Source organism: Ochotona curzoniae, unplaced genomic scaffold (assembly GCF_017591425.1).
Source record: "Ochotona curzoniae isolate NIBS_2020 unplaced genomic scaffold, NIBS_Ocur_1.0 scaffold_4763, whole genome shotgun sequence".
NCBI lineage: Eukaryota > Metazoa > Chordata > Mammalia > Lagomorpha > Ochotonidae > Ochotona > Ochotona curzoniae.
Genome location: NW_024467123.1, coordinates 10602607 through 10674695, shown reverse-complemented (window position 1 = coordinate 10674695; position 72089 = coordinate 10602607). Strand labels below are relative to the sequence as shown.

The window sequence follows — 72089 nt, the reverse complement described above, 5'->3', positions numbered from 1 at the left end:
CTACAAAGTTATGAAACATTTAAAAAGAAAAGGCAATACAGAAAAACTGAGGAATCTTCTGTATGCATGGGATGGTATAATTAATATCATCAAAAGTCCAAACTACCCAATACAATTTACAGATTCAATGCAATTCAAATCCTTTCCAAATTCTTTTCAGATTTAAGGGGAAAAAAAGGATGCTAAAATTCATAGAGAAACACAAGACACCCTGATTAGCTACATCTATCTTTTTTTAAACATTCAGGATTTTATTGGAAAGGGAGATCAGATTTACAGTGAGAAGGAGAGCTAAAAATCTTCTATTCGCAGTTAAAAATCAAAACACCTTGCTACTAGCACAAAAATAGACATATGGACCAATGGAACAGAATAGAAACCCCAGAAATTAATCCAAATACAGTTAAGAAATGAGTCTTTGACAAACAAGCGAAAACAATATTTTGGAACTCCCTGAGCCTAAGGAACTTTATCATGAAAAATAAAGAATTAAAAATAAACTAAGCCAACTTCAAAACAGAAAAAAATACTTGGGAAAAAGGACAATTTCAACAGTGTTGGAAAAACTGGATCTACATGTGCAGAAATACGAAACAAGATCCCTGATTTATACCTTGTGGAAAAGTGAATCTAGAATCTAAATCTATAACCTGATATCATCAAAGTACTAGAATAAAACATGGGACAAATCAAGACATTGACACAGGCAAAGACTTCTTAGGTTAGACCCTAACTGTGGAGCCCAGTACAATGGCGCAAATGGTTAAAGTCCTCTCCTTGAGCGCGCCCGGGATCCCATATGGGCGCCAGTTCTAGTCCCGGCAGCCCTGCTTCCCATCCAGCTCCCTGCCTGTGGCCCAGGAAAGCAGTTGAGGACGGCCCAAAGCTTTGGGACCCTGCACCCGTGTGGGAGACCCGGAAGAGGCTCCTGGCTTCAGATTGGCTCAGCTCCAGCCGATGCAGCCTGGGGAGTGCATCATCGGACGGAAGATCTTCCTCTCTGTCTCTCCTCTCTGTAATCCGCCTTTCCAATAAAAATAAAATAAATATTTAAAAAAAACAAAAAGATCTTAACAGTGGCAATAAAAGCAAAAGCAGACAAATGGGATTATATCAAGCTCAGAAAACTCTACACTGCAAAGGAAATACCCAACAAAGCGAAGAGGTAACTGACAAAACAAGAGAAAGTATTTGCAAACCATACCACTGCAATAGGATTACTATCCAGGATCAATCAAGACCTCAAGAAACAACACAAATCAAATCAGTTCAGGAATGGACAAGTGATATGCATTGGCATTTTTTGAAGGGTGAAATTGAAACTGCCAAGAGACTCATGCAAATTGCTCAGGATTTAGCCACCAGAGAAATACCAATCAAAACCACAAGGAGGCTTCCTTTTACCCCAGCTAGGATGGCCTGTCATCCAAAAATCAAGGAATTTCACATGCTGGTGCAGATGTAGAAGGAGTCCTAGGACACTTGGTGAGAAGGTAAACCAGCAGTCACAGACAGCACGGGTATTTCTCAAAATTCTGAAAACATATCTAGTGTGTGGTCTAGATATTACACTCCTGGCAATTTAAACAAAATAAAATCAGATTATGTAAGACTAACCTCTATTCACATGTTTATTGCAGCTCAATTTACAATCACTAAGATAAGCAATTAACCCATTTTATATCCATGAATTGCTAACTGGATACAAAAGATGTGGTCTACACACACTGGTCAGGTACAATAATGAAATACTGTCTTTGGTAATAAAATGGATACGATGGGAAGCCATTACACTTAGTGAGATTAACCAGCTCTGAAAAGCAAATATCGTATCTTTTAGATGTAGTAAATATAGAATGTCAAAAGAATAGATAGGAACAAAGAGGACATCTTGCGATTTTATTTCCATTCTTAGCCCTTGTTGATGATACTGCTGTGGAACTGTGGCTTTTAATACTTTGCACTTGTTGAGTATTAGGATTAGTGGTGCATTAAGCCTGAGACTAGGATAGACAAAATTTTTGTTTTGGCAAAAATTGAAGGAAAAAAGATAGAGGAAGGAAATGAAGAGAACCTAGAGAAGCAGGAAGGAAGACAAGGCTAGCTTCTTAGAACCGCATCGGAGGGCCCCGCAGCGTGACCTAGTGGCTAAGGTCCTTGCCTTGAACACACCAGGATCCCATATGGGTGCCGGTTCTAATCCCGGCGGCCCTGCTTCCCACCCAGCTCCCTGCTTGTGACCTGGGAAAGCAGTTGAGGACAGCCCAAAGCTTTGGGACCCTGCACCTGTGTGGGAGACCCAGAAGAGGTTCCTGGTTCCTGGCTTTGGATCAGCATAGCATCGACCGTTGCGTTCACTTGGGGAGTGAATCATCGGACAGATCTTCCTCTCTGTCTCTCCTTCTCTCTGTATATCTGACTTTCCAATAAATAAATCTTTTAAAAAAACTGTATCTGAGGTGCAAGAAATTTGTTCTCTATAACAATCGAGAAAAAATGCTATCAGAGATTTACATTACTCACAGCAAGAAAAGCAAAGTAATAAAGAGGGCTTTTTCTTTCCAAAATGTTTCACTCATAAAGAAGCAATATTTCTAACAGCCTAAAGCTTTCAATTGCAAAAGATGGACTTTGTTCTCAGAACAGGACTTTAAGAATCAAAGCATAACTGTGGCATAAGAGGGCTTAGCAGTAGACAGAGAAACTAGTGGGAAATACAGATTTCCCTCAGGGTCACCTGGGCTAGTAAAGAGGAGGTACAATTGGAAGAGTTGGTAGAACCAGGAGGACAGTGGCCTCACAAACAATAGCATATTTGGTAGCCTGGAAAGAATTCCTGGAGAAGTGTATGAAGGCAGGGATCTCAGTGTAGTGGGTTAAGCTGCTGTCTGAGATGCCCTTATACCTATGACAGTGTCAATCCAAGTTCAGTTTGCTGCTAATGTATGCTTGGAGACAGCATATGATTACTCAAAAACCCAAAGCTGTGACCTTAGTGGAGTTCCAGGCTCCTGACTCTGGCCTGGTCCAGCCTGGCAATTGCAGCCATTTGGGAAGTAAACCAGATGAAAGGGCTTTGCTTCCTTCTTCTCTGTCACTTAATTTTTCTGCAGAGAAGAATAAGCAAACACTTTGCAAAACTTTATAAATTTTTGGTCTTGTTTTTTTATGCTCAAGAATAGGTTACATGCTATGATAATGAAAACAAAACATATCAAGTTTATTTCAGTAAAGAATTCCAAAATCACCAGGGAAAACAAAGACCTAGAAGAGGCTGGCAGTGCCTTCAGGATTCAACCAATAGAGCCACCTGAACAGCCAAGTCAGGTGGAATATTTCACAGCTTCTCTGCAGCTTTGTTGTTACACGGTCTGATGCCCCTTTCCTTGTGTTGAGGACATAATGAGCTTTGGAAAGGAGAGCATCTGGATGGAGAAGAGAGAGTTACTGTCACACAGAGATGAACTGCTCACCCACAGGGAAACCCTGAGACTGCTCCAACGCCTTCTGGGACACAGCGCTGCCAAGTACTCCCTTCAGCATGGTAACACCCAGGACAAGTTCATGTGTAGTTAGGAATTCTTACTTCATTCGCTCTCTCTGCTGCTGGTTTTGCTGCCTGGAAATAAATTCTGGACCCAAGATCATGCACTGTAATTACCATCTATCATCATGAAAAAAATCCATATTTTAAAGTGGACATTTAAACACAAAGGAAATAAAAGTTAATCTCCAAAATTAAATAAATCATAGCCTAATAAAATCTTACTATATTACAGGTATTTTCTACCTTTTGCCTTCATTAAGAAAGTTGTCATGTCTCCTGAAGGGGGATTTGAGGAAATGCTCAAGAAATCCAGCAGTTGTTAGGGCTAGTATACATAGTAGCTTAAGCCTCCACCTGCAGTGCCAGCATCCCATATGGGCATCACTCCAAGTCCCAGCAGCTTCACTTCAACTCCAGCTCCATGCTAATTGCCTGGGAAGGCAGCAACAGGCAGTCCAACTCCTTGGGTCCTGTACCCATGTGGGAGACCCAAAAGAAGCTTCTGGATCCTGCCTTCTGAAAGGCCCAGCTCCAGCTGTCACAGTCATTTGGGGAGCAAACCAGCTGACAGAAGATTCTCTCCCTCACTCACTCTTTCTCTGTAACTCTGCCTTTCTAATAAAGAAATCTTTAAGAAGATTGTGAGATGAAGGAGGGCAGACATATAGAGGGTGAAACTGGTATGCAGTGCTGTTGTAAAAATGAACCTCTGGACCTGAATGCTTCATCTGGGTTTTACCACACTGGGGCTCAGGGTAGGTCCTTTCCATCCTCCCTCCAGCTCTTCTTCACTACACATCAGCTCCTGCAACACGTATAATCTTTGTCAACACAGTTCTCTGAAACTGAGGGTGACTTCAGTGAAAGGTATAGGTTTGAAGCACTGGATTCCAGTATTTCTAGCACTGAGCGATAAAGTATGCTAGTGCTAATGAAAGTTTTGCTCATGAAGGAGCATCAGTCTAATAATTACAATCTACTATAGCGGCAATTCTTCAGTTCTTCCCTCAGCAGATTTCACACAGGCTAGGCCTCCCGTGACTTCTCTGCTAGTCTACTTGATTTCATCCATCAACTGTGGTGCCAGACTGGAATGGCTTGGAAATCTAGGTCTTCCTAGAACATGATGGATTAATACACTGAGAGGTAATCCTTGAGATCATAAAAGAGAATTAATGTATCCTTTTAATTCATTTTCCTTCTAAATTTTCTGTTAGAGAGTATTATGTGCAAATAAATGTAACCAACCTACGATGCCGTCAGTTGAGCCGAAAACTGTCACACATAGCATGATCATTGAGTAGCTGGTAAGCGGTCCTGTGATCCAAAGATGCGGGCGTGTTGCCTCCAGCAAAGGAAGTAGATGCTCACAGATGCATCTTCACAGTCTTGCATTTTCTTCGTTGTCCATGTGGGTCAATCTTTGCCTCCAGTGGTTAATACTGTAGGGGCTCTTTCAACTCCAAATTAAATGTGTAATTTTGTAGAACTAAAAAATATTTACAGATCCTTAAAGTGCACTTTGATATATAAAATAAATGCTACAACAGAATGTTTATGTCTTTAATGTTTGGAAGCCTTCCTTCATCTGTTTTTTTAACTTTTAAGGACTTCTAATATCTTCTGCTAAGGAAATCTGACTTTGAAATTTAGGAACTTTGTATTTTGCTTTTTTTCTTTTGATTTAATTTATAACAAAATAAATTTAGGGTTCAAACAGTTGATAGAGAAGTGCCACTTTGTTACTAAGTATGGAATTTAGCTAAAATTTTTTTTTAAAAAAACTACAATTATCCAATCTTTTCCTTTGTTTTCTGAACACCTCTAGAGAGAATGAGAGCAAGATTTTGAAAAATGTTCACCAGTTCTTAATGATGGATACTTCTGTGTAGGGATTTAACGTGCCTTTTATTTCCTTCATGAATTTTCATTACTTTCATTTTTTATAGTAAGTATGCATCATTTTTATAAATCAGTAAGATAAATGGGTAACATCAGAATTTCAGTAGAAAATATAGGAAGAATGTAGATTACCTTCAAACCTAATTTCAGGACAAGTGGTTCATGCCTTTATTCCTAGTTTAATCACTTTAGCCTCACAGCGATAAAGAAAGACCATAGACAGAGGTTGCCATACCCTTCATAGCAATATCAGGAAAGTGAAATCATTGGACATCTTGCCCTATAAGTTAAAGTTCTTTTTACTTCCATTTCTTACTTTGCATTCTTCATGTATGTGCTTGCTCAAAACAAGACTTCTGATAGTAACATAATATGAAGATGGGAAAATTTTATAATCCAAATGAACAACCCCGCTAGGATCACATATGAAGCTGCAAACTGAGAAATCTTTGCAATAATGAAATGTTTTTAATTTTATGAATGGGATAAAGGCTGTATAGTTTCTTCATGATTCTTCCTCAGCTTTTGTATTTAAATTTTTATTACAAAAAGAAAATCACTTTATAGAAATTACAGAAAGCGAGGTAAAGTATGAACAAAGAAGTTTCATTATCCCACTTTCCAGAGATGACTACCATTCATAATTTAAATGAATTTCACATAAGTATTTTAGTTGGCACCTGGGATCAGTGGTAAAAATTGCTTTATCTATAAAACATGTTTAGAAGTTTCTTATGGCCATTATTCGTTATACATTAATACACGATCAGAAATATTAGAAAATACAAAATGAAATTCAACATTTTACTCCGAGTTATAAACATTCTTTATGCTCATTATGCCTAACTTTAAGAAGAGCAGCTTGTATCTTACAAAACCTTCTCTAACAATGATTTACAAACATCTCTGATACCTGTATTTCTTAAAATTAAAGCAACAAAATTTTTTAAAAATTTAAGGTTTATCTTCATTTACAATGAACATTTGCTGCCCCATTGTTCAGGAGAAATACTTAAAAATAAATTGCTGAGTCACACTGCAGCAGCATTATTATAATTATAGTTATTTCTACAACTTGTGGGAAATGGAACAAATGGGTAATTTTATAAAATTGAAAAATACCTATTTCAAAAATCCTCTTTCTAGTTTCTTCTAGTTTTACAGACCAAGAAACAATTCCTTGTTCATTGCCTTAATTTGTAAACTTTCCATTAATATCAAGGATGAAGAATGTTTTCTTACATTTCCAACCTTTGTCTTTCTGTTGCCATGGTCATTCAGTTATTAACTTGCATTATTTTAGTCACAATAGCACTCCACGAGCACCTGTCTAAAATGTATAGGTAATTATTTTTCAGGTACAATTGCATTTGCTAACAATTCAATGTGAACATGTAAGTGACAATAAAATCTGAGTCCTTATCCTGATTTTATTGAGTCAATCTAATCTTTGAACCATCAAGCCTGTTGGTGCATTTTTCTGATTTCATTCCAATCCTGTTTTACTGGAAATGCTTATTTTTTCAGTTTTTCAACTGGAATCTGATTATTAAACCTATTCATTGAGTACAGAGTGAGGATTTGGTGCATGCATTTGTTATATAAGTAGTGTAGAAGTAAGTAACCCAAAAAGAAGCAACCAAAGTAAGTAGTGTGGACATCACCTCACACATTTTCTATTCCTTGTGGGAGAAGGGAGTGCAGCATTCGTACACCAACTGGTCCTTTTCGTGGGGAAGGGCTTCCTTGTTAGTGGAGCACACAACCTGAGGAAGGATGCCTATGGAGCGGAGAGAGCCAAGGGACACCTGCCCAGCAGCTAGTTCAGCCGTCACAGGTAACAATCAACAGGGGACAGATGCCACATCCTCTTACCCTCACATTCCTGCACAACTGGAATCACCCCAGTATGCAACAGAATGGCAGAAGTTATTCCTAACTATAATATTGTGCTCGACAACGCCTCCTCTCGCCTTTCTCTTCCACTCACATTCCTGAGCTGAACAATACATTTAAAAAGGTCGCTCATCTTCATCAAATGGGACTTCCTAAAGGGACACAAGGATGTTTCAATGTATAAAAGTGAAATTTGATGCACAAGGCAAAAAAAAAAAAGTGATCATTTAAGACACAGAACAAGTATTGGCAAAAAAACAAAATAGGTAACTCCTTAATGATAAAAATACTTGCAACAAATTAGGTTAGAAAAAAAATACAAATCATTAACTATGTCATATATGACAAATCCACAGTTAACATACTGAATGGAAAAAACAAAGATGAAAGGTTTCTTGGATTTGGAACAAGGCAAAAATGTCACTGCTACTACTTCAACATTGTACTAGAAGCAACCAGTCCAAAGAAATGCAATCTATACCGGAAAGGAGAAAGCCAAACTGCCCCTGTTTGCAAATGGCATTATCTCATACATAGGAAACTATAAAGATTCAATCCAAAACTATCATAGCTGAGAAATTCAGTGAAATTACAGGACATACCTTCAGCATTCACATCTCATTATGGTAAATATACACTGATAATGAATATAAATAAAGCAATAACAAGTAGTAAGTTCAACTGAGGAAGAAGATCTCTACAAGGAAAACTATAAAACATAAAAAATATGTAGATACAAAAAAACTAGAGGTGCCTAATGACCATTTTGCCTCTTAGAAACAAAACAAAAAATAAACTATTTTGAGAGGAGTGTCTAAGAAAGAACACTAGGATTCACCAAGAAACACACAGGAAGTGTGCAAAGCACAGAAGCTTCAGTGGCAGCTCTATGAGAGAAGAACCTGGCCTGCAACCCTGCTCCTCAGCTAGGGTGGGCTTAAACATAAAGGAACTTCCCACTCAAAGGAAAAGGCAAGCAGAAGCCCTCTGAACTCCTAGTGGCTTCATGTATACCTGCAGACCTAGCTACAGGACAGTTTCACAGTCCACACATGACCCAAGCCCTGTTTACAGAGCTGCCTGAAGTCCATGTGGCCTCCAGAAAAGGAACTCACACTGTACTCTCTGCCATTTGTCCCACTTCCCGGGACCAAATCCTGAGAACTGAGGCACTGTTGAAGTGTATCCTGCTTGAGGCAAGTACATCCTGGCTTGAATCTCCCCATCTCTGAAGTCCCACTGTCATTCTGCCATGCTCACAAGAGGCTTCAATGTCATTACCTGAACTAGGACTCCAGCCACCACAACCACGTGGTACTCAATGGTACAGTGAACAGGCTGTTCATTCAGCATGCTTGGAGTCCAACCTTAAAGCTGAGAATATTGACATCCATGTTTCTTCGGGTCCTGAGGATCAGCACAGGGATGCCATTCAGAACTAGAGAACAGAAACACAGGCAGGCCCCACCTCCAGTACCGGAGGCCCTGCTGTGCGAGGTCCATCTTCCCCAAGGTGAAGTGGGGGGCCTGCTACTGCCTGAATGAACAAGTGCTGTCCAGCACACTGAGGCACCAGATATGACAGCTGTGGACAACCCACAAGCTATTCTATGGAGCCAAATCAGAAAGAAAGTCAAAGAACACTTATCAGTCAGTTTTTCCCAAAGATAAGATCTTTCCATTCAAAAGTTGTCCACAAGATTGAAAGGGGCAAACCTTGTGTCACATGTGTATGTATCAAAAAACGAGAAACTATACCTAATACCTCCAATGTAATACCATAATAATATTGTGGCAATAGACCCACATAAACAGAACTTTTGGAAATGAATGACAAAGACACCAAATAATAAGCTTAAAAATGTCAGCAATAATCAGGATAATACAGAGAAAATTCCAACTGAATCAGGATACAATCCACAGTCTGTATGAGAAATTCAACATTAAAACAATCTAATAGATCTTGGGACTAAAGAATTCAGTGAATGAGACAAAGTAAGTAAACCTGAGAACTTCAACCAGACTTTGGGATATGGTTCAGCAAATGAATGTGTAGAACATAGCAGTTCCAGAAAAAGAGATGGTGGGAAAAGCCAATGAAATCCTCTCTAATAAAAGCTGCAAATCTCCCAGAGGCTGGGGAAGGCTCAGAATCGGTATCTATACTCAGGAAACTCAGATTTCCAAATGGATTCAACTCAAAAATATTCTCTCCAAGACATTGTAGTTAAACTGTCTAAATTCCATGACGAAAGAATTACAAAAACAGCAAGAGAAAAGCATCAGGTCGCACACAAGGAAATCTCCGTAAAAGCGGGCTTCTGAAACAAACATTAGGTATCAGCAGCAAATCAGTGACGCATTCAAGGTATTGCAAGAAAGAAGCAGTCACACAGTACTCACCCATCAACGTTAGCATTCAGAAATGAAGGGAACATATAGCCCTTTCCAAACAAAGCAGAAACGGAACAAGTTCATTACCATTAGACTGGCCTTAAAAACAAACACGAGGGAGGCATTCTGGCATGGTGGGTAAAGCCACCGTCCGAGAAGAGAATCCCACATGGGTTCAAGATTCAGCTGCTCCACTTCTGATCCTGCTCCCCAGTAACGCTGTTGGAAGAATAGCAAGGGATGGCCCAAGTACCCGAGCTTCTGCGCCCACGTGGGAAACTCACAGGAAGCTCTATGCTCTGGCTCGGACCTGTCCCATCTGACTCGTGACAGTCATCTGGAGAGCAAAACAGGGAGTGGAAGATTTCTGTCAACTCTGGCTTTCAAATAAATAACTCTCTTTTAACAAAAAAGATAAACAAAATAAGTGTTTTGGGGAGTTCAAACCTGACAGCAATATGAAAACATTTAAAAGGATAAAACTCTCTGGTAGAACAAAAACTAGTAATGGAAAGGACTGCAGCCTGAGCACCAGAAACAATTACACCGCCAAGACCAACAGTAACCAAGAAAGGACACACAGGACAACTGGAAAACCATTTTTAAAATCTCAGTAAGAACTTACCTATAATAACCCTAAATGTAAATATTAAATTCCCTAATGAAAAGATGGATAGATTTTTATCATATCCAGTAGCATATTGTTGAACTTCATGGCATTGGAAATTTCTGTTCTTCCTGTTGCTGATTTTGTATTGTGGCTTCTCATTTAAAGGGATGTACAGTAACTATGTAATGGAGACTATCATATCCAAATGTGAGGATACAGTGCAGTATGCCTCTCTACTTCCAGATCAAAGATGGACTCCCAGTGAAACGGTTATATATATCTTGACAACAGGATGTTGGACACTCTGCCATTGTCCATGCCCGCAATGATGGACGTATGACAGTTTATGAAGAATACTATTATATTATAGAGGAACTCAGGGGGTTGGGGAGGAGAGTTGCAGAGGGAGTAAGAGAAATCCCAGGGCCTATGGAACTGTGTCATAAAATGATTTAAAAAAAATGGATAAAAAGACTGATTTTTCTTAAAAATACAGACTTACTATATCCCACGAAATTGCTGAAGCCCACTCTACTGCTTTATATCAGATATGTATTCCATTTTATAAAATACCTTTTTGGAAACAGTGCTTTTGGGCCTGGCACAATGGCCTCGTGGATAAAGTCCTCGCCTTGCACATATCAACATCCCTTTTGGGCACTGTTTCTAATCCCCTCTCCACTTCCCTTCCTACTCCCTGCTTGTGGCCTGGGAAAGCGGTAGAGGATGGCCCAAAGCCTTGGGACCGTGTACTTCCACGGGAGACCTGGAAGAGACTCCTGGCTACTGGCTTTGGACCAGCTCAGTTTTGGCTGTTGTGGCCACTTAGGGAGTGAATCAGTGGGTAGAAGATCTTTCTGTCTCTCCTCTTTGTATATCTGATTTTCTAAGGAAAATAAATAAATTTTTAAAATATCATTAAATAACAAATTTTGCTCTTCTGTCATTAACATTTTTTGATATGAGTCTCTACATTTAAGTGCACCCCTCCTCCTGTGCAGGGAATGTTTGAGTCTGTACCCTCTGTTTTTATGTTTAAAAAAAACTATGCATAAATCAGTCCCTTTTATATCTTTTTTATTTTTAATTCATTCCATGATTTTCCCAAATCATCTACTCCAATTTTTCCAAAATATCGCTTTTTATACTTGGCCTTTATTTGTTAATGTTTCGTTTCACTAGTATTTTTTTTTTTAGATTTTCCAACTTGTTTTCAGACTCCCCTGTTATCATACAGCCTTCATCCTGAGCTTATTTTTAGAAATGTCGAATCGTCTGTCATTTTTATGAGAATGTTGGAGATTATTGGATCTTTCCTAGGCTTCTTTGGGGGCAATTCATTTAACAATGCATATTGTTCATTTCATTTTAAGGTTTTTACTGATCTGTTAACAGTTCACCCCCCAAATTCTAGATGAAGTATGATGGGGTGCACACATTATGGTCCCTAGATTAACCTGCTGCAAGGGGCACCTGCATCCTTTATCAGAGTGTCCAGTTTGAGCCCTCGTTATTCCACACTTCCGATCCAGCTTTCCCTGCATCCGCGAGGCAGACGCTGGCCCAGTACTTCTGGAAAACCCAGACCAGGTTCCTGGTTTCAGCCCATCTCTCCCTCCATGTGTGTTAATCTGCCTTTCAAATAAATAAATCTTTTCAAGGAGGAAATAACAGCTCTTTTGAGTGTTTTTCTGAAAACTGAGTTAATACTTAACCAAGATCACTTCTTTCCACATGCTATTCGTCCAATAAAGATTAACATTTTATTGGTTATTACTGCCTGGGAGGGTCTTTGTACAGTACAATCACTCTTCCTTTCAGGGTTACTTTGCCTTACTCCAAACACCTTCTTAAGGTTAGGTTATGGACTACGGAAATGGCCTAACAAGGTACAATTGCTTTACTTCCTGTGTTTGTTTAAACTGAGTCTCTGCAGGGACTCCTTGGACCATTCACGACTGTCCCATTCCTGTGGCTGCAGTCACAAGGTCAGTGGTTGCTAAGGACTACATTATTACTTTAAAAGAAATCTGCCTCCAATATGATCGAGAGAGAGTCTCTTGGCCTTCATGAGCACTTTCAGAAATTATCACGATTTGTCAGTGTTTCATAGTGTTTTACTTCTTGGCTTGTTATAAATGGTAGATTAGGGATTTCCTCTTTTTTTCCCTTGCTGTTCTGACAAGTTTCAAGCAAAGAAGGGAAATAACTCTGCTTTGACTTGAAGACTATTTAAAAATCAGGGGAGTCACAGAGAAGGAGGGACTGAAACACAGAGACCAAGAATAAGAGAGAAGGAGAAAGAGCCAGGCCAGACGAAGGCCAGGAGCCAGCAGCTTCTTCCAGATCTCCCACATGGTGGCACAGACCTAAGCCCTGGGTTATCTTCCTGCACTTTTCCCAGGCTTTCAGCAGGGAGCTAGATTGGAAGTAGAGAAGCGGAGACATAAACCAATACCCACATGGATTACTGGCACCACAAAGCAGCAGCTTTTACTTGTCAGGTTATCACGCTGGTCCCGTACTGACCTCATGAATCCTATGTGTGGCATGATACTTTTTTACTTGTTATCATTGTTGTTTTTAATTGTTGTTTCCCCAAGCCTGATTTTTTTTTCTGAAGTATAATTGAATATGTGTTCATTTTTTCCCCCTTTCTTTTTAACAAGGCAATCTTCAGCTAAGCAGTTTATTCTGCATTTAGCCTGGTGATGCTATGCTGTCACTCCTGAATGCATCAGCGCCATTTTAATGACTAAGCACACTGAACTATTCGTATGTTTGTTTGCAGGTTACTTCCATTTTGAAACTACACAATTTAGAGCATTATTCTTTTTTAATAGATATGTATACATTATAAAAACTTCAATTTACAAGATCTAAGTACACTTTCTGCTAAGATCTGAAAATTAGAATGTGTTAAATCAATTCCCTAGTTTCTTATGAATTTAAGTCACATCATTTGTAGTTTCATAACACTGCAAAATGCTTCTACTAACTGTGGAAGAAAATATCATGTGTGTTTAACATCAATAATCTGTGACACTGTGTCTGATCATGAACTCAGCAAAGGACATTAATGTTCCTATTTTAAGTTGCTCATTATCTTGAGACAGTCTTGGACTTCATTTTATTGGAGCACTCGCCCAGCAACTTTTCAAATCATCCCAATTTTGCTACCACGTTAGTAAAAGTATACCTACTACCACAAGTCATTATGTGGGCAAAGAATTTGTGTCCTCCAGAAACTCATGCAAAAGTTGGTGGAATGATTTTAAGAAGGTTCACAAAAATGAAAAGAATCCACTGGAAATATTCAATATCAACATGGAAAGTAAGAAAGCAAGCTGATTTTGCCAGTAGAACAGTAGGAACCATGCATATGCTTGTCAGTATCCAAGCTCCTAATTACTCAAAGGACTTTGTGTGAAAATAACCTGGAACATATGTTTTAAACTCCCTTCAATCTTACTCTCAACAGTAGCTTCAAGTTCATTTTGTTTTTATATGAACTGTTGTATAGTAACAAAATATATTTAAAAACCTAGGTCAGGCAGTATTGTACTTCACATATGTAAAATCTTATGTAATTTTCCAGATAGCACCACAACTGGTTTTATCAATGTGATAGACTTAATAACTACCTACTTCCACTGCAAATGCTTAGAAACTCTGCATAAAACAAAATATTCTAAAATAAATCTCTCCTAGGACAGCTAGAAATTGCAAACGCCTCAGGCATCTGAAACTAAAGGGATGGTAAACACAAAACTTGACACTTTGATGGCCAGAACTAGTATGAGCAGGTGCAAAAAGTGGAGCACCCGACAAATCCAATTCCTTAATTGCTAGGAGCTTGAATCTTTTTTTTTTTTTTATTTTTTTCATCAAAACCACATAGACAACTTTTTTATTGTATCCGTATTAGGTACAGTCAAAAAATAAAAATACCACACTCCAGAACATGACACAGATTTATACAATACAAATGTAAAGAACATAGATAAGACTTAAGTATGTGCTCTTTAACCACACCCATATCAGAGTTTTTAAAACTAAGCTTTACAATTCACTTATCTGAAACTCTAGCGTTAGGAGAGGATGGATGCCATGAAATGGTCAATCCCAGGCTTATATGAGACAGTTCTATTGGCGGGTTTATTCATGAGGAGAAACACTTTACTGTAACTTTTTTGTTAACGGAGCCATGCTGAGCAGTGACATTGTTATGTCATGGAGGAGAAGTATATAAGTATAGCAGGTATAAGTATATAAGTATAGCAGGTATAAGTATTACTTTAGGAATGATAACTCAACAAGATTGACATTTATTAAGTCATACATACTTGCCAATAGCTTATAAATTATAAAACGTAGCTATGGAAGTTAATGTTTTAGATAGGAAGGTTATAAACAGAACTGATTAAACTTTCAAATGATCCCCTAAGTGAGGCTTTTTTTCTTATAAAATACCTTCTTTTAGGAACAGGTTATTTATCCTTTTTGGTGATCTTAGAAGAGGCCAGGAGACCACAGATACAGATCAGCCCTGATGAAGTGTGACTGTGAAGAACCACAGGCAGCAGACACAACAAGCATGACAGCATGGGGAACTGACCTGGGTGGAATAACAGCCCAACCTTGTGTGTCAGCATATTTGAAGGGAGTTGGGTTTATGCAGTATATACTAACCAAAGAGGGTTATTTAACTTTCTAAGATGTCAGTGCAAAACTAGAATTTTCTTCAAAAACATTTTATTTTCTGATGAATTTCAACCATATTTAGATTTAGTAAAGAATCAAACACAATAAAATCTCTATTTGCTCAGAGAGCACAGCAAACCAGCTGACAAGACTTTATCTTAAAGACAAAGTGTTGAGACTGCCAAGGTATAAGATCATGTCTCCACTGTATAAAGGCAATGCCTGCTACAGTATAAATGTTAGTCAAGGAGTTGTCACAAATACTTCGGATCTTCAAAACTTAGCCATCTCTAGACCAAAGGAAATACAAAGCCACACGATACTCGGGAACTCTACAAACCCATGCTTCTTTTATTCCTCTTCTTCTGCATTTGTCTCCGAGTACATCGGCCAGAGCGCTGCATTGGGGCGGCAGACAAAAGCATCAGTTTCATTTCCCAACTCTGACAGCTGTTCCAGTGAAGACACACAAGGATAGTGGTCTTTTAACATGTCTGGCAATTTTGAGGTCTTCTCTTGAATACGTCGGGAACGTCTCACTGGTGTCAGAAACTTCAATTCTTTAAACACAGAATTTGTTTCATCAAATTGCATCTTCTTTTTTGCACTTCGCAAGTATGGTGTGGTAGATACACTGTATTTAATTATGCTACTTGATTCAGCTTCTGTACTGGGGGTTAGGACATCACTGGCTGAATCTTTCGTTTTGTCATCTTGTTCTTCTTCACAATCTGCAAATGCCACACTGCTGTGATGTTTGCTCTCCGCCTCCTGTTTTACTGGTGTCTGTTTAAGGCCTTTCTCTTCAGTGTCGTCTTCTTGGGTTTCTTCCTTGGTTCCACAAGCCTCTTCAGTTTTTCCTCCAAGATTAGCCTCTTGAGTTTTCGTTGTTAGAATGTCTGCGATTACATGCTGCAACTCTTCCATGGGCTGAGCCCCTGCCAGAATGGCTTTCTCATAGATTCCAATAATCTCTTCGACAGAGCTTGTGTCTGCCTCCAGTTTTGCAATACAAATCCAATATTTAACGAGTTTTTTGGCATCTGGAATATTTTTAATCAAGTCATTCAATATGGCCAATATTTCTTCTTTTTGGCATCCCGCACTGATGAGCTTGAGGCACTCAGAAATGGTCTTGTTCACTTTGTCAGTGAATAATCTTTGTTCATCCTCTTCTACCATGGTTGTCCAGAAGGACCCGACTGGGGTTTCCTCCTGCTCTTTGGGCTCAGGCTGCTTGACCCCTGGGTTAGGAGGCCTTTTCAGCACCCTTTCCTTAGCAGCTTTCCACTCACTCAGACGAGATCTTCTCTGTTCTGCAGTTTCTTTGGGCTGACCTGCCTTACTGCTAACAGCTGCTTTTGCGCTTGCAGCAGGTCTCTGCTGGCCTGTGGGCTTGGGCTTCTCCACCAACTTGGTAGTGGAAGCTGCAGCAGGCTTCGCCCCCAGTGCGGGCACCACACCACGGGACTGTGCTTGGTTTCGTCTTATGTCCTGAGAAGCGCTGGCTTTAATGCTGGGGAGGGCTGCTTTGGACTGTAATGACTGTTTCTCCTGAGGCCCTTTGCGGATGGTAACACTGGCAGAGCTTCTAGCGACGCCTGGTTCCCTGGTGTGGTGGGTTTTGATCTGGTGACTTCTGATAGGAGGTCGTACCAGCTGCGTACCCTGAGCTGTCTTGTGTGAAACCTGCTCACTTTTCACTGTTGCACTGCTAGTGTTTACAGGCTGCGGCTTTGGGACTTTGGAGATGGCACTCATGAGTGTTTTTGTTGTTGTCGAACTCACATCTTTGCCAGGGTGTGGTTTCCAGAATGAATTAACTTTAGACTGGACGATTTGGCCACGGTAAGCTCCAAGCACAGGCTTTTTGGGCATGTTAGAATCTTGTTTTGTCTTTTCCACAGTCACTGGCTTCTTATTGTTGTTTTTAAGGTGGTATGCTTGGCTCAATGTCATATGCTGACTGTGGCAATCATCCTTAACTGGTAGCTGTACAGCCTGATTTTCATCATGTAAAGGTTTCCCACCAATTACTGCAGCTGAACTGTTCAGTTCATTAGACGGCTTCAAAGGAATGCCATCCTTGTTCTGTGCTGCATTATTTTTGTTCTTTATAGGTCTATTGATATTTTCTTTATCAGCCATTTTCATCTTAAGATTCGGAGCTCTAGTTCCTTTCTGGATCTGGTCCTCAGATATCATCACTGTTTGGTTTCCACAACTGGATAATATTCGATTTTCCTGCTTCAATGAAAAAAAGGTTTTTCTTCTTAACAAATGTTCCTTGAGTTTCTGTTTCCTTTGTTCCCTGAACTCCGACTGGCTCCTCCGACTCGGGGGCAGCTTCAGGTCTCCGGGCACCGGAGGAGTGCTCATTGGAGACTGTGGGCTCGGGCCTCACTCTGCTCTAGGAGCTTGAATCTTAATGTCTGCTGAGAAAAAGTTTCCTCCATATGTGTTTAGGGATTATAACATAAATCCCAGAGAAAAGCCACGACCCTGTGAATACTAAATCCTCAGAATACAAGGAACTAGAAAACATTCTCCTGCTTTTTGAAGGAAGAGACAAAATTATTGTCTCAGTTTTAAATTTTGAACGAGTAAAAAAAAATTCTTTAATAAGAATTCCAAGGTAATATTATCTGAGGTTAGGAGTCTAATTTATAATACTTTCAGGTGATAAGAATCCAAGCTGAATCATACTGGCATTTAAGAAAACAAAAAGATACATAAATATAGATACATAGAACAGAATAGAGAGCCCAGAAATCAATCTAGATATATAGAGTCTACTGGTCTTTGACAAAAGCATTCAGACGATATAACAAAATACAGAAAGTCTCTTCAAATGGTGCGGGATAAAATTGGATTTATATCTATATAAAAATAAAATTAGATCCATACCTTTCACACGTACAAAACGAAAATTGTAACCCAAAAAGATCAAAGATCAAACACCCAAGACTAAATTTTCTGGAAGAAAACGTAGGTATAGGCGATGACTTCTTGGATAAGAACCACAATCCATAGGCTGCAAAAGCAAAACTGAACACATGGGACCGGAACAAACTCAGAAGCTTCTACAAGCAAAGTATGCAATCAGTAGAGTGAAGAGACATACAGAATGGGAACAACATTTACAAAGCACCTGGCAGACAAAGGATGAATACCCAGGAGATATCAGCAACTTAAACAGTTAAGAAATAGGTTAAGGACTCCAATGGACAGTCCTCAAGAGAAGAAACACACATGGCCACAAGTGTATTTTAAAAACCCTCGTGATTTACCATCAGGGAAATGGGAATCAAAAGCACACTAAGGAATCACCTTAGCTCCGAGTGAACAAAGGTGAACACTTATACACTGTTGGAGAGAATGCAAATTAGGGCTGCCACCACAGGAAATAGTGTGGAAATTTCTTCAAAGACTAGAAATAGACTTCCCAAATAATCACACCAAAAACTTAAACACAATATATCAAAGAGATGCCTTCACTATGTCTAAGCAGCACTGTTTTTGATAGCCAAAATTTGGAATCTACCAAGATACCCATCATGAGATGAATACATGAAGAAAATGTGATTAAAAAAATACACAATAGAGAAGTATTCAGCTGTAAAAACAAATGCAATTTCACAATATGCAGCAAAAATGACTCAACTTTTAAAATAAACTCAATTTTTAAAATAAATGTCTTTTTACTGGTATTGCTGCAAATATAGTATTTGTAAAATTTTGTATACCATTGTCAAACCAATGGTTAATAATGCTGCACTACAGTCTTCATGGTCTGATTCATTTAAAATTTACTTGAAAATGGCCATTTTTCCATTCAGTTGTCAGTTACAGTCACTGTCTATATATCCAAATTACGTCTTCTTGCTTTGTTACTTGTCAAATTTCTCATTTTGTGAAGCATTAAGCTTTTTTTTTTTTAACTGAAAAGTGAATTAAAAGCATGTTGTCTCAAGAATTCCAAAAAGCAAAAAGAGGAGTGGGAAAGAGAAAAGAGAAGAAGGTAAGAAATGTTTTCTAAGATTTGCTTCTACAAATCGCTTTAAATCTGCTATAAATTTTAAAAAGTTAAAAACGAATCCAAGCTGATATCACTGATGTGCAAAAAATTTAAAGAGTGACCTAAGCTACTTTCATATAGAATAATCAAAGCAGAAATGATACATAGTTTCCAAATGTTATAAGATGTATCAGAAAGTAATTAGTAAGCCAACAAGATTAACAGAATGCCAAAAAATAACAAATGTGACTAATAATCAGAAAACACTTAGAATATATGTTAAATGCCTAAAGATGTACAAGAAAAATGAAAGAGAAGGAACCCAGGATAGAGAAAACAAAGAAATTCTGCAGGGAGTGGAGTGGGGTAGAATAGAACTCCTGAAAATGAAATTTGATATTTTATAATCCAATGAATTAGGAAAATGAATTCAATGTGGTCAATAGAAAAATTAGCAGACAGAGCAGTATGAATAATTCAACATGTAGCACTGGCTGATAAAGTACTGGAGACATAAGAAAGGTTAAAATATATGGAGAAAAGATCCAAAACTGTATTTATTTGAAATATTAGGAAATGAGGATGTAGAAGAGGCAGTGGCTCAAATAAGTTCTAAATAAAATATGTGTAAGCACCACAAGTGCTAAACAAAGTATCTACATGTATACTCATCATACAGAAATAGCACATCACCCAAGGCACTGGAGATAAAAACTTAAAAGGAACCAAGATGGAAAAAGTTTACCCAGTAACAGAATAAAGTCACAGTAGACAAATAACTGTAAAACCTAATATAATTTTAATACCCTATGTTATTCTGTAATAGGGCGGGAGAGCAGAGAAACCTTCCATCTCCCTAGAATGTGTAAGAAAGACGTGAAATATAATCTACCAGGATCATAACTGGTAACTCATAGACAACAGACTCAAATCAGCATTAGACGATAAACTACAAAGACCATATAGGGAAAATCAAGAACGATCCTGACAACCTCTTAACAGGAGGTCATATGCACAGAGCAGGGGTGGACATCAGAGCGGAGCAGGAGGACAGGAGGAAGCTTGTATCCCAACCTTTAAGTCTACCGGAATTCTCACCAAGGACTATCAGTGTGAGCACCTAGAACTACAACCCAACCGCCAAGGAGACCACAGGGAATTGGAGTGCCTTTGGAGGCTGAGAACTCTGAGATCATCCTCTCCCACTTGGATCTACCACTTGGAATGAGAGAAGTCCAAATCCTTCCTCACAGGATCCAAGGACATCAGAACAACAGCCAGGAGCCCTGAGCAGTCCACAGAAACAGAACAGTAAACTTCCTTCGGGACTTGGGAGAGGCGCTTTCTCCGATCCTCGCTTGGTTCCAGCTTTGGGTCCCCACCCTCTCTCGTAATGACCATCAGGATCGCTCCAGACACCCCTCAAAACAAACTAACAAACGAGCAAACAAAAACTCTAGAATAGAGAGAGAACAACAAAGAGGGCTTGGAATCAGACAGGAAACAGTCAGCGTGGATTCACTGATACCTTACTAGGTGGGACACAAAGATTAGTTACTCCTCACTAAGGTATTGAAGATTTCTCTACATACCCCTCCTCAAACTGTTCTGCACCTCAACTGTTGACATATGTCTTGGAGTTGTAAGCCAGTCTAGACTACCCAAAAAAGCCAGATTCAGCAAAATTATGCTGCAACACTATAAAATACTAAATACTATAATGAACACATGAGACAGCTGAATAGTAATCTATAGCCATTTTAAGGTGTATAGAATCTAGTTGTATATAAACTAAAATTGAAATGTCAATGAAGAAGTCACAGGATGTGGTTAAGAACTTGCATTTTTTTTAACATATTGGTTACTCAATACTATGTCAATTAATTCCACGTTATAAATTGTTAATGTTACGTTGGGGCTTTTAATTGAGTGGGATGATACTCTACTGGCTCTACCTTCAGACCAGAGACAGTCTCCCCAACAGGCGGTTGAACTTATCTGGACAATAAGATATTGGACTCTATGCTTGGTATATGCTTGCAATGAAACAATCTCATGTAAACTTGAACTGTGGTTATGCAACAAGGTGGAGGAATCCACCATGGGAAGGTGGTTTGGGGAGGAGTGGGGGGAATCCCAGTACCTATAAAACTGTCACATAATGCAACGTAATTAACAACAACAACAACAAAAAAGTCACAGTAGAGTTCCTCAAGGCAAAATAAATCAGAAAAGAGATGAGCAAACAGAAGCACAGAAAGATCACACAGACTCTTTGGGGGGGACATCAGGCTTTACATTACTGTGACTATAAAGCACCTTTATAGCAGTGCACATTCTCTGTTTTGTCTCTATTTGAAAGGCAAAGGGACAAAGAGGGAGAAGAGAGATGGGAGAAAGACAGAGGGAGGAGGAAAAAGACAGAAAATCTACTGATTCACTCCCCATCCCCAGCTGGTCACCACAGTCGGGGTTGGGTCAGGACAAAGCCAAATGCTGGAATTTCATCTTACTCTTCCACATGGGTGGCAAGGACCCAACTATCGCCATCCACGGCTTCCCTGGGTGCATAAGCAGGGCACGGGATCCGAATGCAGGTAGCCAGGGCTAGATTTGTATACTCTTGATAAGAAATATGGCACCAGCTTATCCCCACTACATCACAACACCCACCCAAAAGAGAGCTCACAGCCTACTAATGCCTCAGTAGCCCTTACTGGAACACATCCTGGACAGCTGTTTGTCTCATCTTTATTATGAAAGAAAATAAACTTTTGTTCCTCTCACAAGTGTAAGATCTGAAGTTAAGAAAATCCATTGTGTGGCTTTTACCAAACCCAAATTAAAACTAACACTAATGTTGATAAAAATTCAAAAGTAGGACCCAGAGGGCAACTCATAAGCTATTGTATAAACAAGGATGCATCTACACAGTGTCCAGCTAAACCAGACTAGCCTCACCTGAATGTGAAACGCTTTTGAGGATACTGCACCAAATGGGAGAGAGTGGGCGAGTTTTAATGGATGAAAATGTTTTCAATTTTTAATTAGGCATGCCATATGTAAAAAATGGAAAAACCTTAATCAAAGGATCTCAATTTCCCACATCTTCTCTAAAGCATATGATCTTGAATATAAATGAGCTGGGCAACAGATCTTTGATTTAGCAAATGTTACTCATATATTTGAAATCTCAGTAATAGAAGTAATCATTCTTAAATGGCATAGATTTTCTTTCACAGCATGTTAACTAAGTCTAAAAATAATTCCCAAATTATGAGACCAATGACAATGTGAGCTGAAATAAATATTTGACCTCTCCTGGTAAATAGTATAAAGGACAAAATAGATTCACATGTACAAAGACTCAAAAAGTGTGAACAATGATGCATTTTCACATGCTTCTACATGCACCTGTAACTACTAAAGAATGGTGGATACAAAATACTTCATCAAAGGAGAGTGTCTGATCTGAAAGTCTGAGCTGATCAGAAAGTCCCTGATCTGAAACCAACACTTTATTGTCATCAGTAACAACAGCAATGAAGTTAGTGACCAAAGAGTAATCAAAGATGCAAACAGGTTCAAGAATCTTGAAATAAATTATTTTCCTGTGAAAGTGCAAGTTCACATTCTATTAAATCAGGAGACTACCGGGAAGTGATTGAGATCACTGTAGCTTAAAATATCAAGTTTTTAAGAAGCTTCTGTTTATCAAAGGAAGCCACCACCACAGAAACAATTGTCAAAAAGATGTTATTTGTCAACTATGCATTTAATAAAAAAAAAAAAATCCAGAATATATAAGGGGCTTAAGGCACTCAACAGTTAAGAAATGGGCTAATAGAGATTTTTTTTTTTGAAGAAAACCGGACAGCACATGCATGAAAAAAAGGCTCATTATCACTGGCCATCAGCAAAAAACACAAGCGAAAAGCACATGAGGTTTTCTTTCAGCCCAATGAGAATGACTTATCAAAAAGTCAAGAAGTAACAAAATCTGACGAGCATGTAGAGAAAGAAGAACTTCACTGTGGATGGAACTGCAAACTCATACAGCCACTATGGGAAGCGGAATAGTCTTCAAAATGTGCGCACACACCCCTAGGCCACAGCTATCTCACTCTGGGAATCTGTGCACAGGAAGTGAAGCTAGCGTTGTGGCTGATGAAGGCAGGAAACAGCCCACCCCTCCCTTCCAGTTGCTTACTGAGCAGTCGGCACCATCTTTATGTGAGAAACCTATTTTCAATCACAATCCCACTTTTTCACCAATTATGAGCAAATATGCAGTGAGGGCAGCCAGAGTTTATCTTGCCCCTCCGTGTCAGTCACAGAACCTGCTAGCTGCATCGCTCTCTCACCTTCAAAAGTTCACATTCACGCAATATAAACTTACTGAGCACCTGCAGTTATGCTGCATTACCCACAGGGACGGTAGGATCCATTTTCGAGTATTACAGGGAACACTATTAAGTGTGTAATGCCTTGTAATATTCCCAGTAATCTTAATGACATTTTTTTTTATTTTACTAAAACGAAACAAAACAAAACAAAACAAAACACTGAGAGTTAAGCTATTTCACCTCTAAGCTCAGTTTGATGTTGTGATGTTAACCACTCTTCCAATCCGGGGAGTGGGGGAAAGGGAGGGAAGACATACTGGCACTCCCTAATCTCTCCCACAGGAGCCTAGAGCCCAGTAGCCCAGTAACAAGGGCGAGGCAATGTATACAACTCACAAAACTCAGTAGACACATGTTCCAAGGAAGCTCCAACCAAACAGTTCTTTTTTTCAAAAATGTGAGCCCTTTGTGTCAGCTGGTGACACTCCATTATGAGGTAGCATGTTGACACTGGGCACAAAGCGTGGATGCTCATCTATGGTAGCTCTACGTGAGCGCCAGTCTTGACAGCATCTGGCATCTCCAGTCTGCGCCCATGTTGATTTCCCCTATATTAGAAAGCAGTGCTTGATCGGACCTGGGAAAACAATGAACCCTGTGAAGCGAGCAATGCAGGACACAAGGGAAGGTAGCTAATGTGAGTTGAGCTATGACTGCAAAGGCTCTTCCTGTACACATCAGAAATTTCCAAGGCAGCCCACAGAGCAAGGTTAGCTGAGCCCTCTGCAGGCCCCAACACCCACGCTTCCTGGGTTAAGGGGTTTTACAAAGATCAGTCTCATCAGAAAGTCCTTGACAGACACCCTCACAACACTGGCTTTCATGGGTCAACAGACAAGGAAAGTTCATTCGAAGATCTGATTATAGCATCAAGACAAAAGAACATGCTGAGGTGCTATGCTAATTGGACATGCAGACTGAGTCACAGAGACAAATGCATGCTTCTTCCACCCCCACCTCTGGACGGAAAAAGAAGGATTACTCATTTATGGAACAATAAATAAAGGGAGCCGAGAGCCACAGAGGGAGAAAGGGCGAGGGTGAGAAATCAGGAAACCATCAACGGGCACGAACACAGAACTGGAAGGATTCCTGCTATTTCCCCGCACAACCCCGAGTTTCAGTTTTCTGACTCGGGAACCTGTGGCTGACCTCAATTCTCTGAGCATGTGGCACCTGGATTTCAGCATGTATTTCATTCTACCATGTAAAAAGACATTTTTATTGAATCAAGGCCTCTGTGCTGACAGTGAGTGATGTCTCTCACACATAGGAGGTAGTGGCACACAACAGAAGACACAGCCTCAGAGTTGCACCTGCCAGCAGGGAACCAACAGGCAAAGAATCATGCTACCCAGGATGAGCATGGTTGTGTCTAACTGGGTCCATGGCAATCTCCTAACTGGCTTGAATACCTCTCACATCTCCTATCCCACAGTCCGTTTTCAAAAGGACAGCCAGACACAGCCTCAAAGCCAGAGCTTACCACAGCTCGGTTAAAAACCTCCAGTGGATTTCAGACAAGCTTAAAAATCCACAGCCTCCATCATACTCAGAAGAGTCTTCGGCCAATTTCTCCCAGATACCACCGCAATCTCATTTCTCTGTTCTTTCCCCTTTACCCACTCAACCAGCCAAAAGACCTTCCTGCCATGCTGGGATCACATTTTGAGTGTTTCCACCTCAGCAGCTTTGGATGTGATCATCTTCAGTAACTGTCTCCTATCCTAGAAAAAATAACAATTTCACAAAAGCAGGGACACTGTCTTTGGTATACTGCTGTATCCTCAGTGGTCACCGATATAAGGCTTGGCACTTACGTAGCTATGCACTAAGTTTTTGTGAAAAGTTCTGGCATAAGGATAGCATCTTAAATGGGCTGTAAGACAACAGGCTGGGGCTGTGGCATAATAGGTTAGGCTTCCTCCTGTAGCACCAGCATTCCATCTGGCCACCAGCTCATGTACTGACTGCTCCACTTCTGGTCCAGCTCCCTGCTTATGACCTGGGAAAGCAGCAGAAGATGGACCAAGTCTTGTGCTCTAGCATTCACATGCGAGATTAAAAGAAGCTCCTGGTTCCTAGCTTTGGGCTGACACAGGTCTGGTGTTGGGGCCATTTGAGGAATGAACCAGTGGACAGAAGATTTCTCCATCTCTCCTTCTGCCTCTGCAATTCTGCAATGTTTTTAAAAAACAAGTATAACCTATCAAGAATATAACATGCAACTTATAGAAAACACACTTGAATGAGCATTAGACATTAGTAAAACTATGAAGACATACAGGGGAAATCAACAGCAATCCTGACAATCTCTTAACAGGAGGTCATATGCGCAGAGCAGGGGGAGACCCCATAGTGGAGCAGGTGGACAGGAGGAGGCTTGTATCCCAACCCTGGAGACTCCCAGATCCTCACCAGGGACTATCAGTATCAGCACCAAGGACTATATCCCAACAGCCAAGGAGGACACGGGGAAATGGAGTGCCCTTGTAGGCCAAGACCTCTGAGGTCATTCCCTATTGGATCTCCCACACAGGATGGAAGCAGCCCAGATTCTCCCTCACAGGATCTAATATCATTGGAACAACAGCCAGGAGCCTTGAGTGGTCCTCAGAAACAGAAAAACAGTAAACCTTCTTCGGGACTCAGGAGGGGAACTTTCTCTGGTCTTTACTTAGTTCCAACTTTGGCTCCCACCCTCTCTTGTAATGACCATCATGGTCGCAACGGAGCTCTTCCCCCACGAAATTAGATCAGATAGACAGAGACCAATAAGGAAAACCTAGAATCAGACAAGAAACGGTCAGCTTGGACTCACATATGCCTTACTAGGTAGGACACAAAGATTAGTTACTCCTCACTAAGGTACTGAAGATTTCTCTGCACACCCCTCCTAAAACTGTTCTGCACCTCAATTGTTAACATATGCCTTGTTAGATTTATAAACCAGTTTGGACTATCCTAAAATTCACCAAGTTCAGTAAAAACTATGCTTCAATACTATAAACTGCTTAATATAAAAATGAAAATAGACATGAGACAGCTGAATAGTGCCCTATAAACATACTAAGGTGCATAGCAGCTGGTTGTGTATAAAATAAAATTGAAAAGTCAATGAGGGAGTCACAGGATGTGGTTGAGAACCAGCATTTTCTAACATATTGGTCACTCAATGCCATGTCAGTTAACTCCATAATGTTGTAAATTGTTGTTGATATTATGCTGTGGCTTTTCATTGGACAGGATGATATTCTGCCAGCTCTGCTTTCAGACCAGAGATGGTCTCCCCAAGAAACTGTTGAATTGATCTGGACAGTAAGATGCTAGACTCTGTGCGTGGTACATGCTTGCAATGAAGGAATCATGACTGGATTTGAACAGTAATACTGCAACAATGTGGAGGTATCCACCACGGGGGTAGGGCATGGGGAGGGGTTGGGGGAATCCCAGCACCTATGAAACTGTCATAAAATGAAATTGGGTAAAAAAAAAAAGCTGGCTGGCTTCAGAATCTGACAACCTCATGTGCAACATCTAAATGTGGGTGAACCAACCCTGAAAATAATCACAGGTGCATGCAAGAGGACGCAGGGCATTCAAGCTGATGAGTCCCTCACTAGTTGACTCAGACATATTAGCTGGCCCCTCTCAGCAGTCTACTCTTCTTTAAGAAGGGAAGAATGGAGATAGATATACTGTAAGATGGTGTCAGAATTTTAATCCCAGAAAGGAATGTCTCAAAGGGGACCAAGGATCCAAGGGGTCAACACCACCTGCTTCAAAAGTTACTTTCAAAAGCTCTCAACACTCCAATTTCTCATCTTGAATATCAAGAATGGAAATAATTCAAGAGAACTGGCCTTTGTTTCACAAATAATGCCTAACATAAACTGGTAGATATACTTTGTGAATTAACTGATTGTTGCTTTTGCCTGTCATGAAAAAGCCAGCTTTCAAACCCCAGCACTTTGTGTTGTGAGAATATAGGCAGACAACAGGGGCACCAAGCCAGGATTTCAGTATACGGTTTTGTTTGGACATTAACCATCACCAAGCATTAGGGAAGGAAGTGCATGGTAAGTGAGGCTACCTTGCCCTCTGATGCCTGTCAATAACATTACAGATTCTTGCAGCAGGCACAATTAGTAAACATTAATTGAAACATAAAATCAAAATCAATTTCATTTCTCCCTCAGGATTATTAAGACAGGAGAATGGCAAATTTCCTAAGATGCTCATTCTAGCTCTCCTGTCTACTCAACCCAAAGCCAAAAGAAATTATTTCCCTTCCTTCTTGCTACCCCTAACATATTCCTGAACCATGCAGAGCTCCCTAGCACAGTGGTGTCAGGAAACGTTAGTGCCTTCAATAGATCCGAGTCTGTCTCTTTACCATCCGTTTTGAGAGTACTAATGCAGATATTCTATTTCATGTCTTTTTTTTTTCCTCAAAGAAAATACAATCTAATTCCCCTGGGGTAGATAGATTCTTCACAATTCAAGATGCCTGTTCAGGAGACAAAGCTATTATTTTATGGATGAAGAGACTGGGGTTCTCAGAGGTTAAGTGACTTGCTGTATGTCACACAAGTAAGTGACAAAGCTGGGCCTAAGTCTTCTGCATTTCAGAACACTTCTGAAGCTTGCCAATGAACTTTCCTGAGCAGCTAAGATGGCTTGAACTTGAAATAATATCATTCTTGGTGAGTCATCAGTAAGTATTAAGATAGAGACAAATAACATTCTCAACAAGAAAAACTGGCACACTGATCCTAGAGTTTGATTTTTTGTTGCTATTGTTGCTGCTGCTACAACCAATATACTGAATTCCACGAAGAAGGAAACGCATGGAGTGGAAGAGCAAAAGGAAAGAGGACTGTAAAATGGGAATGAGCAAACAGCAGAGAATAAAGACACACTCCTCTTATTGGGTTCAAGATAGATCCTGCATCTGGTGGAAGTGGTGGCTCAGAAAGCAGGGATGGAGGGCTGGTGCCTGAAGGCCTAGCTTCTGTCTCTGCACCCGGCACGGAGAACAGGTCATTTACACTCCATGTGGCTCAGCTCCTCCTTCCAGCTCTGTTAAAGAGGTGCTCACACTGTCACACAGGGAGTCCTGTGCACAGCCCCCAAATGCTTCAAGTGCAACAGCAGCTGTACTAATTCCCACAACCAACTGGTACTCACGAGGATTCCTGCAATCCGGCCTCTTTTCCCTTTTACCCCTCATCTTCATCTGATCCTGTGCAAATCACCGGAGAGCTCCAGGAAACAAAGGCAGCAGTAGTTCTACCTGAAATCTTGAAAAGGATCAAGGGGAATCAAATTTTAAAAAGCATTCTGTAAACAGTCAATCACCAGTCTTTAATCATAGTTCATACTCTAAGCAACATATTAAAGCATGCGCTAGGCAACTGATGATTTTAAGGTGCATCATGCTGAAATTAGTTCCAAGTTCAATAAAATAATGCACAGAAGATGATATAGGAAAGACTACCTTGGTATTCATATTTTATTGTACATTTTCAATTTTTTATTTTAAAGATTTATTTTTATTGAAAAGTCAGATTGATAGGGTGAGGGAGAGATAAAGATCGTTCATTCTCTGGTTCACTCCTCAAGTGGCTGCAATGGCCAAAGCTGAACTGAAGCCAGGAACCAGCACCTTCTGGGTCTCCCACATTGATGCAGGGTTCTAAGGCTTTGGGCTATCCTCTACTGTTTTCCTAAACCACAAGCAGGGAGTTGGATGGGAAATAGAGCTGCCAGTACATGGATCCCGCTGCATGCAAGGGGAGGATTTAGCCACTAGACTATCATGCCAGGCCCACACTTTAAAATTTTAACTTAAGAAAGGTAGAAAAATAGAGACTTAGATAGGGGTACCAAAAGAGCAAGCAGTCAAGCTCCCATCTGCTAGTTCACACTAAATGCCCACGGTAGTCAGGGTCTGGGCCTGGAGCTAGGACTACAATCCAGATCACTTCTGCAGCAATAGAACCCAATTGCATTATCATTCAGTGCAGCCTTGCTGTTGCCTTGTTGCAGGAACGAGAGCAAGGAATTCAACATAGGTGCTCTAGCGTGAAATTCAGACATCCTAATCAGCATCTTACTGGCAGGCCAAACGCCCACCACTATCATGGCTTCACATATTTACTCACAAACATTTATTGAGCACTTGGTGTCAGCACTTGAATTACAACAGAAATTTATAGTAGACAAAACAGGTGAAGACCCCACCAACTGCATACTTATACAGTTAGAAGGTATTCACAGGAGTTCACATACACTGCCGGAAGATTCAAGGTCAGGTGGAAGAGGAATGAAAGGATATCCGTGGAAATGACACTTGGCTTGGCACTCAGCATTATAAAGGACAATGCAAGACACAACAAGGAGTGCTGGCAGTGGGAGAAAGGCACAAAGGTCCTGAACCTGTCTGTACCCAGGCCGCCCTGAGACACCTCCCGTGCTTTTGCTCTTCAGACAGCTCATATCACCCATCTCCTTTGAACCAAGCACTGAAAGAATGAATACAAACCCTTGGAGAGAGAAAAAAAAAATCAGACCCAAAAAATGCAGGATCAGCAAGGCAAGGCAGGGAGGACTAAGTGTTAAAGCTGGGAAGATAGGTAAGAGGCGACTGTAACAGGTCACATCAAAGGGTTTGTTCTTTATTAGAAAAGCAAGTTTAGAGATGAGCATTACAGCATAGCCGGTCCAGCCACTGCTCGCAACATCAGCATCAGGTATTTTCCCATAGAAGCTTTGTTAACTTAAACACAGTATCATGTTTACTGTTTTAAAAAAATGATCCTTAAGAAATATTAAGAAATATATTCTCTCCATTCCACAATATTTTTTCCATGACATATCTGAATTAGCATCACTCAAGAGGTTTACATGAAGTCACTTTCTAGGCCCCTTCCCCACTAACAGTCCCGATATGCACAGTGCCAGAGTGCTACTCATTCCCCCACTGGTCCAAAGAGCCACTTCAGTCCATCTTGAAAACACTTCCCAAAATCGGAAGACATTTTTAGCCCTAGATCAATATTTCAGTTTTCACTAACATTAGATTCGCCTACAGAGCACCCCAATCCAGGACCCTAAATCAGAAGGCACAAGCATGGAGTGCAGGCGTCATTATTTTAACTTGGATGATTTTGCAGGGAATCTACAGATGAATACACTGTTTTATGTCATTTATAAGCTACCAAAAATCATAATATTCCTTTAAAATTCTATTAATTGCTAGCACCGCCCCCCTCACTTCTCCCATGCAGTTAGTCAGTCTCCTTCCATCTCCTCTTTGGATTGAGTACATTTATGGCAGATAACCAGTAATCACTCCTACAGGCAAATGATCCAATTTTTACCAACACATATCACTTCTCTATTGACATTTCCCTACTGAGGAAGCCAGAGTACAGAAAGGCCACTTGAGACAGGGCTCCAGTTGGGAGATCACAGATGCTAAGTGTCTCCTACAAGGATAACAGGTGAATGTAAGAGCACTCAGTCAGGATCAAGGCAGCTTATTCCATTTCAGTTAGCAGCTATGAAAGGAATTGTTTTGATGTGAAAAGCAGCTTCTGTTGTAACCTACTAAACTCTAATTTTGAACAATCTGTCCTAATTAAACTGTTTAATTGTATTCCATAAGATTAAAAAAAAAAACCTAAATCAATAGGAGTTAGTGCTGTAGCATGAGGGTTAAGCCCCCAGCTACAATGCTGGCACTCCAAAGGGTCACTGGTTCAAGCTCAGGCTGCTCTATTTCCCGTCCAGTTCCCTCATAACACAACTGAGAAAGCACCTGAAGATGGTGCAAGTATTTGCACCCCTGTCACCCACATGGATTAAACTCCTGACTGGCTTGGCCCAGACTGGGCAGTGAACCAACACACAGGAGCCCTCCTGCCCCGACTTGCCCTCTTCCCCTTTTCTCCTTAACTTTGCTTTTCAAATTAAATGAATCTTTTTGTTTTAAAAACCAATAGAAGTAAGCTATTTGCTAGAGGAAAAAAAGAAGTCAAAACTTTAGACCACATGTGATAGCAACATAGAAATCAGAAAAGGACAAAAAGCCAAAGAAGATTTAAAATGTGAAAAATGTGAAGTCCTTTGGTTCTATGACTCAAACGTTTTTATTGAATGACAAATTCCATGGAGTGAGGGTAAAAGTAGGAATAAAAGGGGGATTTCTCATTATATGACTGTCAAGTGTGTAAGTTCCTTTCTCATAAGTTTTCTTAATTTTTAAAGATTTATTCATTTTTATTGGGAAGACTGATTTACACAGAGGATGAAAGACATAAAAATATCTTCCATCCCCTGGTTCACACCACAAATAGCTACAATGGTCAGAGCTAAATCAATCCAAACCCAGGAGCTTCTTCTGGGTCTCCCATGTGGGTATAGGGTTCTAAGGCTTTGGGATATTTTCTGCAACTTTCCCAGGCCCTAAATATGGAGCTGGATAGGAAATGGAGGAGGAGCAGCTGGGACTAGAACTAGCACCACATGAAGCACTGGTGCTACAGATAGAGGATTAGCCGGCCATACCACTGCACTGGCCCCAAGAGAGTTCTTTTGTATGCTTGCCTAAGCAAAATTACATTTTCCTTTGCCCCAGAACAAACCAGACTACCTCTCAATTCCAAAATGAAGGAAAGTAAGCAAGGAATCCCTGGGAAAGAGGATACTGAACACATCTTGAAGCTTCCTCGCATCTCCCTCTTCTGAACTTCTGCCTTCTGTTGCTTCCTAGAGCTCTTCCTGCTTTGTGAGGTTCCCTGCCCAACTGGAGGGCCTCTCCAGTTTGACAGTCCATGTTTCTGTTCCATCATTTCCCACATGTGAGGCTGAAGCATATTGCCAAAATTTCATTTCTGACCTACATAACCCAGAACTTGTAGCCAGGGATTAGCACCAAAAATTTTGTAATTTAAAGAAATGATAAAACCATACCCCTAAAATTCTGCAGGCAAGCTCCACAGCACGGGCACTGACACATGCACCTTGCTCAGCAGAGAATTAAATTCAGATTCCCCACCACCACCACCACCACCACCACCCCTTTTCCTGACACTGGAGACAAGAAAGCCTATTTGGTTGGCAAGAATGAGCCTCTCAACAGACTGCACAATCACTAGACAATTTCAGATAAGATCTTGATTGCAGTTGATGTATTTTTTGTATAATGTTCGATTCTTAGAAGAAATTCACTTTCACTTACAAAAAGAGGTAAGGAAGCCTAGTCTAAATGACAGCAGAAGGAGCAAATGGACTCTGCATCTGGATCTTCATTCCTAGAGGGAGGTCTACTACAAAACTACACATCCTGCAAACAGCCGACAAATGGTAATAGTCATCTATTTTTTCAATCTATTTCTTTGTCTTAAAGATTTATTTTTATTCACAGTCAGATACACAGAGAGGAAAAATAGGAAGATCTGCCATCTGATGATTCACTCCCCAATGGCTGGTGCCACACTGATCCAAAGTCAGGAATCACGAACTTCCTCCAGGTCTCCCACATGGCTGCAGCATCCCAAGGCTTGGGCCGTCCTGGACTGCTTTCTCAGACCACAGGCAGGGAGCTGAATGGAAAGTGGGGCTGCCAGGATTAGAAATGGTGCCCATATGGGATCCTGGTACGTTCAAGGCGAGAACCTTAGCCACTAGGCCACGCCGCCAGGCCTTCTTTCCTCGTTCTATTTCTTCACTCCCTTAGGTCAAACAGGAAAATCCCAGTAGTGACCAACACTCAATAAAGGAATGGAATAAACTGTTGGGGAAACTTATGTATGAAGAAAGGAATGCTCTAGAGAAGGCAGAAATGATGTGTCTCCAAATTCAATATGGGGCGTCCACAGGGACCTAAGTGAAACACAAGAATATAAGGGAAATACTAAGATTCAAAAATTGTTTGAAAGGCACTTCAGAAATGAGAAAGAACATTCTGATTGCGACTCACCTGCTTGGGTGCAACAAAGAAAAGCCATTCTCCATGTCCGCTGCAGTCTTTGAAGCTCTTTTTATTCACATGACAATGAATGTGAAGGCAATATACCCGTATTTTTAAAACACCTTTTGATGTGCCTTAAATTCTGGAGATAATAGCCCAAGCAAATGGCATAGGATAAAGGAGAAAGTAAAGTTTTATGTAGAAAAATCTTAGGGCCAAGAAATTAAAGAGGTCCAGGAAACTCCCAGTGTTCGTTTAATGTAGATAGCTGGACTCTGTTTCTTAATAAGGTCAAGATAAAGATCATGCTTGAGTCCTTTACGAAATGGTTAGTAACTCAAGGCCTTGCTTTAATTCTACCTAAACAGTCTTAAAGCATGTTTCTGCATTCATAAGGTAGAGCAAGATAAAAGGAAGGACAGAAGGATGGAAGGAAGAAAGAAACGCAGGAAGGAGGTGCATGGAGTACTTAAACACCAGTGTACAAATCATTCAAACCAGTACATGAATGTGTATCAAAGTGCCATCAGGTCTCCACCCCAGATTTTTCATTTTAACCATCCATTTCCAGTTGCTTCCTTCCTGTAACTCTCTTGGAAAATCCCAAAGGTTTCTATATTAAAAAAAAAAAAAAAGTGGAAATAACAGCTGCAGCTCAAACAGCAACAGTTCCTCTAGCCAGTTCTGCCTTCATCATACCCTCACCTTCCTCACACTCTCCACTATAGAAGTCTCTCTATCCACTACCTGAAATGACACCTCTCGGGGGAGATGACCAGTTCTTGCTAAGACCCAATTGTGGTTCTGTAATTGCTCAAGTTTCAAAGAGTTGTTTAACTACTTGAACCAGATCTCCAACCTTCCTTGACTGCTCAGGGGTTAAATCCTTGACCCAACTTAAAACAAGACACAGACAATTCTAAGCAATTTAGAAGTTCAGGTCAAGGACAATTGAGCAGTCTCTTTACTGCCAAGGTTTTAAAAATGAAGTCACCAAGCTACAACCCTCCTCTTGCATGTTTGATTGGATCTACAAAAGTGAAAGGGCAGAGAGAGAAGGTCAATGTATTTACGGAAGAGTCTCAACTGAATTATTTCTATTTTCTGTCCATTGCTATCCATGAAACAATTTATCTTTATATCTCAGTTTCCTCTTTGTTCAGAATGCTTCGAGTTTTCTGCTTTAAAAACACTCCTAACACTCCCTTTCCCCCGCTCTCTACTACATTCCTTACCAGGTCTTTGCAGTTGCCTGCATCCCACAACTCCCACCCTCAAAAATGCTGCTTGGCAGTGTCCTATCACTGCAACTAGGAAGCTTTGAGATGGAGCTCAGAATGGAAGCAAAGTATTCATCCGCAGGTTTCTGCGAAGGAGGGCTCAGTGACTGGCAAAGTGAGCCACAGAATAATGGAAATTTTTGAGGTGCCCTTCAGCTAGCATGGCTTAATTGTTCATTCTGTAGCTTCAAGTATTAATTAATATTCACTGAAAGATCTGGAAACCATGTGAATTATAAGGCCCTAATAGATAACACATAGAAATTAAATGATGACTACTGTACATTCTTTTCATTGGAGTAGTTTTGGAAAATATGAATACTTTTTTAGCCAAATATTCAAGGTGCCATCTCTATGGAAATTTGAAGCATCATGACATAATTTCCAGGATTTTTCTAGTTCCTTGGTAAAAAGATCATCATGAATTCCTAGGAAACTCAATTATCAAATCTTCAAGTACTCTGTCATAAAGTCTTCAAGTTAAAAATATGATCTTTAGTTATTAGTTGATAACCCAGAAGAGCATGTTCTTAGATTAATTCCAAACTGTAATTCCAAGAGTCTCCAGACCTTATCTTTGATGTATTGAGAAATATTTATTGGTCATCTACTAAATCTAAGTTGCTACCATGTTACCTTAGCTTAATGAAGAGTTGTTCAGAGGTGATCTCTACCAACTACTTGTTGAATTCTTCATTTAGTGGAGTATTAAGTTTTGATTATGTAAAGTAAATTGGAAATATATCATTGTCAAATTTAAAAGAGAATGGAGGATGAAGTGAGGGGGGGAAAGTGGGGTGGGAAGCATCATTATGAAATGCATGAAATTTGTTCCTTTTATTTCATCTTCATTTATGAGTAAGAGCTTTGAGGGGTACATTCTGGGTATAAAGAGTTTTGTTGTTGTTTATTTTAGGACCTGGACTGTGTCTCTCCCTTCTATCCAGGTTTCTGATGAGAATTTGGTCAGTCTACCTGGGCATGCTTTGAAGGTGATCCAGTGTTGCTCTCATGCACATTTTAGCACCTTAAAAATACATTTGCTTCTCACATCCAAGATGACCAAACATGGAAAAGACATGCTTATCCTAACCATAAGAAGAAAACAGAATACTGAAGCAGGAGCCAAGTTCCCAGGTGACAGCTGAAAATTCTACATAATGAAGAGAGGTGCCTTAGAGCCACAGGGGCTGTTCAATCACCCAGCACCAAGTGGACACCACTAGGAAGTCCTGCCCCTGGAGGCAATAGCCTCTTCTTGAAGTTAGGCACCAAGCATCCAAAAAGGAGGAAATAATACCTTTCAGCACACACAAGATCCAAGGACTTCATAGGAGGGATAAATCTACGGTCTGTGGACTCTGTTTCATTGACTTTGATTCTGACCTGGAGGGTTGGTGATGGCTGGGTATTCATTTAGGCCCACGAAGCCCTCCACTGCCTCACTCTATTAAAACACCCAGACTGACTGAGGCAGAACACAGACCAACCTCTATCAGGCAGCTGCTTCTGGGAATGCCGTGACTCTTTCAGTAGAAGAGTGACATTTGTAATGGCAAGGGATCATTTAACAGGAAGATGTGACCATTGTAAATGCATATACAACCAATTCCAGGGAATCTGGCTATTTAAAATAAATGAAACTGGAGCCAAAGGAAAGCATAGTCACCAACAATAACAGCAGGCAATGAACACACCACTTTTATCAATGCACAGTTAATTAGACAAAAAAAAAAAAAAATCAAAGGAACAAAATCAATCTATGCTATTGACCAAATGGAAACAACTAATATCTAAAGAACATTTCATATGACAGCTGCAATGTACATATTCTTTTAAGCAAGGCATAAAACTATCTTGGATGGAATCAGTAACTTAAACTCTGGAAAATAAGCAAACATGAAGACTTGACAATGTGCTCCTAAATGAGCAGAAGCAATCAGGAGACAAAGCATTCTTAGAAATGAAGACAACACATCAAAACCTGAGAGAGCGAAACACAGTGTTAAGAGGAAGTTTACAATAATTCATACCTACAAGAAATTGGAAAGGCATCAAATGAGCTAATAATACATCTCAAAGATGCCCCCAAAAAGAAAAAATAAAATCCAAACTTAAGAGGAAAAAATAATTAAAGAAACAAAATTGAAACAAAACTCACTAAGTAAAATGAATGTCTGGACGCTTTGAAAAAAACAAAATTTATTCCGAAAAGGGAAAATAAAATCAGAAATGAAAAATATGTTGCATCAGGTACCACAGAAATAAATAGAATCATAAGGAGTGACTACATTTATATGTCAACATATTGAAAAAACTAGAAAAAATGGATAGATTTATGGACATGTGTAATAAACCAAAATAGCATCTGGATAACATGGCAAATCTAAATATATCAATAACCAAGATGGAGATTCAATCAATAATAAAGAACCTGCCAACAGAGAAAGGTCAAAGACAAGATTTTAACTGATGAATTCTAACAAACCCTTAAAGAACTAATCAATTCTCAAACTATTCAAAACAATTGAAAGAGGGAATCTTCATGAAGTCCTTCAATAAGGCCAGTATCACTTCCATTTCAAGCCCAGAAAAAGGCACAATAAAGAAATAAAACTATAGATCAATATCACTGATTAACAGAAGCAAATATACTCAATACTGGTCAATAGAATCTTACAACACATTAGAAATATTATCCGTACCAAGTGAGATTTATCCCTGCTATGCAGGCATGCTTCAACATATGTGAATCAATAAATGTGATACAACACATTAACAAGCTGCAGAATAAAAAATATTATCATTTCAACAGATGCTGATAAAGAATTTGATAAAATATAGCATCCTTCCACAATTTAAAAAAAAAAAACTTAAGAAAACTGTGTGTAGAAGAACTTTCCTCAGCAGGATCCAGGCTGAATGAGAAAATGTTGGGACATTTCCCTGGTCATTGATGGCTTCTCTGTGTAAGCCCCTACCCCCCAAAAAAAACACAGGCAACAAGAGAAAAACTGGGCTTGTATGAAATGTAAAAGCTTCCACACAGCAAAGGAAATCATCATCGAAATGAAGAAACACCCAACAGAATGGGGGCAAAGTGTGCGCTAACTATCTGACAGAGGATTAATATTCTATATATAGAGAGAAATATATATGTATCTCAGAAAATCAAAACTTATCAATAACAAACGGGAAGCAATCCAATCAGGAACTGGGCAAAGGAGCTCAACAGTTCCTGAGTGAGGACGTGCATATAGCCGACAGATAGATGGAAAAAATGCTCATGATCACTACCATCAGGAAAATGACAATGCAGAAAAACCAGGAAACACCACCACAGCCCTGTCAGAACGGCTGTTATGCAAGAGAACTCCCATACACTGTTGGTGGCAATGCGAATTAGTGCCACCTGGTCGAAAACAGTATGGATATGCCTTTAAAAACTAGAAATAGACTTGGCATGATTCAGCAATCCCACTACTGGGTACATATCCAAAAGACATGAACACATCACATCAGAGATATTTGTATAACCATGTGTACAGCAACACTGCTCACAATAGCCATAATATAGAATCAACCAATGTGTTCATCAGATGAATGTATAAACACAATGGTGCAGATCATGCAGCTGTTAAAAAATTCTTCCATTTTCACCAAAATGGATACAGCTAAAGGTCATCATGCAGAGTGAAACAGATATCAGAACCAGTACTGTGGCATAGAAGGTTTTGCAGCACCTGCAACACCAGCATTCCATATTGCCAACAATCAGTGCTAGGTAGGGCTGCTCCTATTTCAACTGAGCTCACTGCAGACACAGCTGGGATAACAGAAGATGACCCAGGTGGTTAGGCCCCTGTACCCATGTAGGATACCTAACTGAAATTCATGGTATCAGTCTGGCCCAGACCTTGCTGCTGCAGCCATTTGGGGAGTGAAGTCATGGATTAAAGATCTGTTTCTGTCTTCTGTTTGCTCTCCAGTCTCTACCCCATCTTCTTATTTCTGCCTCGCCCTCAGTAACTCTGCCTTTCACATAAAATATACAAATCTTAAAAAAAAAAAGAAAAATACTCAAATACTCTACGTTCTTTTACTATTGGAGTAAAATTTTAAAAGGAAAAAGAAACTATCAAGACTGCTGAAAATATATTTTTTGCCCAACTGTTTTATGTCTTTGTCAAACCATGGGTTATCAACATACTATAGTTTTAATAATCTATAATATTTTAATACTTGCTCTGTATGAGTGAAGTGGTCATATTTCCATTTGACTATTTTTTATGGTCCTTGCCTTATTACTGAATGAGAGTCTCCCTGCCTTTTCTTGTTTATCTATTTAGTAGGCACTAATCCCTTAGCTATAATGTTAACTAAAAATATGTTCTCTCAAAAGCTAAAAAAGTAAAGGAAGGAAGGAAGGAAAGATACTAGGAAAATAGGAAGAAAGGGAGGGAGGTAAGAAGGAAAGAAGGTGGGTGGAGGGGGAATGGTGAGAGGAAAGGGGAATATTAGATTCTTAGAATTTTTATTTATCAACTTCATTGAATCTGCTTTCCTTGCACTAATGTTACATTAACACTTAAAGTATCAGAAGAATAAAGTAAAACAGCGCATCTTCCCGATGTGGGCGTTATGGAATAGCAGTGTTTCAGAGCACCCACGTCATGCATCAGCATCTGGGATGGAGTCCCATCTCTGCACCTGCTGTAGTGTCATGCTAATGCTCACCCTGGGAGGCAGTGGGTAATGGCCACACAGCCGAGGACCTGTCAGTCATGTAAGACACTTGGATTGAGGTCCTGACCCTTGATTTTAGCCTGGCCCAGCTGTGGTTGTTACTATTTAGGTAGTAAATCAGCAGAGATGTTTGTCTCAAGCTGCCTCTTCCAAATAAAATGAAAATATATCTTAACCAAAACCTTCCCATACAAACTATTTACAATATTCTTTACACTGTCCTCTACCATTTTTGATACTTTCACAAAACTATCTTCTGCTTTGTTGCAAGCTTAATGTAATTTAAAAAAATCAATTCTTTCCTTCTCTCTCCAATATATGTTTGAAGTTATATTTACTTGTAATACATGGATCAATATCAAGCTCTCCAAAAATAAATTTGATTATCCAATTGGCATTTGACTTATCTCAGATAAATTCTTCAAAAAAAGTTATTATTGAATAACGATGAGTCAGCCACAAACTAAGTGTTTTACATGTATTGTCTCATATTAATTCAAACGAAGTACATAATGCAATCATCACTGTTCTACTTGGGGGAGGTGAAGCACATATTAGAATATAATTCTAATCAAGTTCTCCTTCTATATAATATACTATCTCCCATCTTACTAGGATATAACTGAAGCCAGAGAATGGTTGTTTTCCCTCCTTGCATTCCAATTTGGGTGATAAAAGGAAGCCTCACCTCAATTTTATCCTAATTCTTTGAGATTCTAAAGGAAAGTAACCCTACTGAGCCTGAAATTAGAAATCAGGTGCAGCTCGCCTCATCTCCTGGCGTGGCTGCCTCATTGACAGCATAAAGCCATGCTATCAGTAAGTCAGAAAATAGATTTCTGCAGTCAACAATGGAACATCTATTTTTAATAAGAACAAGGCTAAGATATTTTAGTCTTTAAGCAGGCCCTATAGTGTACATGTCAAAGAATCCTAGTTAGAATAAACTAATAAAATGACGTTGCTGCTTTTATGTTTTATTCAAAACTACCTGTGCACATCTTTCTAATGATGTAGAAATTATAATACTGACCATGTATGAGTGAGAAATTTTATTCTTCAGTTCTGGTAGAGCAAACTTTGTTATAAACTGATGAAAAACTTAGCTCCTGGACAGCATGCAGGGTAATATAACCTAAAGAGATAAAGTCTATATATGCTCTGAGTGGGACAGACCACATAGGTAAGACACCCTTCATTTTTCACAAATTACATAAAAAAATCTGAAAAACATATCCATATAGGAGTGCCAAAGGTGCTAAGTCATGTGTAAATAATACTGCTGATAATAAAGGGGAAACAAGAAGTAAAAGCAACCTCAGCAGAACATGTCCTCCACGCCAGCAGGCAGCTGCTGGATCACTGTAGACCAGAGTCCGCGCAAGTGCTGCTACTCAAACTCCAGAGCTAAAAATCCCGGAGTAGAAGGTACAAAGGGAGTTGACCTCACAGAATCGCCATTTCAGAGGGAGAACCTCTGCAGCTTAAGAATTCTAATCATGAAATCCAACCAAAACGTAAGCCACTGGTTTTTAAGCGGTGGCCTCCTGACTCTCCAAGACTTCTGGAAGAGAATCCTTAAACAAGCCAGCCTAAGATTTGTTCCAACTCACATATGCCCCAGTTCTTGGTTCAGTCCTAGAGCCATTTAGCCACCTGCTGCTTCATGCAGCCTTTACGACTACACAAGGCAGGGGCTGGTAGAGTGATCAGCAGACAGCCAATCGAGGCAAAGCCTCCCTGTACATTTTTAGAGGGTCTTGACAAAAGTTCTCTGGGCCTTTGTCCCTTCAAAACGCTGTTATCAGGGTAACCGCTTGCTGTGATTGTGGAAGCTGACAGCCCCTATGTGAAATTTTGCAGGCCACTTTGTTCCAAGAACAAAATGATTTTCATGATCAGAGCCGAGACTTGTTGTATACAAAGTGGAACACCAGCTAAGTGATTTCCCTCCAGAGAAAGTGTTAAGAGTGCGTATGTGAGAGGAAAAATCAGAGGGAAGAGAAGAGTACATGAGTGTCAAAAATTCCAGTCTGAAGTTGCACATTAGAAATTTATTCCCCAAGCCATGCAAATGTTTGTTAAAGAAAAGTAAAGATAAGAAAGTCACAAGACCAATGCAGTTGATTTTGTCATTTTTTTCTAATGTGAGCAAAAATTCAAAACTGGCTCACAGGCTAAGTGCAAAGATTTTTCAGCATTCTTTCTCTTTATTCTTAAACACTTAAAAATATATGCCACCTGTGTCCCTTCTTCTTAAACATACAATGACCATAATTTTTATAACAGCACGAATTAACCTGCCATTTAATTCTCTAATAATTTTTGGATGTTTTTCTTGCTCATGTAGTCCCTAACACTCAGGGATTATGACTTCCAGGTTTGAAAGTGGGGCTCTGCCACTTATTAGCAGTTTCTTTACCCATGGTAAACTACTAGGCTCCCTCACCATCACAGTCATCATCTGTGAAATAACAACAGTGCTTCTCTGAGTTGCTGGCTAAACAAACGACTTAATACACAGAATACGCTCAGGAGACGAGTGTGCCTGGAACAGAGCAGGCTCTATGCATTGTAGATATTGCTATGGTGGGAGTGGTATGGACGATAATCATAACCAGACCATGAAGCAATGAAAAAAATGAAAAAAAAAAAACAAAAAAGAGAGAGAGCCCTAGCAATTTCCCTGGGTACAGAGTCAGGTAACTCAAAGAAGCAGCGATTGGCATTAGAGTCCTGTGAGGTGATAATCCGTTAAAGGCATCAGAGCTTAAGATACCAAGAGGTATGTGCCACACTAGAAAAACTTCTGAGTCTTACGAGTTTTGACAAAACGTGATGTCAGCCTCACATGAAGACATCCCCTTTTGCCATATTTTTCTTGAGTACATGCATTCATTGCCTAGTGACTCAAATACGTGGTATAACCATCTTGGTTCTTGGAGAGACTCAGATCAAGCAAATATGACCAATTTACTGCACTCCTACCTGCCTGTACCACCTTTTGTGAACCAAAAGAGTATCACTTCTCACCAGTAACTCATGAGCAGGAAATGCTGGCTGCTACACTGCTTAGGCCTACAGCAGCTTGGCTTTTCAAACCCAACCGTTTAATAAAATATCCTTGAGATTTGTACTGCTAGTCACTGTGTGAGAACTCCTCTTCCCTCTCTACTATTGTAAGTCTCAAGTTCCTGTTCAGAACCAGAAATCCACACAGAATAAAGCTCAGCTTAAAACAAGATTTATTGAGGGCCTGGCACAATAGCGTAGCAGCTGAAGTCCTAACCTTGCACGCACCGGGATCCCATATGGGCGCCAGTTCTAATTCCGGCAGTCCCACTTCCCATCCAGCTCCCTGCTTGTGGCCTGGGAAAGCAGTCAAGGACAGCCCAAAGCTGTGGGGCCCTGCATCCACATGGGAGCCCAGGAAGTGGCTCCAGGCTCCTGGCTTCAGATTGATGTGGTTCCAGCTGCTGCAGCCGCTTGGGGAATGAATCATCAGATGGAAAATTTTCCTCTCTGTCTCTCCTCACCCATGCTCCTGGATGCGGCTCACTGGTCTGGCCCAGACAGCGGGCCAGGAAAGTCAACACGAGGTGTCGTTTTTATTAGGGAACTGTAAAGGTGGGATTTGGGGGACAAAGGAATTCACCTTATATGGTGCTAGAGGCTCCTTTCCACCTTGCTGAATCTGTATTCACTGTTCCGGAGAGGAGGGGTGTACGCTCTGCAGGTGCAGCCTTATCAGCCGCCCTTCCCAGCCTCCTCCTGGGCTGCCCTTCACCCACCCTGGCTGGGCCTTGCAACCATCTCTTGCCCTCTAGAACAAAGGTCCTCAAATTGCCCCCGTTTTTGGCCAGCTAAGCTCACTCCAAGCTGGAAGATAAACGTGGTTACTGGCAGTCACTGGGAAAGCCGTTATCTGAGTTCTGAGAGCCTTTCCTCCTGCACCCCGTGAGACAATAAACCTTTGGGGTTTGATCTGCCTTAACCGTCTACCGCTCAAAACATTTATCTCAGTGATACACCATAGAACCTGAAGAAACATCAAATGCATGGAATTAAGTTCTGTTGTCATTTGAAAATGGTTGAGAGGTAACAGCCATTGAGTTACAAAAGTCAACACCTGTTCAAAAAGAAAAATTGTAAGACAACTTTTGGGGTTTTCTCAAAGGGCAAAACTAAGTATATGAAGCTCAAGTAAACAGATATGCCCTACGCTGGCATTCAGTCTGCAAACACATAACAACACTTAACTAGCAGTCTCTCATTGGTCTCAGCCAGAGACGACAAAGGGAGCTGGGGCTGCATGGGTACGACCTCGCAGAATAGAAACAGCTGAGCCCACAGCCAAGCAGGGTCTCAGCTTTCCACTTTCAGGCAGTGCTGCCGGGGAGCACCGTGGCCTGCCGGAGAGACCACCGTGGCCTGCCGGAGAGACCACAGAAAGCACCGCGTGGAGTGATTTCACACCGAGCGTCTCAGACTTGGCTGTGCCTTTAGAATCACCTGGGGAGCTTTAGAAAACTGCTTATGCCTGAGTTCCAATTACATCAGAACATCTGAGGGTGGAGCCAGGGCAGTTATAATTTTTTTAAAGCTCCCGAGGTGATCCTGTGGTGCAGCCTGGGCCGAGAATCGCTGATTGACACCAGCCTGCCCTTCAGCAGGCAGGTTAGGCTCATGAGTGCGATTGCTCAGCTTCTCGCCTGCCTGGGCTAATACACATGCTCACAGGCTTTGTTACTGGCGCCAGGGATGAAAATACGGTCCAGCTGCTGACTGTGTGGTTCTGTTAAACTGTCCTCCGGGTCAGTGGCGGGGGTAACACTCTGCCTCAGCGGCTTACGCAGCATGTTCACCTCTTGCTAGAACCCTCCCTTTTGATGTGTCTCAATACCGTTGTTTCTCCCCAACAGCGCATGCCCGTCCTGCTGTGGCTGGGACCTTACAGCCTGCTCTACCACCGTGGGCAGTCTCACCTGGAGCCCTCCCATGCCTCCAGTTCTGGTTCCTCTCACACTCAGTGACTGGGATCAATTCGGTCAGTCTGAGAAGCTTGGCGGAATTCAACACCCAAGGGGTATAGGAGCACAGGTCCTGCGGGTGACAACAGCTTGAATTTGAATCTCCGCTTTGCTGCGTATTACCTTGTGGGACTTTGGGCATTTATTTAACCTCTCTGCCGTTTAATTTTCTTCTCATGTAAGGAGGTGGTGATTATGTTCATTGTTCAGCATAATCATTACTGTTGCTATTGTAACTGAATGACAAAGCATGTGATAAAAAAAAAAAATCACAAAAACCCTGGGCTGTTTATCCTGAATCAGTGCTATTCCCACTAGAATTTAAGGCAACATGAAAAATAATAGAATGACTTGTGTTTTATTTGCTAGAGATCCACATAGTGCAACGTTTTTAAATCACCCTCATCCTTCCAGGATTTATGTGCCCATTTATACCTGCATTTCCTACATAAGCACAGCTTGTAAAGCATTAGTAAATGGTTTGCCTGTATTTCGTGAGATAATATAAAAAATGCTTTCGAAATTGGGCAGTGATCCTCAGTTGCTCAGTTGGCAATTGGTGTAATTCGATCTCCCGTGGTCACATAATAGATTTTGTATTGGAAACTTAATTAACCAATTTTCAAAGACAAACTCATGTAGAATGCCATCTTTGGCTCCGAGATGAACATAATCACAGAATCACTTTCCACACACCACGCACACCTCCGCAGGTTACACAGGGCTCTAGTCACTGGTAGAACAGAGCTGGGCAACCATTTCATCCCTGGGAGAATATAGGGTGTTCAATGGAAATAAGCACCCTCATATTTCCTCTCTATGAGGATTCCTTTCAGTTTATTGACTGATGAACATTTTTAGTATGAAAATTATAGGAGTTTCTCTATGACAGTGTGCCAAATGTGACCCTGTTGCAACCATAATGAACAAACCTCAATGTGCCTGTGTCGTGGTCAGATTTATTGGAATCTTAAACTAGCAAGACAACATTAATTACTGTGTAACAAACTGCTGTAAGCACTTCACATTTCATTTATTTCTCACGAAACCCCTGTGGTCCCTATTTCATATAAGAAATGTGAGGTTAAATTCATTTAAATTTCCAAATTCGGGAATGGCAGAACTAGGATTCGCATATACGTGTTTCGGAGTCCCAAAGCAAGCGGCTCACCGCGAGTGCTGCTGCCAAACAGCCAAATGCCAAAACCTGTCCCAGGTAGACAAGATGCAGTCAGCTCAGACCACATCACCAGCTACTCACAGCCCTCATTATTTCCTTCCGTACATTCACCGAGTTGGGGATGGTGACAACAAAAGAGCAATTTGTAATGGTGACTCATATCCACAGGGAAGCCTATTATTACTAAAAATGCAATCATGAAATTTGTAACTACATTAGCTTCCCTGTCTTTGCTATTAGAAAATCACTAATTAAAGTCAGAGGCTTATAACAGCACAAATTAATTTTCTTACCAATCTTAAGGTCGGGAATCCAAAGTCAGGTCAGGGGATGGTCACGGTATTGGCAGGATGCTTCCTCCTGGGACTTCTCTGCCGTGTCTGCTCCTTCAGGCCTCCTGGCGTGATCTCGCCCTCAAACCGTCTTGTCTGCGTCTTCTCGCCGGCTGGCTTCGACACAGCTGCCTCTACTCTTTTAAGCACCTTAATCAGTACATTGGATCCACCAGTGGAGTCTGGGATACTCTTCCCCATCTCAAGCTCCTTAACTCAAGATATTCCTAAATTCTCTTTGGCCATGTAAGGTAACCAATGTACAGTTTCCAGAATTAGGATGTGGGCATCTCAGGGGGCTATTATTTCATCTGTTACAATTACTGATAGTTACATTTTTAAGAGAAAAATTGTAAATGATTAGAAAGGTATGTGATCTCTACTGTCAGCTCCTGTGTGTGATTTCTTTCAGCTGTGTCTTCTTGGGGCTTGCTCTCATGATGAGGGAACTACTTCTGCTTGGAAACTTCTGGAGCACGTCAGTGCCATGACCAGCATTGCTCCGGGGCACAGGGCAGCTTGGTGAGCAACTAGGTAGCAAACCTCATGCTGGAATCTGTTCTTCCCAGTGTTCAGAAAAGAAAGGGAGTGAATATTAGTAAGAAGCAGCCTCAAATGGGTCGAGGAAGATGGGGAAAATTATACAATCTGGAGGGTAGGTAAGGCAGTCCTCTTAATATTAGCTGTTCACTAAAACAAGCGAGCCATCAGAGAGGATCCAAGGAGACACGCAATCTGTAGCTTCTTGAATGACAATTGAATGGATTAATCACATTCTGACTGACAGTATATGCAACAAAAAACATGGCGACATATTTGTAAATTTTCTGTTCTCGCCTTGAAAAAGAAGAAAAACAAACAAAAAGACTTTTGAATGTGCCTGGATATCAAAAAAGGAAAATGAAACACTACAGGAAAGCTGAGGTGGGGCACAGCCAGGAAGAAAAGCATCTGCTCCTGCTTTCCCCTTCAACCGGCAATTAAAGGACAACCACTGATTTCTCACTTACGAGGACAGGTGTGCTATTTTTATCTCATAACTTGATTTAAAAAAAAAATAAAAAGATCCCTACAGTGACTGCTCCACAATGGAAGTATGCATTTTGAAAGTTCATGTAGCTTTGCCCAAGAGGATAAAGTGAAACTTAAAATACATTTTAAAAAAAAGTGAACACAGTTCTAATAATTGGAATTCATGTTTATGGATTCCAAACTGTTCCTATTTTTATCATGTTTTAAAACTCAAACTGTATCTTGAGATTAACGCAGTTCTAATACTACAAAGCCCCTGTTTTAGATACACATTTGTATGTTTCATGCTTAAAACTAATGACATCTCAATATGAATATTCAGCTCCTTGAAGAGTGTTAGCTTCATATTATTTTATTTAAGCTATAATGCAGTTTTTCAAAATATAATCAAACATAAATTGGTATAACTTGAGACAACCAGCAATACCTAATAAAAATTTTATCACCTAATTAAAACTCCTTAATATCAGTATTAAGAGGGAGAGATACAAGCACAGAGACAAAACTTTCAGATTAGCAGACCTAAAACTTAATTAATTACTTCTCGAACTTTAATATATGGACACACACACATTTGTGCACACAAACACAAATGTATGTACAAAACACCCAAGAATTAAAGTACAAATTCTGATTCAGTTGGTCTGGGACTAGGAGTGGCTCATAGAGTCTATTTTTTCTTATAAACTTTTAAGTGATGTCAATGCTACCATCCATCCCCATCTGGCATTTCATAGAAAGCTTCATAACATTACAGCAAAGACCTCTGCTTCTAACAACTTATTTATTTTATTTCTATGCAATCTCATTTACTTGTATATAACCAGCCTTCTACAGATTCAGTGAACTGAATTGGCAAAATTTCATTACAATTCTAATGCCTACTGCAGGCATATGGTTAAATAAATGCTTGAATTGAATTTATTTTTAAAAAAAGAATAAGCTGTTTAAATTTGTTTTTTAAAAAAGGAATAAACTTCAGTGCCCAGCGCGATAGCATAGCAGTTAAAGTCCTCTACCTTGAACGCACTGGGATCCCATATGGGTGCCGATTCTAATCCCGGCCACCCCGCTTCCCATCCACCTCCCTGCTTGTGGCCTGGGAAAGCAGTTGAGGACGGCCCAAAGCCTTGGGACCCTGCACCCGCGTGGGAGACCCAGAGGAAGCTCCTGGCTTCAGATTGGCTCAGCTCCAGCCATTGCAGACACTTGGGAAGAAGATCTTCCTCTCTGTCACTCCTCCTCTCTGTATATCTGCCTTTCTAATAAAAATAAATAAATCTTAAGAAAAAAAAAGGAACAAACTTCAACCAAGCGGCAGACCAGCTTTAATCACCCCCTTATGTTCCTTTCTTGCAGTATACAGATTACCTCTTAGCCTAGAGTGAGCAGTTTGAGCATTTCAAAGGTCATGAATTCAGGGAGACTCTTATGTAAAATAGGGAATATCTACATAGTTGAATGTGCAAAACTCATGCACATATTTTGTAAATAATTTCAGAAGACTGTACATTTGCTAGTCTATCCATGGACATCTAAAATGTTCCTGAGCATCAAGCTAAGAATCCATGATCAAGGTACCATGCCTTGCAAATACCATCTGTTCCCATGATAGAAAACACATTACTCTGGTTTAAAATCATGTTTGGAAACATTGTGACTCCTGTAAACCATCTCCAGGACCTGTTCCTGTAACTAAAACACAGCATCCGGCTCAGGTCTTCCCCAAAAACTACTCGCAGGCACTCTCCATGGTACTGGCCTCAAACTCTGGTTTCAGGATGCACTATTTCTTAAACTGTTTTGGCTTGCTTCTTCATTAAGCTTCCACCAAAAAAAAAAAAAAAAAGTCCTATCCCAATTGTTATTTTCTCTTCAGAAGTCACACGCCTGGTTTTTAAGCCTTCTTTTCTAATCTCCCAATTACAGGGCTGCTTTTTTTACATCAGCAGTTGTTACTCAGAAGACAATGCAATAACTTACTATTTTATCTTCCTTTTCCATGAATACTGTTTAACATACCAAGAAGGCCTTTAGGCCATTTATTCCCAAAGTTTTAACATCGTAAGAAACCCTCTACATAAAGGGACTTTGATTTTTACCTTTTTAAAAAATATGAATTGTTAAAATCCACATATATTTTCAATACAGCACACCTGCCCCTCTGAGAATACATAAAGAAATATAAGCCTTGAAGATGAGCAAGAAGACAGGGGATCTGCTTGGATTACTGATGTGTGTGTTCACACAAACACACTTTATAGAGCTGGGCATTATGTAATTGTTCATCTTACCAGCAATTCCTACAAATTTTCTTCCTGATTTATGTTTCAATATATTTCCTACACTTTACTGGGAAAAATGGGGAGGTTGTAGAATTGAAGATTAGCAATAAATTGCAATATAGGATATTATATGTTACATGGTTTTTTGGCAGTTTCTCATTTGAGAGTACAAAAATGATCATTAGGTAGAGGTAACAGATGTGCTAATTAGCTGGAATGTAGTGATCTTTTTCCAAGTTGTATGAAAACATCTATCAGTACAGCTTAAATACATATAATATTTATGTAAAAAATGTAAATTGGCACAAAATAAAAAGATCCTATGGTTAGTTGATTATAAAGGTAAACTGAAAAAATATTAATACATGTTAGCTTTTCCTTCACTTTAAAATTTATTAACTTGTAACAGTAAAAACAAATAAGTCCCCAAGTGAGCGCAATGGCAGATACTATGCCGGTCCGAAGCCAGGAGCCTCTTCCGGGTCTCCCACGCGGGTGCAGGGTCCCAAAGCTTTGGGCCGTCCTCGACTGCTTTCCTGGGCCACAGGCAGGGAGCTGGAAGGGAAGTGGGGCTGCCGGGATAGAACTGGCGCCCATATGGGATCCCGGGCGTGCAAGGCGAGGACCTTAACCACTTGCGCCACCGCGCCGGGCCTGATGCTGCATTATCTTTAGAAACACTATCTACAGAGCTATTCAGCGGCAAACTTCTGTTTCATGTCATGAAACAAGTTTTTGCAATTCAAGAAATATTAGTTCATTTTGGGCCACCACGCCCACACTGCACAGCCCTTGTGGCCGTCTAACCAGATGAACGACTCTGTTTGCTCACACATATTTCACATACTACACCCTCACTACCACAACAACTACCTCTGTAACGGCTAAGGAAAGAAGGAAAATGACACTATAGTTACCAAAATTGGTATTTTTGCAACACATTCATCCATGTTCCTCTCCTCTGACCATCATGAAAAAGAGTGTTCTGTCATTATTTTGGGCAGCAATTGCATTTTTGAGTAATTCAAATTGACAAATCCATTTGCAAATTTAGGCCATGTCCAGATGGTCACAATTCTGTGAAAAGTCTATAACAGGCAAACACTTTATTCCAAAGCTAAAATAAATGTTCTTCTCTCCAGGTTAAGTTCGGATAGGCCCAGAACTCTCACTATTAAAAATTTTATTTCAGTTTCAGCAAACATTCGCAGGAGAAAGAGACTAAGGGAGAAAAGGTAGTGGCTTCTGTGTATCAGTCACCACTGACCTGCTGGAGAACCTGAATATTCTTCAGGGAGGAATATTTCTTTGCAAAACACATCAGAACCAGTGACAGACACAATGTAGCTAATGTTAAGAAAACTGATACTAAAAATAACCCCAAAGGCATTGTGGAACGTGAAGGGATCCCCACAGGTTTGAGTTCTGACACCTCCTCTCCTTCCAACTCCAGATTCTGGGGAGAAGACAACGATGACCCAATATATGCAACCCTTCCAGTCCATGTAACAGAACAAAATTAAGTACTGGGCTACTTGCTAAAATGATTTGGTGCCAATTGTGTGCATTCTCTCCCTCCCGCAGAACCCTGCCACCATTGTACAAACCTTCGCTAGCCTGCAGGAGGCAGGTGCTGCTGTAGCAGCTGAGACCATGCTACACCAGCCTACCACCAAGTGATCTGCACACATGTGATTCCAAACCCACAGCCGACCTCAGCCACGGAATAAACCCACAAGGCTAACTGCATAAATGACCCCTTACCTTGTGAACAAAATGCATGTGTACTTGTTGGTTATTAAGACTCCAGATCATGTACTATGCAAATAGGCAGTGGACTGTTGAAACAGATCTGGAGGGGGGTGTCCATATTGTAACCATCAGAGGCCTGAAGATGATTTGACAAAATTTTCTCATATTATGAATACAAATAAAGATCAAAACAAACCACATGAACCATGAGCCCGAAGTGGCAGCTCATTTCCTTGCTAGATTTGGCTAATATACATCGAGCTTTATTTTAATAGTTCTTTTATAATAACTATATAAGTATTAACAGATAACATTTAAGCCATTGATAGACAACGGATTGAGAAAAACATTTTACATCAATCATTTCCTATAGCCAAGGAAATAAAGAGTTGTCCAGATACCACATGGAACTGGTGCCTGAATATGACTCCTTCTGACACAAGAGGCCATGTCCTGAAGTAGCATTATATTCTACCTCATAAAGCTGTGGCTGACATGGGACTGAAATTCTAAAGTTCATCCTCTACACACAGTGGAGCTCCAAATTATTGGTGAAAATATCTTTACTCATAGATTGTCACATCACCTGCAAGAAACCTTCTTGGGTTCATTTTCCTTCCAATACTGAACAGAGGGAAAGAAGTCAGTGGGAAACTACATACGCTGTTTTAAGATTCTTGTGGAATAATAAATGAATTTTGACAGAATGTAAAGCCCGTGGCCAGTTTTCCTGGTGAGATGTTCACGTCATGAGAGAGAAACAAAGCCTGAAGCCACTCGTTGACCGGCCTGCTCACCTCCCCCTCTCATTTTCCCTTCACCCCCTACGCCAGACTGACAAACTAAATCACTTGCAGTACTAAAGTTCTACGATCTCTACTGCTGTCTCCTTCCACAGCAAACTGTTTAAATGCTTGAATTCAAAAAATGTTAAATGGGCACCTGGTGCAAATCCACTGTCATGTTTTGGGAGAAGCATAAAAAGCCACTGTTTCCAGAACAGAACCAGGCAGTCAAAGCTCTTTGAACTTCTAAAACGTGAGCTCATCTAAGATCTGGCACTTACTCCCCCACAGTCTTATAAATACAGAGTATGGGGCCCTACCCTGGGTCAACATCCGTTTGACATCTCTGAGGCTCAGTTCCCTGGCCTGTAAAATTGCTTTTGACTTTGAGACATGCATCCAAATCCTTTCAAGAAAAACAAAGACAAATAAATACAGAAACAAAAGGGAGCTCCACTGATCTGGGGCTCCTGTTCCTCTCTGAACAACTGGAGTGCCTGGAGCTCTCCCAGGTACTCCCTAAGATCCAGGCTCCCAACGTCTTCCTTCAGCCACACCCTGCATTCAGGCATCCAATATATGACAATTCTGGATTCCTGTCTCCGATCTTTCCCTTGTTGCCAACATCAACATCAGCAACCTATCAACTGTCTTTGGTTGCAATCCCTTCAACAAAACTAATAATAAATACCTTGTCATGTTTTTGTTAATACGTAAGATAACAAATGTTAGGTCCAGATCTTAGATGTCTTCTGGTTACCATCTGAACATTCTGTGAGCAACAGAAATAGAAAATGACTAACTTACACTGAAAGAATTTTTTAAACTGAAATAAAGCTGGGACAAAAAAGATGCAGAGAGAGAGTAGGCCCTAGGAAAATTGGGGTGGCCATGATCTAGGACTGGCATTCCAACAAGAAGGCAAGCTTTAACTTGGGTCACATACATCTGTGATCAGAGGGAAGAAGCCCTGTGGTTGAAAATGTTATTCATAAAATAAGAAAGAAGCTCTCTAAAGTTGGAAGATGCTGCCACAAGAACTAGAGAACAAATGTTGGACAAAGAGAACCCAAATCCCATACCCACTCCTACAGTTATCAGCAATGTTTGATTCTTCTAAAAATTCTAAAATGTGAATCTTCAAAAAAAAAAAAAAGAAAAGAAAAAGCCTATTCAATGGTGTTACCCCATAGTTTTATCCTTGATCCATCTTTCCTGCTTACCTGCCTGTTGGTTGAGTCCTTTGTGATTCTAGCCCTGGCTTCTTTTTGAGAGTCTGGTCAAGTTTAATTATCTCTAAGAGCAAAGCTCTTAAGGCAGCTGAACTGGGTTGTAAGATACCATCAATTTTACAATGAATAGGCTTAGGTGCCCTTGACCATCAGACTTGGTTTTTCTCATTTACAGAATCATACAATCTCCACATAACCGATGAATTAATAAATGCTAGAACTATGACCTTCGCCCAGAGACAACACAAAACACGACAGTAACCCAGCCTCGCCCTCCTTGAACTCCCTGTCGCAGTGAGTTCACTCACGCATTGGAACAGCTGTCCTAGTCCAGGCCTGCTCTTCTGAGACCTCCATCAACACTGGATGTAGCCAAGATTAAAACACAAGAAGAGAGAAACCATGCCAAACAGACCAAGAACAGTGCAGTCTATCCTTTTGTTTGCAATTTTTCTCAAAAAAAAAAAAAAAAAAAAAAAGCAAGAGGCTGCTGCTTAGTGTTTACATTTTAACCCAAAAGCCCAGATTCAAGTGCATTTTCTAGAGGATGCCTTATGATTCATTCATTAGCACCACACTCTAACCAAGTGAGCTAATCAGCCACTCATGATTCATTTAACCTCTCCATGACCTCTTCCTTCCCAGCACAACACAGCTGTATAAAAATTCACACCCACAACCTAAATCCATAAGTGAAGAAACAGAATTCAATCTAATTCAGTTTCACTTTAAAATAACCACAAGACGTCAGGATTCCTGGGTTCTAGCCTGACCACAAACCCCTGCCTAACTTGGAGGGAGTTGATTCCGTTCTGTAAGATTCAGTTTTTTTATCCATTGGACAAGCATCTTAAAAGGCAGATTTTCTAAAACCCTGTTCCCAAGTTTGGATGTTCAAGGAAGTTAGGTCAGAAGGTCACTTAAGAAGAAATGCTTTCAGTATTTGAGGAACCCAAGAATCTCCTGGAGGAAAAAAGCAGAGCTGACTGAAAAGGCGCTTCTTCCCCATCTTGACTTACCTGGAAGTGAGGAACTGAAAGGGCACCTGTTGACTTTCTTTATGAATCGTACAACAGCATTCTGTGATATTCTTGCTCTATAGAACTTGGGATGAGAAGAAAAGAGTTCAGTAAGCCTTTTTTCTGTAAAAGGACTAGATAACAAATATTTGATACTTTGTTGTCTTCTACAATATCACAACCATTCAATGCTGCCACTGGTGTGTGCAAAGACAAACAATGCTCAAATGGAGAAGTGTGATTGTGTTCCCTGACTCATCCCACAGGCTGTCATTTGCTGCTCCCTGGTAAAAGTTGTAGTCCTTGTGATAAGAAACAAGCAGCTTTAGCTCCTACACTTCACAGAGAAAGACAAGACCTAGGAGAGCTCATTATTATCAAGTGATCCTGGGAAATCTTTCCAAGCCATAGAACAATTTGGGATACTAAGAACAATGGGATATTAAGAACTAAGATCGCTGAGCCAGGAAGCAGAAGATATGAGTTGAAGCCAAATTCCACTGTTTCACTAATTGGCAAAGTGCTTAACATCTGTGACTTGAAGCAACTCTCATTTTCAAATAAAAAATAAATAAAATGAAATGTCACAAAATCATGCCTAAAGGGAACAAGAATGATAATCATTAACATTTGAATACTTTCAGAAAATATAAAATGCTCTTTTCATCATCATCAACTATCATTATGTTAATTCTCAAGAAAAGCCCTTAGTGTCTACCTAAACTGTAGATATTCACAGCTCACAGATAGCTTTCTACCATGTAAGCAACATCATCCCCACTTACGCATAGGACACTGCAGGTCATGTCAAAAGTAAAAGTAAGATTGGAATACTCTGAAAACTTCTACAGGGCTGCAGTAGGATAAGGTGCCACAATGATTCAAAATAAGGAGATTAATATTTCTGGAGACTTCACCTCTCCATCATATTTAAAATCAAGTTCAGCATGCATAAGTTCTAACACCATTGTGTGTAGAATCAACTGTCATTCCTGTAAAAATCTTCTGTTCTGGGCCCGGCGCGGTGGCACAGTGGTTAAGGTCCTTGCCTTCCACCCCCGAGATCCCATATGGGCGCCGGTTCTAATCCCAGCAGCCCCACTTCCCTTCCAGCTCCCTGCCTGTGGCCCGGGAAAGCAGTCGAGGATGGCCCAAAGCTTTGGGACCCTGCACCCGCGTGGGAGACCTGGAAGAGGCTCCTGGCTTCGGACCGGCATAGTATCTGCCATTGCGCTCACTTGGGGAGTGAATCATCGGACAGAAGATCTTCCTCTCTGTCTCTCCTCTCTGTATATCCACCTTTCCAATAAAAAATAATAAAAAATAAATCTTTAAAAAAAAATCTTCTGTTCTAAATTTTGGTCCTAACTCACTCATAAGAGGAACCTCAAAAATATCTATTTGTATATTTCCTCGAATTCCTTAGTAGTACAAGCAGGAAAATGGAATTATTTCTGTTCTCTTGGATATGGCAGTTATATTAAAACAGAAACCTAGCTATGCATCCCCTCCTCTAAGTAAGACTTAGGGTGGTGGGCATTTGGCATAACACTTAGGTTACCACTTCAGATGTCCACATTCCATATCAGAGTTCCTGGTTTGGGTCCCCACTTTCCACTTCTGGTCCAGATTTCTGCTAATGCACAACCCATAAGGCAGCAGGTGCCTTTGGCCTAGCAGTTGCAGGCATTTGGGGGATGAACCAGCAAATGACAGCTATTTCTCTCTCTCTTTCTCTCATCTCTGATTCTCTGCCATTCCTCTGTTTTTCTGCCTTTCAAATAGAATATCAAGAAATGAATATTTAAATAATGCATGAGACACATGGTGAAATGGGAGGAGAGAAGTTGAGGCGAAAGCCAGTACCTTTTAGCTCGTGACAGCCCCTCTGGGCAAGGAGGCCAGGAGGACCTCTGCTTACCTGAAACAGCGTGAAAACACAGAGGGAGGATTCGTGACAAGGATCTGCCCAGGTCGTAATGTAAATGATCACATCAGAAGACGTACATACAGCATCGTGTCCAAATATTTAAAACATCTTAGCCCGCATCCTTAATCATTTTATATTTGTAACAGATAAAGGTCGCGTTTGTTAAATGCTGTATGCCAAGCACCTAATAGTGTAGAATTTGTCATTTACATGACTGTTTCTAAGCTTCTTTGACACTATTTTTGATAACAAGGAAAGCACAGTCTTCAAATAAAAGCAAGGTAAACAGAAAAAACAACTTATGTCTCCAGAGCAACCCATGATTCCATAATGCTGGAACTCAAATGAGGCATGCTTATTTACAACGTATGTTGTCACTCTCCACATCACAGGTTAGGGCTTCATGTCCTTCCCCTTGACTCTGGGCTCACACAATAACTTGACGTGCCAAAAGAATGTGGCACAAGTGATATACAAACAATGATGTGAGTTTAGAGGCATGAAGAGGACTTAGAGCTTTTGTTTCTTCCTGTGAGGAACCCTAAGTAAGAGATTTCAGTAATATCTAGCTTCTCACAATAAAATCCCACAACTCCAGGTTTCAATTTAAAATCCTTTATCCAAGGAAAAGAGAAGATTTCAAACCAAATTAGAAAAGAAAATCGACAATCACAAAAAACTTTTAAAGCACTCACCAAAACTATGAACCTATCTGAATCAAATGAAAAAAGATGAAAGTCACAGGAAAGAAACCAAAGATATAAAAGACCAAATAGAAAATTTAGAACAAAAACACATTACCAATACAATATTAAAACTCAGTGGAGGGCTTTGACAGCAGAATGGAGAGGACAAAGGAAAAAAAAAATGTATGATGTATAAAATTATAGCTGAAAAGTTTCCAAATTTATCAAAAGATATCATCTATACATAATAGAAGCTAAGAGAAACCCAAACAGAATTAAACCAAAAGAGCGCTTCAGGGCACATCATAGCTAAGCTTATGGAAATTAAAGATAAAGAAACAGCGTGAAAACAGAGAGAAACAGTGTTCTACCTGAGGGGGAAACGCAATCTGAATACAGCAGACTTCTCATCAGAACCTATGAGGGCCGGAGACAAGGGACACAACTTCTCAGGCTTTCAAAGACAAGGACTGTCAATCTAGAGTTTTATGACCAATCAAATTACTCTTCAAGGACAAAGAGGAAGTTATTCTCAGATGGGAGATAACTAAAAAAAAAAAAATTGGTCACCAAGAAACTTATTAAACAAGAAGAGCCAAAAGATAATTTTTAGTCAAACATTTTTTTAAAAAAGATACAAGAAGAACTCTTGAAATGTTAAGAAAAAAGAAAGAACACAGAAAGATCCATGTGTGTACATATGTATACATATATAAGCAAATACAATCAACTTAAGTTTTTTGAATTGGGCCCGGCGCGATGGCACAGTGGTTAAGGTCCTCACCTTGCCCGCACCGGGATCCCATATGGGCGCCGGTTCTATCCCAGCAGCCCCGCTTCCCATCCAGCTCCCTGCCTGTGGCCCGGGAAAGCAGTCGAGGACGGCCCAAAGCTTTGGGACCCTGCACCCGCGTGGGAGATCCGGAAGAGGCTCCTGGCTTCGACTGGCATAGTATCGGCCGTTGCGCTCACTTGGGGAGTGAATCATCGGATGGAAGATCTTCCTCTCTGTCTCTCCTCTCTGTATATCCGCCTTTCAAATAAAAAATTAATAAAAATAAATCTTTAAAAATTTTTTGAATTACATTTAATGGTCAAAACACAAACTATGTCACTTTCTGATGTGGTTTTGAATTGATTAAGAACTTCAAAAGTTCTTTATTAATCCATGGAGATTATTTTTTTGCACAAAACATTTTTAATTCCATTTCCATTAACTTCTCCTATGTGAAGGGGACACTTAGGTCAACTATAGGAGGAAGAATAAAAGGAAGTAAGTGACTTTTTCATACTTTACTCACACTGGCAAATGTTGACATCAGTAGACTATAATAAATTACGTACAGAAAATGCAAAACAGAGTCTTCACAGAAACAGCCATACAGAAAAGGAAGCACTTCAAGGTACATGATTAATAACATAGATATACTTTCTAATTAAATGCAATAGTTGATTTTTCAACTAGGCACAGAAAACATGCAGCTGTTCCTCCTTTTGTCCTTTCCAATTACACTGCCACAGCCACCCTTTTCCTTTAAGCTTATTCCAAATGTCTGATCACTTTGCAGTAGACATATCCTCTTGAATAAGGTCTTACGTTCATATGCAGCTTCTTTGTCTCACCGGGTTGAACTTCACAGTCTTCCAATAGAGGCAGCTTCAACCACAGAACTTGAAGAATTGGAATAATCAGAGATGACCAGATTTACTCTATGGAACAATACTTCAAGATGCCCAAATTGTTCATGACTTTATGCATCACTACAAACTTACCTGACCAAGGTACCTGTTGACAATATGTACTCTGAAAATAGATAACCCATTTCAAACGACAGCTCTACCATTCACTGTGCAACCTTGGGCACACTGATTATCTTGTTATTTTTTGTTGACACAAAGTGAGCAAGTGTCATATATTTCATATGTACAATGCTAAGAACATAGGAAGGGGCACTTCTTACTTAACCATCTCTGCCCCTCACTCCCACTCTTCTTAGCCTTCTACTCTTATGTTTAATTTCTATGTTCCATGAAATTTACACTCACAAGCTTAAACTTACACTAAGGAATTTCAACATGTAGTAAGTAAAAAACCCACTGTTCCTCAAGAGTTTAGACAAGAGCTATAAACAATATTTAAATCTCAAAATGTCATTTTTCTTCAAACACATTAAAGGGTATGTTCCATATGCCTCGATGTTCTCATATGTAGAAAGATTCTAACACATGGGCGTGTTAACAGGAGGAAGTGAGTTAATACATCCAAAGTACTCAGAGGAGGGTCTGCTATTAAACCTGATATAAGGAGTAAGTGAAGTTTCCTTACTAATGGCCTGAATTCATACTGAAAACATAGACAAAAAAATGAGCATGAACCTCAGTGAGAAACAGTGAGAAAGAAGCAAAACTCAGGCCCAGCATGGTGGCCTAGTGGCTAGTCCTCATCTTGAACACACCGGGATCCCATATTGGCGCTGGTTCTAATCCTGGCAGCCCTGCTTCCCATCCAGCTCCCTGCTTGTGGCCTGGGAAAGTAATTGATGATGCCCCAAAGTTTTGGGACCCTGTACACGCATGGGAGACCCAGAAGAGCTCCTGGTTTTGGATCAGCTCAGCTCCGGCTGTTGCAGTCACTTGGGGAGTGAATCATTGGCCGGAAGATCTTCCTCTTTATCTTTCCTCCTCTCTACATATCTGACTTTTCAATATAGATAAATAGATCTTTTTTAAAAAAAGAAGGAAAAATCCTTCCCTCAGTTTTTTTTTTCTTTTAGCAATGCTAGCTTCGAAGAGTATTATAACAGAGCTACTAGTTGTGTGTCACCACTATATGTATCTTGTTGATCATTGCTTCCCAGTTAAGCATCTCTAAAGGGCGAGCTGAAACTCACAGTAATTTTGCATCAGGAAATTGTTTCCATCTGAGCTCATTCTAGGTACATGCATGTATAGGAGCTCAGCACATTTATTGCATGACAGGGGTATGAGCCTGTACCATAAGGGCACCTAAAAGGTTACGTGTGTGGTTTGAAATCTTTAAAATTGTTAGTTAAAAGGAACTTCATGACCAAAGAGGTTTATTCTTGTACTTCTTATGGCTATAATCAAAATGCAAGATCATGCTTATGGAGATATTATTTATTGTGTTTTCAAATGGAGTTTAAAATAAACTGTGGAGATCTCCCTTAACTCTGGGCTTAGAGTGGATTCTATTTTGGGCTATTATTGCTTAGGACATAAACAAACCATGCCAAGATAAACTCTATGAGATCCATTATTTCTTCTTACTAAAGAACAGCAGCTGGCTGCTGCAGAAAATCTCAGCTTCCTCTCTATCTTTAGTTTCTACTTTTCCTCATTTAGAAGAACTGATTTTACTTGGGAACACAGATATGCAACAAAGTATAAAATCCATGCCTCAATCTCTATTTTATTCAGCCTTGCAGAACGATATTCAAGATCCAAATGAATTATTCCAGAATAATCAGATTTCATGCATCATTTAAAAATAGGGAAGATGATTACAATTAATACATTTTCCCTCAACTCACAACTGATTACTGTACTGAGAATATAGCTCTGATTTCCTATCACAGTTCCTATGTTAAATATCCCGGCCTATTATGAACAAACTATCATATTGTCCTGGAAATTCCAAGAGTCATACATTTACATTACATCTCCCAACGTTTCTATAACCTTGAACAGCTACATATCCTAATTTAAGAATATGCAAGGTTAGAAAAGATGAAAAACCAGAATCATGAGCCACACAATTCCTCCTGAGCATAGCTTATGAGTTTTCCCATACTCTTGTCTCTGGGTTCTGGGTTAAACTCCATCATTTGCAGAATTTGATCCGAGTTTCAAAGAAAAGAGACGGTCTCTTAAAATTTCTTGAAAATTTCTGCTCCAGTGTATCTAGAAAGACTCAGATATTTAAAGAATTTGGTGCAAATGGGAAGAGTCTGCCAAGAGAATTTCCAGCTGGGGACAATGTGTTTACTGAGACTCGTCTTACTAGGAATCAATTCTGGAAAGAAAAGCCAAGGCAATTAAAACAGAAGACCAAAGAAGTTCATACAGGCTGCAGGGCTGTGGCCATGTAGGCTCTGGATGCATTATAGACTCAAAATCTTACCTTCACCACTTATTAAGAGGGTCATCTCAGTTAAGATAAAAACCCTCTTCAGGACCCAGCACAATGGTTCAGTGGCTAAATCCTTGACTTGCACCCACCAGGATCCCATATGGGTACCCATTTTTGTTCAGGCTGCTCCACTTCCTGTCCAGCTCCCTGCTTGTGACCTAGGAAAGCAGTAGAGAATGGCCCAAAGCCTTGGGCCCCTACATCCCTGTGGGAGACCCAGAAGAAATTTCTGGCTTCAGATCAGCTCAGCTCCACTTGTCGCCACCATTTAGGGAATGAACCAGCAGATGGAAGATCTTTCTCTCTGCCTCTCCTCTTCATAAATATGATCTTCCTTTCCAATAAGAAATAACACCATGCTTTCAACTCTTTTGAACATATACCCAAAAGTGGTAACGCAGGCTCACATGGTAATTGTATTGTTAATTTCTAGAGAAATCTACTTTCAGTTTTCAGAGTTGAATATAACATTTTATATTCTTACCAACACACAAATATTTCAATTTAAAATGAATTAAAATAAAAATTAATTCAATTAAAATGACAACATTCTCCAAGTTCTATTAGAAAAGATAGCCAGCGTATTGGTTCAACTGGCTAATCCTCCATCTCCAAGCACCAGGATCCCATATGGGTGCAGGTGCATGGCCTGGCTGCTCTACTTCCCATCTAGCTCCCTGCTTGTTGCCTGGGAAAGTAGTCTAGGATGGCCAAAGCCTTGGGACCCTGCACCCACATAGAAGACCTGGAAGAAGCTCCTGGATCCTGGCTTTGGATCAGCTCAGCTCCAGCTATTGTGGCCACTTGGAGTTGTGGCCACTTGGGATTGCAGCTACTTGGGGAATGAACCAATATATGGAAGATCTCTCTCTCCTCTCTGTAAATCTGCCTCTCCAATAAAAATAAATAAATCCTGAAAATGAACACTGTCTTCAATAATAATAGTGTTATCACTTGGATATTAACATAAGGATTAATGGAGTTAAAGCATCGGGAATAGCGCTTCTAAAACAGAATTTCCTATTTAAGTTGCTATTAGTATTCTAATGCTATATTAAGAGAAAAGTATGATGGGCACTTAGAAAACAACAACTGCTAAAATTTAGTAAGTACCTACTATTCATCCAGTCCTGTGCTAAGCACTCAGTATACAGTGGAGTATAGACATTGAAAAATCAATATGAGACAAATACCCCATGCAGAACTCCAAATAATTTATGTAGAGTCTGCCTTCAATAAATGATGATCCCAGCTCTACTTCTGATAGCTTCCTGCTGACTTACATCCTGGGTACAGCAGGTGGTATAGCTAAAATGATTGTGTCTCTACTGCCATTGTGGGATATTCAGACCGAATTCCTGGCTCCCAGTTTTGGCCTGGCATAGTACCAGTCGTTATGGGCACTGGGAGAGTGAGACTCTGTAAATGAAAATTTTTTTCTTTTCTCTCTCTTCCTTTCCCTCACGCTCTCTCATTTTCTCTCTCTCTCTCTCTCTCTCTCCTCACAAATACGTAAAACTAAAAAGAACTTGTGAAGAAAGAAAACAATTGGAAGGTTAAGAAGGCTGGGTTGTGCTCACTTCAGCAGCACATATACTAAAATTGGAACGATACAGAGAAGATTAGCATGGCCTCTGTGCAAGGATGACACAGAAATTCTTGAAGCATTCCATATTTTTTAAAAAAGAAGGCTGTGTTGCTAACACAGGAATACCTAGGCAAGATTTATAAATTACTAAGCTGTTTACAAGTGTCAGGGAATTAAAAACGGGGGAAAAAATGAGTGACAAGAAAGTGAAAAACAAGGGATGAGATCACAAAGGACCTAGTATCTAACCTAAGCACTGGATCTCTCTTAAAGTCCAGCCCTTCAAAGCCTTTTATAAAAAAGGGGGATCTGGTAGGGCAAAGCAGCAGGGAGAGCTGCTAACAGGCATCTCATCCCCTTTAAATTAAAATGTCCGTCATTCCTCCCCTGCTGGAAACAGCTGGAACACACTGGATCTGACCTACTTTTGCTTCTAGTTGTCTGCTGATGCAAATTGGGCTTAATCAATTGATGGTTAATAGGCACTTTCTAGTAAAAAAAAAAAAAAAATCATGATCAGAGCAAAAGAACTCAATCTCCTTATTCAGAAGGCATTTGCTTACAATGGACAGAATTAATCAGAAGAGCTCAGTTCTCAGGGTCTGGCCTGGCTGTGGGCCTGTGTGCATCCCTGTTAATCAGTCAAGTTAGTAAGGACAGGAAAGTGGCACACACGGGCTGGCAGGGTAGTGGGAGGATGGAGATGAACCTTTAGAATAAGCTAGGATTGAGGCCTCTAAATGCAATGCAGGCCAACACTCAGCGGCATGCAAATCTCCATTGCACAGAGGTAAAACCACACCATCACCTAAACAACAGTAGCATGGGTCATAAGTTGAATTACACAGATGTAAATGCCAATCCATGAAACACAGAATGTGTCCAACCAAAACTTTTTATAAGATGTAGACATTAGGAATGCTAAATGCCCCCATGGTGGTTGGGACAATGTCATTCAATATACAATAATCTTGCATCCCTTTTCTTCACCTGAATAATGCATTGCTATCAAACACATACAATATAAAGTACAGTCTCTTTGTTACTTTCAGGAACTTAATTCAGTGGCAGTAAGGCCATTCATAGTGCTGTAAAACCATTGTTACTTTCCATTTCAAGAGCTCATTTCACACAGCTGGCACTGTGATATAGCAGGTTAACCCATCCTCTGCAACCCTGGCTTCCTATATGGGTGCTGATTCAATTCCTGGCCACTCCCGTTCAGATCCAACTCCTGGCTAATGTGCTTGAGAAAGCAATGGGAGATGACCCAAGTGGTTGGGCCTCTGCCAACTACATGGAAGACCCTCAATAAGCTTCTGGCCCAGTCCCGATCCTTGCACCTATTTCGGAAATGAACCAGTAGATGGAAGACCTCTCTCTTTCTCTCTTTCTCTTTCTCTTACTCTGTCAATATGCCACCTTTCAAATAAATAAATTTTAAAGAAAATTAAAACAAACAGGGTATGCAGGAGAGAGGCAGGGACTCATCTCCTAATATTCTTATTTTAAGAACATTCATTTTACATTATGAAAAATTAACCCTGCACCAATTAAGCACACTCTCTCACCTGCCCGCTGTTGGATAACGCCAGTCTTTGTCACTTGGATTACTCTATGTGATTTTGAAACTTTGCACGAGTCATATCACAACACGCTAGTCTTTCTATAGCATACATCAGAGTTCCTTATGCTGTTTAAGCCTTAATGATAGTGCATGGTTTATGAATACCACATTTTTGCTTTTCCACTCATCCATTGATGAACAGTTGAGTGGCTTCTGTTTTTGCTCTTGTGAATAATGCTGCCACAAAAAATGAACAAATATCTGTTCAGGACCCTACTTTCAACTCTTTTGAGCATATGCCCAGAAGTGGCAATGCAGGCTCAAATGGTAATTATATATTTTTAAAAGAAACTTCCATGCTATTTTTCCGGGGTCAGATATATATTTTACATTCCTACCAACAATGCACAAGAGTTCTAATTTCCCCTACCGTCCCGCCAGTTCTTGATATTTTGTAGATGACTGTTTAAGTACTAGCCACCCTCATAGGTCTGAGCAGTATCTCAATGAAGATTTTAATTTGCACTTCCCTAACAATAATTGATGTTGAATATTCTTTTCATGTACTGTTTTGGCCATTTGTATATCTTCTTTGCAGTTATGTCAACTTGAGTCCTCTCCTCATTAAATTGTTCAATTCTTGTCATTGTGTTTTTGGAATTCTCTATTTCTGAATATTAATCTTTTCTGAGATACGTGATTTATAGATATTTTCTTCAATTCTGTGGGTTGTCTTTTTATTGTATTATTAGTATACTTTAACACCCACATTTTTTAACTTTCATAATTTGATTTATAATTCAGAGAGCTAGATTATTTTTGTTCATTTTTTATTTTATTTATTTTTATTGGAAAGGTGATTTACAGAGAGAACAAGAGGCAGAGAGAAAAATCTTCCAGTCACTGATTCACTCCCCAAGTGGTTGCAACAGCCAGAGCTGAGCCAATCCAAAGACAGGAGACAGGAGCCTCTTCCAGGTCTCCCATGTGGGTGCAGGGTCTCAAGGCTTTGGGTCGTCCTAGACTGCTTTCCCAGGCCACTAGGAAGGGAGTTGGATGAGAAGTAGAGCAGCCAGGACATGAGCCAGCACCCATATGGGATCCCGGCACATGCCAGGCAAAGATTTAGCCACTGAGCCATCACGCTGGGACCAGAGCTAGAATTTTTTTCAACTATCAGCAGTTTTTCACAATTTGGGGCAATATCAGAGCTTAACTAGCTTCCACAGGGTTGGAAAGTTTGGACTTTGTGGCTCCTCATTTATGGATACTAATTATATGAATATAAATGCAAGCAGCTAGAACATTCACTAGGTCTTCCACTGTGCCCATATTTGAAAACTCACATATTAAAATATACATCATTTTACTTGTGATCACTTTCTTTTTATTCCTCCCTTATAACTAAGTTTGTAGTAAGGTGTTCAATTATATCAATAGGTACTTCATTTCAGGGTAGTGAAAAGAAGGTGATATAATGCTTGGTGCCATTGGGAGTCAGGTCTGATAGCATTATGAAACATTGCATTAAGCACAAGCTGGCTAAGCAATTGAGATGAATGCCTCTTTGATCTGCCTGTCTTCACCATATGAGGAAGAAAATAAAAGACTCTGATGGACCATATTGTTCCGGGGAACTTTTTCATTCAAACTGTAAGGGAATACACTTGGGAACATCCCTTAGTCACTCTGTGGTTCAGTTAAATGTGGGCTATCTCTACTCCCCAAAACAAAACCACAGGCACGCTTCGCCTATGGCAGCGGAAGTTCAGCGACAGGCATTAAGGGGATAGAAGGCAGCCTCATTAAGTTGTTTCACTTGAGAGAGCAAGGTGACAGCTTAGCAGATTCTCTGACATTGGGCATCGGCAACTTGACTGGAAACTTTAAATAGCTTTCCTAGCTGTGATAAGGTTTTGTGTAACTCTTTCTTCATTTGTATGAGGCTTTGCTGAAGACGGTGATATTAGTAAAGACAAGCTTCCTGGATTTGGTGCAAGCTGATACACAGTGAAAGAGGAGACCGTGTGAGTTCTGACATCTATCGCCCGTCCCTCCTCACAAAACAATGTGATGATGGTCTTTAAGCAGTGTGTCAGGGGACCAGCTACAACCCAGACAGGATCCTCTTTTCATATTATATATTATTCTTGACCAGAAAAATCTCTTTGTGCTAGGTTCTTGCGTCCGGGTGAGTTCTCTGAAAAACCTCTTGGACAGACTTCCCAAATCAGCGACATCCAGAGGCGAGTCTGGAGTCAGCCGCCTTCCAGACTCACTTGTGTTCCGCCTTGGGGATTTGTAATCACTGCTGTCTGCAGCTAGTGGAGAGGAGTCCCGCTCTCTTCTGGACTTTTCTGCCGTCAGGTTCTGGAAACAGCCAGATTGAGCAGCCCAGCTACCACTTTTGAACACATGGGCGCCTCCGTCTTGGATTACCACCACCACTGGAGAGCGCGAAAACCAGGATTGGGGTAGGGGTGGCTAGACAAAACAGCACCCGCCAGTAAGTGGGTGGGCTGGATAGTAAGGTTGGTTGGGTTGCACTAGGTTTCAATGCGTATTGACATATATGAGAGCTAAATGGGATGTGGGACAGAATGAACAAGTCTGTGGTAAATACTGGCAAGCATGGGAACCAGGGTAGAGGGCAGGCCTGGTAGGAGTTATGGGGAGTCGTCTCAACTAGGCTGCAGCTCCCACTGGTACGAAGCGGGCAGGATCAGGCTTGACTGCAACAATCACTGGTTTGCGTGGAAGACAGGGCTGGAAACCGAAATAACGCAGCAATTGCAACAACCAGCATGTGCATAAGCTGATTGGGGAGACGGACTGTGCCGGACCCTGTACTGGCAAGCACACACAAGAATCAGGTCTGGGATCACCTCAGATGAAGTTTCTCTGGAGATCCCTGCATCTGAACCGCTGATCTCAGAACCCAACCATGAAGAGACTATGTCAGCCAGTGGATTCCACAGAGATTTCAACGTGCTTGGAGCAGCAAGATTGGCAGCAATTCAGACCTATTGAACCATCAAAACTGCATGAGCAGGACCCTTGAAGCATGCCCCACGTTGGGACCTGGGATGGGTGGAAGGCTGGGTGGGGCTTTTCCCTTCATCTCTTCCCTTACACCGGATACAGAATAATAATAATAATAATAATAATAATAATAATAATGTGGAAACAATGGTCTTACCCACTTTCCTGTAGCCCTTGACCCTTTGTGCCCTAATCAACCATATAAAGATTACCAAATAAAAGAAAATTTCCTGAGAGAAAAAAAACCACATAATAGACAAGAAGGCCATTACACAATGATATAGAGGAGTTAATGCATTAAAAATGTTATAACAGGGCCCAGCAAGTAGCCTAGTGGCTGTAATCCTCTCCCAGGACACACCAGGATCCCAGATGGGCACCAGTTCTTTCTGTTCCTCTTCCCATCCAGCTTGTGGCCTAGAAAAGAAGTCAAGGACGGCCCAAAGCTTCAGGACCCTGGACCCATGTGGGAGACCCGGAAGAAGCTCCTGGCTTCAGATCAGCTCAGCTCCAGCCACTGCAGCCACTTGGGGAGCAAGCCAAAAGACGGAAAATCTTAGTCTGTCTCTCCTTCTCTCCGTAAACCTGATTTCCCAATAAAGGTTTAAAAAGCTTAAAGAAAGAATATTATAACAATTATAATTGCTGATTTGTCAAATGTTGGGGTACCTAACATTTGAAGCGAACACCAAGAAATTAGGAAGTGTAAATAAACACCGTTATAATAACAGATGGTGAATTTAACACTGGATAAGCCTTCCAGGCAGAAAATCAATAAGGAAATCTTGGAGAGGAGGTAAAAGGAAATGTGCCCCTCTGTTCCATGTGGACAGATCTGATTGCACATTCTTACCCACACTAGTAAATAACATGGGTTGGGCATTTGAGAAACACCTATTTAATGAACAAGGGGCCGATTCTCCCCATGAACACAGCTACCCAACTAAAAGTAAATGTTGGGAAATGGAATCTGAGAATCCTCAAAATATTTATATCATGCCAACAAATACTGAAGAGACGCTCAACGCTCTGATGTCATAGGATGATTTGATGAAAATAATATATAATAGACTATGCAACCTTCTTCGTGATTATCACGGAGGGTTTAGCAAGTTCATGAAGACTAAAAAAACGGATGTAAATAGTGAAAAAGAAAAGCAGGAAGCCCTACCTTATTGCAGATATATGCTCCTACCACTAGAAAATAATTCCCCAGAAGAAGCACTGAGTGATGCAAATTAAAATGCACTAAAAGGGTGCCATATCTCATTTTTCTAAAATAATCACCAAGAATTCTACTACTCACAATAGAGAAATATGTGTTTAAGCATATTTAAGACTTACACATGCCTTTTTCATGCTTAAATATGTACTTCTCTATCTTGAATATCTAGATTTTGGGGTCACTGTAGAGTCAATTAAGCTTCTTGGTAATCACAAAGGAAAAATCTATAGAGGATACACACAGTATCAAGAGAAAGAAATTAAACCACCCATGGAAGTCATGAAATTATAAAGGAAAACAGCAAGAAAGGAAGGGGGGAATAGAACTGCAATGGAGTCACTACTCTAGGTGTCATCTAGCAAAGAGCTGCATCGAGAGAACAAGATCCATGTCAGATCTAAACGCAACAGACAAAAATACACATACGTGTGTATGCACATTTATACATACGCATATGGACCTATAAGACATAATTCTAAGCGTTGATTTTGATATTAATGATCAGACCCTTTTTCAAAAGATTCACTTATTTTCAAAGGACTGTACAAAGCAAGGTACAAACTGGAATCGCTGAAAGGCCATCCTTGCCAGCTCCCACCCCAGGCAGAGAAAGTCCGGTGAAGAGTACAAGAAACAAGTATTCCAAAGCCTTCTCGCTTCCCAAGCACTCCCTCCAGTGTTCCTGGCCTATTTAACGGAGCGATATTTTTCAAAAATGTGCTGTTGAAAGCACCCTCCAATGACTAGCTGGTGTATTAGCTACGGAGAAAAAAATGACAGACCAACTATAGCCTGTTGTTCTGTCGGATTACGTTTGTCCACCAGGGAGCCCCACTAAAGGTTTGGTTTCCTTTCATAAGCTGTTGCTAAGTCTGACAACTTTTTGTGGTTACGACGTCTAAAAGTGTATTTTCTCTAAACTTCTTCTAAATCCACCCCAACATGTATATGAATCAGGAGTCATTGAGAAAAGAGCCTTTGCTTTAAGCAGCACGCCTTCTCGCACGTTCATCGACAACGGCATTCGTGAAAACGTAACTATGGAACTCTTTCAGCTGCACACTCCTGAGTTACAGTCCATGCTTGAATTAATAAAATCAGGGAAAGAAACAGAAATCATTCAGCTGGATTAAATGATCCTAGACATCTCACACATTTAAACTTAAAAAGTAGGGCCTGGCGCGATGGCGTAGTGGTTAAAGCCCTCGCCTTGCACACGCCAGGATCCCATATGGGTGCCAGTTCTAATCCCAGCAGCCCCGCTTCCCATCTAGCTCCCTGCTTGTGGCCTGGAAAAACAGTTTAAGACGGCCCAAAGCCTTGGGACCCTGCACCCGTGTGGGAGAACTGGAAGAGCTCCTGGCTTCTGGCTTCGGATTGGCTCAACTCCAGCCATCACGCTCACTTGGGGAGTGAACCATCTGACGAAAGATACTCTGCTTCTTCTCCTCTTTGTATAGCCCCCTTTTCAATAAAAAATAAATTAATGTTTTAAAAAGTAAAAAAGAGAGATAGACATAGGACTTCTTAATTTAATAATGTTAACATATTTAATATGCTATTGTTTGTTCTAAATTTGGGGTTTAAAATATTTTAATGCACAAAGTAAATTTTTTAATCCAGCACAGCAGCCTAGTGGTTAAATTCTCTTGTTGCATGCACCAGGTTCCCATATATACAGCAATTCGTACCCTGGCTGTTCCACTTCCCATCCAGCTTCCTGCTTGTGGCCTGGGGAAGCAGTTGAGAAGAGCCCAAAGCCTTGGGAACCTGCACCCATGAGAGACCCAGAAAGAGGCTCCTGGCTCCTGGCTTCAAATCAGCTCAGCTCCAGTCATTGCAACCACTTGGGGAGTGGACCAGCAGATAAAAGATCTTCTCTGTTGTTCCTCCTCCCTGTATACCTGATTTTCCAATAAATAAATAAATAAATAAATCTTTAAGGGAAAAAAAAAACAGGGTGAATTGTTACTCTTGCATAAAATCTCTGTTTGGTATATTTTATTGGTTCTGGTGCAATACCATTTCATTCTTCCATTGGATTCTCACTGGCTTTTTTTTGTTAAGCCCAATTTTTACATATTAATTTATGTATTAATTTTTACATTACAGCAAAAGGTGGAAGCACATGGGTTTGTGTCTTGAGATATGACAATGCTCTTAATTTGAACTGATCAAAAAGTATTACTTCATTGTAAACATTTTTCTTTTTATTGAGATTGTGTGTATTTGTTTAAGAGGCAGACACACACACATAGAAAGAGAGAGAGACAGAGAGAGAAAAAAAAAAGGCTTGTTCACCTGCAAACCCTGTCCTGGCCATGCTGGCTGAGGCCAAAGCCAGAAGCCAGGAGCTAAGCCTGAGTCTCGCACATGTGTGGTGGGGACCTAACCTGAACCATGGCCTGCTGTAATCCATTAGTAGGAACCAGGAGCGGAGCTGGGACTCGAACACAGGCACTGTGATGCTGCATGCAAATTGTGCATGCCACCTGGCATCTTCAGTGCTGTGTCACGTGCCCATCCCAGTCATCACCCTTCTCATTTTAAAGAAATGAGCCGAGTTCATCATTCATCTTGAATTTCTCATAGTTGTTCTTTGTGCCTTTTTTGGATACAGCTTTGAAAGTCACAAAATTTAAAGTTTTTCATGGAAAGTCTTTAACCCATAACTAGATGCACGAGAGTAATCTGTTTAGTAAAAATAGTTAACAATTACTCTTCAATCTCTTAACAGTATCCTTAGGCACCTCCCGAGATCATGGAAGAGCTCGTTTAAGGACAAGATAGACCCTGGTAGGACCGCAGCCCACATTCAAGGGGTGACCAGCCCAGCTATTGGGGTACAACTGCCCACTACAATACTGACCAACACTCCCAATCTCTATTGAGAAGTTACATTTGACCCATTTCTTACAAAATGATAAGCAAGTATCTTACTGTAAAGATACATTTGTTCTCTTCATTTTTCATATTAAAAACCAGTAAACAGTTATATTACCAAAACTATTTCTTATGCCCGAAATTCTGCTTTGTCCACCTTATTAGAATTTCCATGTTTGTGGAAACCAGCAGAGCAGGAATCAGAGGGAGGGTAAGGAAGGAACCAAAGATTTTAGGGTCTTGATTTTGTGGCACAGTGAGTCATCACTCACAACTGTGGCATCCCATGTCAGTGTTGGTTCCAGTGCCCTCTGCTCTGCCAGCTCCCTGCCGGTGCGTCTGGGGGAGGCAGAGGATGGGCCAACGGGGAGACAGGGACGAAGCTCCTGGCTCCTGAATTCAGCCTGCCCCAGATCTGTCGATTAACAGCCACTTGGAGAGTGAGTTAGCAGATGTAAGACTCTCTGAATCTCTTTCTCTCTATCATGCTGTCTTTCAAATAGATAGTAAATGAATAAATACATCTTTTTTTTTAATAAGAGAGAAAGGAGTTAGGTGGCCAATAGGCAAACAACAATGAATGATGGCTTATTACTCAACAAAAACTCATCCTTGTTTTCAGTACTCTCTTTTTATGGACAATGCTTTAAGTTTTTTCTTATCATTTACAAAGACTTCCAGACATTTAGATGAGACCTAACTACAACATAATTGCATTTCCATGTTAACATTTGTGAAATAATTTTATTATAATTTGTTTTGTATTTCTAAGCTACAGAAGTGTTTGCTCACAATTTAAAACAAAAATTTCTCTGAATCAAAAAGAACACATTCTGTTTCTAAGAGGAAATAGATTTTTAATTAAAATAGCAAGCTATGATTTCATGCA

General features: G+C 40.4%; 1 protein-coding gene and 1 non-coding gene across 2 annotated transcripts; one reads left to right on the top strand and one right to left on the bottom strand.

The window, feature by feature from the left end:
• Positions 1 to 14706: 14706 nt before the first annotated feature.
• On the bottom strand, positions 14707 to 17432 carry LOC121149839 (cytoskeleton-associated protein 2-like). Its single transcript, XM_040970467.1, has one exon. The coding sequence runs from the start codon at positions 17430 to 17432 to the stop codon at positions 15405 to 15407; it is 2028 nt and encodes a 675-aa protein (XP_040826401.1). The 3' UTR covers positions 14707 to 15404.
• Positions 17433 to 62467: 45035 nt separating this feature from the next.
• On the top strand, positions 62468 to 62574 carry LOC121149875. The gene has a single exon (XR_005882866.1). It is a non-coding gene; the product is annotated as a U6 spliceosomal RNA (small nuclear RNA).
• Positions 62575 to 72089: the final 9515 nt, after the last annotated feature.

Coding starts and splice junctions, on each gene's coding strand:
- LOC121149839 (XM_040970467.1), bottom strand. CDS start 17,432: ATGAGCACTCCTCCGGTGCCCGGAGACCTGAAGCTGCCCCCGAGTCGG.